The 72,089-nt window shown below is 39.9% G+C and overlaps 1 protein-coding gene across 7 annotated transcripts; it reads right to left on the bottom strand.

Moving 5' to 3' along the window:
• Positions 1 to 19,685: 19,685 nt before the first annotated feature.
• On the bottom strand, positions 19,686 to 70,730 carry Blos1 (biogenesis of lysosome-related organelles complex 1 subunit 1). Of its 7 annotated transcripts, none has more exons than XM_068226278.1 (7): positions 70,539 to 70,730; positions 70,363 to 70,435; positions 70,079 to 70,133; positions 22,637 to 22,704; positions 22,298 to 22,515; positions 22,099 to 22,209; positions 19,686 to 21,963 (listed from the first exon to the last, which is right to left on the bottom strand). In XM_068226278.1, exons 1-6 carry the CDS (start codon positions 70,549 to 70,551, stop codon positions 22,190 to 22,192), a joined length of 447 nt encoding a protein of 148 aa, XP_068082379.1. In that variant the 5' UTR covers positions 70,552 to 70,730; the 3' UTR covers positions 19,686 to 21,963; positions 22,099 to 22,189. The 7 variants fall into 7 exon arrangements, with proteins under 7 accessions (XP_068082379.1, XP_068082378.1, XP_068082380.1 ...); XM_068226277.1 differs by having other exon boundaries at positions 22,127 to 22,209; XM_068226279.1 differs by lacking the exon at positions 22,099 to 22,209.
• Between the last annotated feature and the right edge of the window lie 1,359 nt (positions 70,731 to 72,089).

Here is a 72,089-nt window from a genome sequence, read left to right as displayed (position 1 = left end):
GCTCACGCCATACTGTACCTGAAAACTGCCTGTCGTATCAAATGGGGATCATCAACACACCAGCACTGCAAATTAATGCGAATAACGGTTCTATTGTTGGAGAACTGCGCTTCGTCCGTAAAATAAGATGGTCGCTAAAAAGGCAGGATCAGTGTCCACATGCTGTAGGGCCCATTGATAGCACGCCACCTGGGCTTCGATATCATGACCATGGAGCTCCTGTTGTAAGTGTAGTTGCTATGGATTAATTCACTGGGTATGCAATATCCACATAAAACGCCAGGCTGATGTTCGTTTCTTGCGAAACGGCCCGTGTGCCAGTGTGAGGGTTATGCCGGATAGCGTCCAACACAACTTCTTTATAGTGACCAGACGTCATGAGATGATTTCGAACAGGCTGTGTTCTATCAAGAGACGCAGTAGCCCGCAGACGGCTTTCCACACTCTGAAATGTAATGCCCGTCGCGGTTGTTGTGTATCGGGATAGCGTTCTTGGTATAGGTGTTGTGCTTGATATGCATTTTGTCTAGCTTCTCCTTAGATGAGTAACATATCCACATACTAGACGCTCGAATGCACCACGATGCTGTGAATAAGCTTTGTGTTGCGATTTATTTACAAACAACAGTTAATACATAGATAATAATTTCCAATTGTTTAACAAAATGGACACAAAAATAGACAGAGAAACACGATTTAAAAAAAACCATCTTTATACCTTCCTGTTGCTTGAAGTTCGTGAACTAAATATAATATGACACTTTTTTGCAGATTTTTTTACTTAAAAATATGTATAATCTACTTTTAAACTGACAAACAACAAATTAGTAATTTAACAATAACTTGTACAACCAGAAAAAATCAAAACATTTTTAAAAGTTCCACACTAATTTCAAATAAGTTAAGCACATTCAATAGAGTCACTGTTCCTCAATAGAGTCACTGTTCCTTTCTTCCATTCCTTTTTCACGTTCACGCTGTAATACTGGAGCGCTCATTTTGTGAAACCGCACTTTCACTTGGTTAACATAGGCCAGCTAGTTCACTGGCACATTTTCCTAAGTACTCCTTTTTTTCGGGCAAGTAAGAGCTTTCCTCATTCAGACACTCATATCCGAGAAGATATCTTCTTCACTTCGAGGACTTTTAGTGTGTAACACACTGTGCACATAACACCCTAGTAGCAGCACTATTGCACTGTTCAATTCAGTTGCCTCAAACTGAAGGTCGGACGGATTAACCAGGCAGATAGTTTGTAATAGCCCCCTAAATTTTCTCTACACCTTTTGGTTGATTTCACACCGAGCAGGTCTGTGATGTATAGTATCACTACAGTTCCTACATAACGTGCAGAAATCGCTTTCTTTCACATGGATGAGGTGTAGCTTACTATTTTTGGGTATTTTATCGTGTATTACCCTGTACCATGTGTCCCGAGGTGTTTCGGGAACTGCGCGATTCGATGTATTCCTCCAAACACGGTACCAGCTGACAATCAGCGCAGTCTTCATGACGTTAGGGGTTTGATATTGTTGTCGGAGCATATGGTTGTACAACTTCTTCGTTGTTATTTCTGTAGATGTAAGGAAGTCACTGGGAAGTTAACTAAGTTCACGTCTTAGGTATCGTGCATGCGGCACGTGGTGACTGATATCATACACTCCCGCTGGATTACTACTTTCGCTGAGGTTGCAACATTGCTTTAGGAATATTTTTGATGTGAGGTGTCCAAGTGATTGCACCAATTGCAAATTTCGTTTAAGGAAGAGCGCTTTGGTTTTTGTATGCACGTCAACAAGAGCGAGTCCTCCTTTAGATCTAGCTAGTGAAAGTGTAGCTTTACTGATCCGGAATATTGCACCCTGCCATATGTACCATCTTATTGCTGAAGCTATCCGAATGCCTATCATTCGTGGCATAGGCAAGATTTGGCTTATATGCCAGATTTTGCTGAGCGCATATATGTTTACATACTGTGTTCTGTGCTGCAGGAGTTGTATTTTATATTTATCTTGTTGTAGAACGCCTTTCACAGTGGTGAGGGCATGGGACCAGTTATTCTGAATCATCTTCTGCACGCTATTGAAAAATGTCACTCCTCATATCTTAATTTCCTCTGTTACATGCATCCAGGGCGGATTATCTCTGTACTTTCTGCTTCTATTACCTATCAGCATGGTCTTGGTCTTCTGAAAGTTAAAAACTGCTCCATAATATTGACCGTAAGTCTCTAGTTGCGTTCTTAGCTGTTGGAAATATGTGTTGTGGTCGAAAATCATGGTGATATCATCAGCATGAGCAAATACATCTAAGGTTCCTGGTGAAAATGTGCGCTTTAAATTACTAATAAAAGGTTCTAACGAGATAACAAACATTACCATAGATAAGGGACAACCCTGCCGAACTCTTCTCCCAACTCTGATTGCACTTGTTAGGTAGCCATTCACATTGATCTTGGATGTTCCACCAATCACTATTTTCTCAATTATTGACGTGAGTTGTGCGTTGAAACCCACAGCGTTAAATACTTCCAGCAGATATAATGTGATTTGCCTTATCAAAAGCATGGTAAAAATCCAGGGAAACGAGCTGTTCACGTTGACTTTCCGTCAATGTTTTGCTTATTGTGTCTCGAGTGTCACAGACGGTATTAAGGATACTGGGTCCTTGGACTGCACCGGATTGATGACTGAATGTTGCGTCCTCAACAAAAGCGCTAAGTCTACGCTTCAAACATCGGGTGAGTATCTTATAATCGATATTTAAAAGAGTTACGGGACGATAGTCAGCGGTAGTCTTGTGATGCGTCTTTTTTGGAGCGATCATTATTACACCTTATTTCATCCGATCAATATTTCTTCCCGGTTCAAGGGTATTGCTTAAAGCGTCAATGAGTTCACTCTTGATGACCGACTACATTACAGTATAGAATTATTTTGCCAATCCATCTATCCCAGGAGATCTATTTGACGCGTTTTTTATGATAGCTTGGTACACTTCTTCTTCTGTTAACAACATACATACGTTGTCTTGATTGTGAAGCCGTACTCGTTCTCGTACGACGTCAAACAACCGGCCTTGGCGATCCACAGGTGCATTGGATTCATTCCCGTACAAGTTTTCAATTTGTGAGTGCTCTTGGATCGTCCTTCCCTCAGAGTTAGTAACTTGATGAATGCATTTCTGGCGCCCCCTACGACATGCTCAGATTAGCTGATACACTGAAGGCGTTTCCTTACTATTACATTGATTGTCTCGGACGCGCATTTTTAGTCCTTCTTGGTACCTCCGGTGCAATGTCAGCAACTGGGCTCTTACTTGTTTTATTCTGTGATAAATCATTGGGTTGGTAGGGTATTCTGTATATAGCTGGCGTAAAAATTGATAGTAAAATTCAGTTGTACATGCGATGGCGTTGGGAGCTGTACGCCTTCATGATTTTTATAACGCGCAGTTTCGCGTATAACAGCCACCAGACCAATGTGTCTTTATATCGGTTTATTTTTCGTCCCCATCGTTGCCATTCTGTGGAAAATTGTTCTTGTAACTCTGTATCTAGTTATACAGTTTGATTTAGTGTCCATGAGCCTCTTCCACGGGCTGGGCCTAGAGCTGGTTGCCTTAACTTGCATACATACGCACAATGATTAGGAAATTCCGCAGGACATACATCCACTTCGCGTACTTCTCTCTGCAAATTTTTGCTAACATAAATTCTATCTAATCGGGAGGCTCCCGTGTTGTAGAAATAAATGTATCCTGCAGATTGCGACCTTTTCAGTTTCCAAGTATCTTTCAGTTGTAGCCCTTGTATCAAAGCAACCAAAGCTGGACAACTTTGAAAAGAACCAGTGTGGTCTTTCGCTGACACGACAGCATTAAAATCACTCCCAAGTATAATGTTTGATACCTTGGAGCTGTTGAATCAGAGGAAGGATATCTATTGTAAAAATATTTGTCTTTCAGATCTAGCCTGCGAACCAGAAAGTGCATTGACATTAACAATCAGTAGATCTCTAACACGTATGCTGATACCTCGCGCGTTCAAGAGAAGGATAGGGTCAATGTATGGGATGCTGTCCTTAACGAATATAGCGGTACGTCGTTTATTCTCACTTACATTCGCAAGAGTTCCGTAGCCAGGAATGGGCTGTAGATCGATTGATGAAACTTCCTGCAATAGAGAAACATCAATGTGCTGGTCTCGGATGAGTTGTTTTAGTAGAAGTTGCTTATTTACAGTTTGTATACAGTTTATATTCGGCATCATTATCGTATAGGTTAATAACATTGCCATAATAATAAAAGTGGTTAGTCTACGTCCCATGTGCATCATCGATCACCTGAACAGTCTGAGAAGTGTCCACTTTTTTTAAATTTTGGGTCCTTGGGGCTTGTGTATGGCTGCATTGCCTTATGCGTGGCCTCTTTTGAGGACCGTACTGTTTTTTTGTTTTTTTTGTTTAGAGGGGTTCTTCACCGGAAGTGGAGTTTCGATAGAAGGCGAGTTACTGATCTCCCTCCCTGTGTTTTCTGACTCTCTCTCTTCGACGTTGTTGTCTACATCCTCCAACCATTGGTTCAGACGCGCCTTGAGTTCACCAGTCTCCCCTATTGGAGAGTATTGTGACATATCAAGGGGTGACTAGTTACGTGTCCCATCCGGGGTGTTCTGCAGAGAATCTTCACTAGACTGAGTTGACATTTCACTTGTGTGGCTGTCATTTATCTGTGTGTTCTCAATATCTTGTCTAGTACGAATTTCCGAATTCATGTAAATAATGTCCTGTTGACTCTCATCAGAACTACTTGTTGTTTGTAAGTGTATCTGTTCATTCGGAACTTTGTTGTGATTCCTGTTCACGGGACATGTTTGCCTACGTGAGCGGCCGCAGTGCTGTGCTGTGCTGTGTTGTGACTCTCGAGTGACTGGGGTGTTGAATGCAACGTTCTCCTTGTTGTGGTTACCTTGTAATGGCGTATTCGATAACGGAGGGAACTCCGCATTATCTAGTTATCTCCGCTGTTCGTCTTGGCTATTATTAGATGAAACTACCGATGGGGATAGTGGTTGACTAGCCGTACGAATTTCTTTCCAGGCGCATCATTGGGTATGAGCGCCGCGGACATGCACTACGGAGGTGATCGGGGTCATTGCATATCGCGCACGTCTTTTCTTGACCATCGCAGATGACTTAACCTCGAAACCCTTCTATAGTAATAAAGGATAGAATTTGTTGTTCTAATTCAATCCGAATTTGCATTATTCCATTAGCACCAGGGAGTTTGTAGTGTTGGGACCAATATTCATCCCTTACCCTTTTAACAATACCATACTTGGAGAAATGGGTGCAAATTTCTTCGTTAGAAATTTCTGGAGGATGTTAAAAAGTCTGACTCTCGCAGCCTCTATGCCGGCTTCAGTTATTTCCACTGGAACCCGTTCACCATTGAACAAGGAAACACTACTTTGTCCAGCATAGTTATTCAGCAATCCATCTGATATATTTCGTGAAATTACATATGTGGTGCTGAGTTTGTGTAGGCGTCCAGTTGTAGAGCTTCCAGCTGTTGCATGTTGATCTTCAATGTCTCTGATAGCCATACATGAATTTCGGCTGAAGATGGACGAGTATGATTCTGCTGAAAGGTACATTTCAGCGTAGTCTTCCTGATTGGTTGCATTGTTTTTCTTATGGGTACTGTTTACACTTTCACTAGTCAAGCACTTTAATCGTTCAAACGGCACTAAATGGCACGGTACTCTAACACGTGACAGTTTTACTTCACTCGGAGCGCAGTATAAACTGTCGACTTGCTTTGGCCACTGCTTGGACGGAACTACCTCGAAGGAGGTGAGTTTGCGGAGCTACATACCTGCCTGTCATAGCATGTTATTATCGTTCCAATGGGGCACACTTTGCACTTCCAGTGTCTTACGAAGCTTAAAACACGTATGACGTAGCTAGCTTGGTGTCCGGACCTACCACAGACAATCACCTCCTGATCCCCGTTCAGCCCAGCTCCATACCCTATGCCACGATACCAATATGGTACCTGAGAGTTGCGGGCACGGAGATTTGGGGACAAACTACAGTCGCTCGCATAAGTATTCGTCCATCTGTCCTTTTCATATATTGAACACCAAAAATGCATTAAAAGGCTTCGGATACTTTCAGAAACAAAAACGCACTAAATATGCAATGAATACGTACAATAATATAGGCAGAATATACCTCTTGCACGTCAATACTCTTTAATAAAAGATAATGAGTGTGGTTGGGCTAGGAAATGGCAACGTAAAAGTATTCGTCCACCTTGTACACTGGCGTGTGTAACGAACACAGCATTGAGGAAGTGAGACACATCACCAAGCTCAGTCCATCAGTGATACGGACAGTGTCGGTGAGTCAACATCTAGTGCATGCCTTGAGTATAATGGGTAAGATAAGGGAACGAACTGTTTTTGACCGCCAACGAATTATCCAACTCCACCAACTTGGTAATTCGCAACGAGTAATTGCTGAGAAAACCGGAATACCGCGAACTACAATCGCAAGTATCATTCAGCGATATAAGACCAGTGTAACTAGTCAACAGAGCAAGAACTGGGATGCCAAGGAAGCTGACAGCACGCGAAGAGCGAAGCATTATACACACTGTCCAGAAAAGTCCCCATGTGTCTGGACCTGTGCTTCGTACAGAAGTACAAACCTCCACTGGGAAGAACATCAGTACCGACACCGTACGACGTGTGTTACACAAAGCTGGTTTGCAGGGGCGTACAAGCCAGAAGAAGCCCTGGATAAGTGAGATGAACCGTAAGAAGAGGCTGGCGTTTGCCAAACAGTACGTTATGAAGCCACAAGCATTTTGGAAACGCGTGTTGTTTACGAACGAGAGCAAATTCTGTTTATTTAATTGCTCTGAAAAACGACGTGTATGGAGAAAGAAGAACGCCGTGCTCCAAAGTCAAAATATGCAACCAACCATAAAATATGGAGGAGGTTCCATAATGGTATGGGGTGTGTGTCGGCGGCTGGGGTAGGCAACTGCCATATAATACCTGAACGGATGAATAAGATGGTGTATTTGAATACATTAAAGCAACACTTAACACCCAGAGTAGCAAAATTAGGTCTTGGTAGTGGGTACTCCTTCCAGCAAGATAATGACCCTAAGCACACTGCTCGGGTTGTTAGGGAATGGCTGCTCTAAAATACACCTCATGTGCTGCAGACACTACCCCAGTCCCCGGACTTAAACCCCATAGAGCATTTACGGGTGTAATTAAAGTGTAAACTGAGCAAGCAGCGTATTCCCAATAAAGAAGCTCTAAAGCAATACTTCATGGAAGAATGGCACAAATAGGCCCGAAAATGACAGAGAAACTGGTGACATCCATGCTGAAAGGCCTTCAAGCTGTGGTTGATTCCAAAGGACGTTCGACGTGCTACTGATACTTAGGAAATGACTGAACATTCCTTGAGTTCTTATTGTGGACGAATACTTTTGCAATGTGACTTTCCTGCAAGCAGTGCGATTGTTTTTTTATTTGTTCCAAACGCCAGTGCTTAGGGTGCTATAAATTATATCCTCAGCTGTTCAGATAGCAAATAAAACATACTATTACCTGTTTACAAATAACTTATTTATTGTATTGGTGCTGTTGGCTATTGCCCTCACATGACAAGCGCGGACGAATATTTTTGCGAGCGGCTGTATATGCGGTGACTTCTGGACAGCAGGGCTTATTGCTACCTGAAAGGGGTGTGACGAAATTGAAAATTATTTCATTAGCGCAGATTTGCGGGCACCATCGCGAGGGGCCGAGGAGGCAAAGCCCCGTGGTTCACTGATTAAGTGCTATTGAAGGGAGTTATCACCATCTAGTTTCTTCAATAAGATATTTTGTTTTGGAGGTCTAAAACAAATTAAATTGATACACCTAATAAAGACTGATACCCATCACACTTTGCACAGTCTTTGTACTGTCAACATGATAATTAATCAGATATCACCTTGGCGTGTTTCAATCAGCTTAAATAGGCTTCATCATTTTTATACTAGTGTATACTGTACGTATATCCTAAAATTCAGCGTTGATTAGGCTTCGTCAATATATACAGAGTGGGTGGGGTATAACTAGGCAGCCGCGAACACACAATGCCCCAGGTCAGTAAGAGCTGAAATACGCGCAAATAGCATAATAATGTATGCATGGTTTAGCTGGAAATAAGTGTTTTCCTTATGGTATTTGGAGATGTCTAGCAGGCTAACCGTGCGTCCTATAGGCTTTGTGTTAGTGCATTATAACAAAACGAAAAAATGAGGTTGCGGAGTGTTTCTGCATATGGCGAGTGGTTTTCCCAGAAATCCATCTTAATGAAATCACTTTGTGGGAGTTCAACGTAAGCCGTTCGGCAACAGCGCTAGAATTGTCGCGTGCCAGTTCGGAGCTCTGCTGTTCCTAGCGGCGGGGGAGGGGGTGTTTTTAGACGAGTTCCCTCCCCCCACCTGAAACCAGACTAGAGTTATGAGCTGCCTGTCTCACCTTCACCTGAAATAACAGCTGTCCAGAGGAGAATATCGTCCTACTATTCGTACGCAAGTTACGGAGGAGTAGTATTAGTATTATTATATGCTGCTAGCGTATGGTGAGGCACAAAATATCGCCCTACGCGAATCTATCGGAAAAGGTTTCCCAACAGACGGGTGTCGAATCCAACAACGTTACTTACTGTCCTACAGCGTGTTCGCGATACTGGTTGTGTTACACCACGCTATGAAAATCCAGGACCTGGACGGCCACGTGCAATCCTAGACGCGGAAGAGGATATCCTGCCAATAGTAGACGATGATCCCGGGTGCAGTGCGCGTAGTATAACACGTGCCGTTGGTATACTAACTTGGGGCGTGTGCAGGGCACTGCATGAAGAGCGAATGCACCCTTTCCATTTTTAACGGCTGCAGTGTCTCTCACCAGCTGATTACTAACCAAGAATTGATTTCTGCCACTGGTTAATTCATCAAGCACGCAATCCATACCTTCTGCCACGCACTAAGCGACTTACATAAGGTGGTGCACCACCGTGTAAAACACACATGGTTCTGCGTAGTTTGTCAGTAATAAACGAGGCAAATTTTACACGACAAGAAGTCTTTAATATGTACAACACTCTCTCAAGTGCTGTGGAACATACTCACGCAGTACGCCAAGGCAACTTCCAGCACCGATTCTCGATTGATACCAGGATGGGTGTAGTAGGAGGTCGGTTACTTGAACCAATCATTTTACCTGCAAGGTTGATCGGGATAACTTACCTGGAGTTCCTCAGAGGTACGTTACTGGAGTTTCAGAGGACGCGTCGCTTCAACTATGCAAAACCATGAAGTTGTCACACGGTGATGTACCACCTCATGTAAGCCGCTTAGTGCGCGATAATTCGTATCAGACACTTCCTCATAGGTGGATTGGATGACGTGGACCCATCAATTCACCTCCCCCCCCCCCACTCCCGCCCCAGACCTCCAGATTTTAATCCAATTGATTTTTGTTTGGGGAGACATACAAAACGAAGTATATCGAACTGAAGCAACCACTTCGGATGATTCCCAAGAACGTACCGTATATTTCGAGCAGCGGTGTATATTCGGAACAACCCTGGTGTCTTGGTTCGAATGCGTCACAAGTGGATTCGGAGAAGTGAAGCCTGCATACAAGCGCAGGGTGATCACTTTGAACAATTGCTATGAGTTTCACTTTCATATGCCACATGTTAAAGCATAGCACTACAGTTATGCAGAGTAATGACTTCGGTCTCCATAGTTTGATATTCCCATAAATCCGAGCAGAATAAATGAAGTACTGGTAACAAATATTATAAATCGAGAGTTTCAGTGCGTGAGTGCCTTGTTCGTGACAAAAGATGAACACAACACACGGGAGACTTGCTTGTTGAAACGCTAGACATTGACCTTGAACGCAGTTCCTCAGTTCCTCAATCCTACCATGCACGTGGTTTCGGTTAATTTAATTTGTTCGAACAGTTTATGTTTTGTTTATTCACTGTGTTTTAAAACAAAGGACACATTACATTTTAAGGGACAGTGACCTGTAGTTCCTATGGCAATGCCACTCTTATGTCTGTGTCACTAATGTAAGCCTTGTTCGGCTATGTCATGCTTGACTGTAGGGCTACTTTTACCTTTTTTCCTCTAGAGCCTTATGTCCTATCGCAGGCGTATTCCACCTGCATCTTCTTAAAACGCAGTAACGTAAACTGCTGCGATTTGTTATTAGCGCCATCATAGTAAGTATGTAGGATCTAGTGGAAGAATCCTCTTACATACGTCCATTGATTTTATTTTATTTTTTTTTTTACAATTTGCTTTACATCGCACCGACACACATAGGTCTTATGGCGACAACGGGAGAGGAAAGGGCTAGGATCGGGAAGGAATTAGCCGTGGCCTTAATTGAGGTACAGCCTTGCCTGGTGTGAAACTGGGAAACCACGGAAAACCATATTCAGGGCTGCAGACAGTGGGGTTCGAACCCACTCTCTCTCGAATGCAAGCTCACAGCTGCGTAACCGTAACCGTACATCCAGCTTGCTCGGTGTGTGCATTGTTTATCATAACTCATTTGGTACTCACAAAGCGACCGTCGGTCAGCCATCAGGTTGATGGCTTCATGTCCGTTACGTCGAAACTTGTTTACGTTTCTCAGTTTTGTTGATGGGCATGTTTAATGTTTATACACAGAAAACCTGTTTGCCACACTTCGTCCTCTCGTGCTAACCACAATATAAGGTTACTGCTGACTCATCCCCAGGAGTCTTTCCCGATTCTCTTCTTAAAGTACTACTGTGTAGTAAACTACTGCAAGCGATGTTGCCATGTATGGCGTATTTTCCATTTTGTTTTCTCCTAAACCACTCATATTTTACGGTACTATTTTCGCGACTTTCCGCTCTTAATGACCTGGGGCGTCGTGTCCGCGGCTGCCTAGTTATACCCCACCTATCCTGCATACACACTTTAACCTAAACATCTGCAATGAGTTATTCATCTTAGCAGCCTTTTATTATAAAACTTGTCAGAGGATTAGTGGTAACATTCGGCATGGTTACTGAATGTCGGCAACGGCTTTCATGCAGGACCTAATGTTATCGGTCTCTTCATACTTATTTACACTTTTCTCAGTCCTGTCGTCCCACTTCATGTATTTCTTCTTCCTCTAATTCCCTTCTAGATTCGTATACATGGCGTTTGAGAGTTCCGCTTCCGTCTTCAAGCAGTCGACCAAACAGTTAATTGTATGGTGATGATTTCCAATAATGGTATTGATTTTGTTGTGCCAAACTTCAACAGCCATCGTTGTTGGGCGCCTTTCTCCCTAGCAGTCCCATATTGCGCTGAGGATCTCCTCATTCTGTAGCCACGTATCCACTAAGTAGTAAAAAACTGCAGTAAGTTTTTGCTTGTCAGGAACTTCCGCATGAATCTTGAGATATTCTTCATTCACGTTCTGCTATTTTACAAATGCCAGCGCTGCACACATGCAGAAGTAGAATGTTAAATCTTCATTCTGACGGTTGTCCTAAGTTAAACCCAGATCCTGATATTTCACCATGGACACTTCTTCATATGGAAGTGACATCCATATATTTCAGTTGAGGAGTAAAATTGACGAAGGAATGATATCGCAGCTGCCTCGAAATCAACATTCACTTTACTTGGGCGCCACTCAGGAACTGCTTCTTTAACCAGCCAGAACCGGTGAATATAGGTTTCATTCTTCTTATTAGTGAGCAGAGCAAATGCAATGGGGAAAACGTTCGTTTCAACACAACAGCCTCCTAAGCCTGCTTTCTTCAGCGCTTAAATGTACCATCCATAAAAATGAGAATACGTTTCTAAACTTGATTGTCCTTTGTTACCACTAAAAATGATTATTCTCTCTTCTAATCCATCGTCTTTTAGAAGAAAACTGCTGCCATCACAATTTTTAAGATATCTTCATAAAGAACAATTCTAGGGATCCTATTGGTTTCCCTGCACCTGCACTGAATTTGCAACGCCCTCTTCAAAGTTTCTAAGTGGAGCGTTCTGTGAAAAACTCATAACATGCATTATGAAGATTCCCCCATTTAATCCGTGTATATATATCAGATAACCGGGTAGTTTCAAAATAAAATAAAATCAAATCAAATCAAATCAAATCAAAATCTCTTTATTTGCAAATGAGGTGTCTACCTCGGTGGCAAATGGTACACTAAAATACATTATTGTCAAGCACTAAATATTAAATTAACAAGAGAAGAAAGTTTTCCTATAATACAATATTGTATAATTTACGCTAACAATTTTTTTTCTATCAAACACACAGCTCATCAATAATAAATTTACATTGTTTACAAAATTCTACTTATAATATCTCCTGTACTACTTACAAATATACTCATCTGATATACAGTATGTGGAATTACTTCAAATGATACTGTACAACTGGTATAAGATTAAAATTTTCATTGCATTTATTTACTTTTTCTTTTCTTTACCCATTCTGGAATCCAAGTAGCATAACGACCTGCTGCGTCTTAACCAGAGCCCCTTTTACCACCACTTTTCAGAGTTCCTGAAGGGCCTTCAGAGCTACCGTAGCGGTCCCAGGGCCCTTGAAGTCCCCACTGTACTTCACCCCTACAGGCAGGGGATGGAATTAATTTATTCACACACATTCTTTATTTACATTAACCTGCACTGGTCGAATGCCCTCTAACATTTCATTTATTTTTTCTGTTGCTGTTTATTCTCTTCTTGAATATCTGTACAGATTTTGTAAAAGGATCAAACACTACCCCTGGTAAACTGTTCCACTCCTTCACACCCTTCCCAATGAATGAAAATTTACCCCAATCGCTTCTGCTAAAATTCCTTCTAATTTTATATTTGTGGTCAGTCCTGCCGATATAATTATTTTCCAACTGAAGCCCCTCACGGATATCTCCCCATGCTGCTTCTCCTGTATAGGCTCCATATAAACCTATAAGTCTAGTTTTCTCCCTTCTCTTACTTAAAGTTTCCCAACCTAGTTTCTTTAACATTTCTGATACCGGTACACTACTCTTTCTCTTGAAAACCCCTGTTACAAATCTTGCTGCTTTCCTCTGCACACTATCTATTTCTTTTATTAGGTATTCTTGGTGAGGATCCCAAACACTGTTTGCATATTCCAATAATGGACGAACCATACTTAAGTAACTTTTCTCTTTTAATTCTTTGTTGCATCCTTTAAGTAGCCTCATTATGACATGTAACGATCTGTATGCTTTTCCTACAATGTCATCCACATGACCCTTCCAATGCAAATTACTTTCAAATCTTACACCTAAGTATTTGCACTTGCCATCTTTTGGGATAACTACCCCATCCAAAGTATATTCAAATTCAGTTTTAAAACTCCTGTTTGTAAATGTTGTAACAGTTGATTTGCCTCCATTAGCTTTCATGTTATTCTCTTTAACCCATTGTTGGATACTCTCAAGGTCCCTTTGTAATTCTGAACAATCCTCAATGGTATTTATTTCCCTGTAAACAATTATGGCAACTGCATACAGTCTTATTTTTGATGTTATATTGTTCCCTAAATCATTTACGTATATTAAGAAAAGTAACGGACCGATTATACTACCCTGTGCAATTCCCCTCCAAACTTTCTCTTCGTGGGATACGTTAATTCCTACTTTGACTTTCTGAACCCTTGAATTTAGAAATGTTTTTACCCAACGTGTAACCCTTACGTCCAATCCTATTCCCTCCAATTTCCTTAATAATATTCCATGTTCCCCTCTATCAAAGGCTTTGGAAAGATCTATGGCTATGCAATCTAACTGGCCTCCTGAATCCAATTGATCTGATATGTCCTGCTGAAATCCCGTGCCCTCTTCTTTGCCCTCTCCACTTGCTTTTTCATCTCTAGAGACGCATCATCAGGTGGACCACCCAAATGTTCCAACACATGCAACACTTCTTCATTCTTCGAACGCAGCGTTCCCATGCAACAACTTGACTTTTCGAGTAAGCACATTCACATAACAACACCTTCTTTAGCTTCTTTAGTTTATCCATATTTAAGACACGCGTAACCGCTGTAGTGAGCAGAAGGCCTGGTTTTGTTCGTGGCAACAACTTCCATAATGATCGTCACACTCTGAAGGTCGGAAGCACGATAACAAATACTTACAGTCGATCCCTTGTACAAATGGGTCGTTTAGCAGCTGGAGCCGAGAGTGAAATAGAACCTGTCAAACCAAGTGAGTTGGCCGTGCGGTTAGAGTCGCGCAGCTGTAAGCTTTCATTCGGGTTCGAACCCCACTGTCGGTAGCCCTGAAGATGGTTTTCCGTGGTTTCCCACTTCCAAACAAGGCAAATGTTGGGGCCGTACCTTAATTAAAGCCACAGTCACTTCCTTGCCATTTCAAGCCCTTTCCTATCTCATCGTCGCCATAAGACCTATCTGTGTCGGCGCGAAGTAAAGCAAATTTTAAAAACTCTCAATAAAGATTACGGAAGGTATTTCCCGTTGTCATTAATTGTGGAGTATAAGTGTGTGTATTTTGTATGGAGGGTGGGGTAGGCGGTTCGTTGACGTTGAATAGATAACTTGTTTCCCCCTTGCGAAGGTAGTGTTCACAAATCTCCGGCAACCAAATAGTTGTAGCGATTCTTCAAACCCTTGCCAGGCAGCAATAAGCCCTGCTGTCCGCAAGTCGCCGTAAATAATTCATGTTCGCAAATCACCGTGCCCGGATCTATCCGGACCAACAGCCCTTCACAGGGCCAAATAAATAAATAAATCAGTCAGTGGAAACTATTAAGTATGTAACCTTGCCACATCCCAGGCAATTGGGCGGTAAAAAAGCCAGGTATGGCCCTCGAACCACCGTTCCTTTGAGCACTGTCCACTACCATATACCCGACCACGCTGGTGCCAAGTGAACTATTGCAAGGCTTGATATGTAGTGCTAAGTTACCAGCCAATACAATACCTGTTCCTGGTCGGTTTGTGTGCACCTCCTTTTGCAAGGTAAATGTTCTTCTTATCTGTGCTCGTTTTACGGGCTCATTCGAGGTACCCACAATGAATTAATAGTAACGTTCACGATTCCTGATGTCTTCTAGCCCGTAACCACACATCTCGTTATATTTCCCCGATTTAGGGAGAGGGACCGATGCACTTCAAAACTGCAGTAAATGCGGCAGGTTGCATAAAACTAGATAGCAAGGGCCGGGTGAATCACCTGGTATAGCCAGGCGCTCTAGTATTACATGCAACTACGGTACGTAGCAAAATATGAAAGAGTGGTTTTAAATGAGAGAATCGCCCAAAATTGTGTTACACAATTATATATGTACAATCTTGACACAAGTGTTCTTGTAAGCTTTCTTTCTTTCTTTGTTTCGTTTTCTGTTTATTTATTTATTTATTAGTCCGTTTACCCTCCAGGGTTGGTTTTCCCCTCGGACTCAGCGAGGGATCCCACCTCTACCGCTGCAAGGGCAGTGTCCTGGAGCGTGAGACTTTGGGTCGTAATAAGTAACAATTTAAGAAAGGAGACGAAATGCTTACATTCATATTGTTGACGGAGTCAAGGTGTACACCCTAAATTGATCTGAGATTAACGACAACACATGTTTCATCATCTACTAGTTGTATGTGAAAAACTCCACTTCCTCGATGTTAGTTGAGACTCACCCAACCCGGCACTTCACTATATTTATGGTAGACTGTCTGCCACTGGATCTCAAGATCGTGGGTTCAAAACTGGCAGAAGTAGTCGACTTCTCTTTTTCAACATCTTATACTTGGTAATCTTCCCACCCTACGTGGGGTCTGCTTTCTTGCATTTCGCCCTCCAATTTTGCCAGTCTTCAGCGTCCGCAAGACTTCCATCTCTCATGCCCTTCCTCAGATAGTATATCCACCACTCTAAAAGTCGGCCTCGAGGCCGCTGTCCATCTGGGCTGAGTGAAAGTGCTCGCTTCGTAACAGATTCTCCATCAGCTCTGGTCCCGTGACCGGAATACCTCATTTTAGCCTCTCTCATTTTATCGGGAATTGGGACAATTCTTAAGAGAGTTCCTAACCTCTTAGTTCTTAGTGTGGTCTAATTGCGTGACTCTCAGCGTCCATCTAAGAATGTATATCGCCATTACATACAGGATCTTCTTGTGTATCTTTGTCACCAGCGAATATTCCACTCCATAGAGTATCACTGGGGGAACGACTCTGCGGTTATCTTCTATTTGAGACACACAGGTAAAAAATGGCGTATGGCTTTTAGTGCTGGGAGATGTCCGAGGACTTTGGTTCGCCAGGTGCAGGTCTTTTGATTTAACGCCCGTACGCAACCTGTGCGTCGTGATGAGGATGTAATGATAATGAAGACGACACATACACCCAGTCCTCGTGCCAGGGGAATTAACCAATTATGATTAAAATTCCCAACCCTGCCGGAACCAAACCCGGGACCCCTGTGACCAAAGGGGAGCACGCTAACCATTTATCCATGGAGCCAAACGACACAAGAGTAACTTGCTGTCACAAAATACAACATCCATCGACCTGGTGTGATTCAACTAGGCAGCTTTAATTCGAGCTCGAGCGCCTACAAGTGTGTCACTGTAAACTGACATGCGAGAGCCAAGATCACGGAATGCAGATTTCTTCGGTAGTGGAATGCTGTCGACCAGTATTGTCCCATTTTTCTGTCTGAATGCCGCACTCCACGCACTTTGTTTTTGCGACGCTTAGTCGCAATCCAAATGTTTTCAGGCTTGTTTTCCACTGGGTGACCAGTTCATCAAGCCTCTTTCGTGAGTCACTAACCAACATAATGTCTTATGCATAAAGAAGAATCCGTGGATGGGGCATTTGCAGGTCCGCGGTTGGCACGTCCATGTACAGGATGAACAGGAGTGGTGACTGGGCAGTTCTTTGATGAACTCCCACTCGAATGTCAAATGGTGCTGTGACGCCAGCTGCAGAGCGGACAAACCTTATAGAGTCATGGTAGAGGAGCTGAACACAACGGTCATATTTCTCTGGGACATGATACCATGCATACGGAGCGAATACCACACGAGTTCATGGAGAACCCGGTCAAAATACCTTTTTCTAAATCTAGAAAGGCCATATGGAACGTTCTTCTCTTCTCTCTGTGTCTGTCTGCTGGCAACCGTTTAACATGGGTAGTATCTGCTGTTCTACGGCCTTTAACGAAGCCACGTTGGATTGTTGAGACAGTACTGATGCTTTTAGGCGTGTCAACCTCCCGCTCGAATACTTTCACGGAGACGAATTGGGCAGTAGTTGATGCAGATAGTAACATCACCCCAGCCTTTCCAGACACTGGTCTTCCACGTGGATGAAGACAACACATACACATTTGTTGAAGAATTTCGCTAGAAATTCAGTTGACATTGCCCATCTCCTTCCAAACTTCAACAGGAATGTCATCAGGTCCAGTTGCTTTGCTGTTTTTCCTTGCGCAGATGGCAGCTACAACCTCGGCAAATGTGGTGGGTGGAAAGGCATTCTGCACTGAATTGGCTATGGATATAGTTGGATGTGGGAACTCTTCATTACAAATGACAGTAAAGTGTTCATGCCCGAGTCCAAATAGGGTTTTCGAAGGGGATGTCAGTGTTCATCCTTGATGTGGATGACATGACCAATACCTTCAGTGCCACGATGACAAGATCTGGTTATTCTGTAGGTAGTATTGGCTCCTATGGGTTAATCGAATTGTTCATAGAAATCACGAAAGTAATTGTCCTTAGCAGTTGCCGCTGTTCGTTTGATGACCGTTCGAGTTGCCTATAGCGGACCAGATCAGCGTCAGTTCTTGTTGATGATCATCTTGCACTTCACTGCGTGCTGGACCTCGTCATTCCACCACAATTCGTACAGCCATTACCCCATGTATCCTTCACTAGGCAGTCAATATTCGGGATGGGAAAGATGGTGTCCAGTAGCACAGGTGGGTGAAGTTGAAAATCAAGAACTAGGAGTAAATACCGAGGAGTGATGTTCTCTGATGACATCATTTAACAGTCCATTACTAGCCTCAGATCCTTCCTCTTCACCATTCAGTAATCGATTTGCAACGACCACTGCTAAAGTGATGTGGGGCAGGCGTTTCTTGAAGAACATATTTACTTTTGCCAAGTTGCATTGGCCAGTTTTGTTACACACCATGCACACATTTAAAACATGGCTGTTGAGATCTCAACCGATTACGAGATTTTTGCTGACGTCAAGAGTTGATATAAGACTCCAATTCTGTCCAAAATGCATCTTATTCCGCTAATGGGTATCTTATCTGTGATCTATAACAAGAGATGATGCATATTATTATTGATCACAACTCTGATATCAATCAAGCGATCGTATTTATACGGTCTACATAGTTGATCTTCCACCGCCACCACCGGTGATTGTCCCATTGTTGATCGTCACAAATTGCGTACATTTGCCTCGCTTCATTAACCTGTTCCGGCCTTTGGCAGGTAGCCCTCGCACACTTCTCACATCGGATTGCTGAAGGCTACAGAAAAAAAAGGCCCCGTCATTCCATGTGGTACGATGTCAACAGATCTGTAACCTTTATGTACAATCATATTTATGTGATTACCCCAATGCAGATCTTTCCTTATATTAACAACTAGGTACTTACAATGATCCCCAAAAGCAACTGTCACCCCATCAACGCAGTAATTAAAAGTGAGTGGACTTTTCCTACTTGTGAACTATGGGGAACTGTGGAAGCTCACCATCGCAGACCACAAGAAACAGCATTTGGAATCAAGCCAGCTTTAAGAAGAGACGCTGTTCTCCTATCATTGGTGTTGGTAGGATCATTCTTAGCACCTTACAGGTGGGATCACTAAGAAGTCCTTCTGTTTTGCAGTTATAATTAATGACATTAATAACCACAGTATCACTGCCTTTATAAGCTTTCAAGACCATCAAGTCTTTGTTCATTTTCAGTTGTTTTAGAGCATGGGTTCCAAACCTGGGGGTAAAACAGCTATTCTGCATGGGTAATAACGCAGGTAATTTTTGGTATGTAGATAATAAAATGACAAATCATTGCCATGTGGCTTGCGCTCTCTCGCACTGCATGTGTGTGTGTGTGTGTGTGTGTGTGTGTAGGTAGGTAGCTTCTCACTGTGTTGTATCTCTTTCTAGCAGCTGCCGTCGCCGTGCCTGCTTTCTTGCATATGAAGAAGAGGAACGTGGATGACTCAGTTTGAGTTTACTCAAGCACTAACTTGCACGTTTCGTTTGTTTTGCATTGTACTTAGTATCAAGCTGTACAAGTGTTTATGAAGCAATATTTCCCACACATGGACAAGTGTTTATGAAGCAATGTTTCCCAAACATGGACAATCGTCAGACCAATTCTTGGATATTAAGATCATTTTCCGATGATGAAGTTTTTAAAAACAAAGATGTGACAGCCAAAGTCGAATTCCTCAGACTACGCGAGGATAGCACTTTCAAAGTGAAATTCCAAAATTAAGTCCTCGCTACATTTTGGCAAAAAGTAGGTGGTGAATATCCTATTATAGCTGACAAGAGTTCTAAGAATGATAACACCTTTCACTACCACTTATAGATGTGAGAGTGGTTTCTCAACTTTATTAACAGCAAAAACAAATGCTAGAAACAGTCTCAATGTGGAACATTACTTGAAATGAGTGTTAAATAAAACTAAATCTATTAATTAATTAATTAATTAAGAAAGTACATTGAAATTGTAATTATGCATATTTTTTGTTCAATTGAATGGATGAAAACCATAACGGTATAAGTAGCATTTTGTTCATTCAGAGAAAAAGGCATTTAAACATCTTAACACTCATATAAAGCAAGCTATTTGTAGTTATATCACCCATTAATAGAGCGCAGAATATTACCGCTATCACTTGTATGTCTTTGCTGGTGAAAAGATACATCCTCCCGGAGTTACATCCTGCACTTAACTCACTTTTTGGAAAAATATCACTTATACCGTTATGGTTTTCATCCATTCAATTATACGATTAATAAAGGCTATTTGTATGCATGTGTTGTTTTCTTCGGTAACATTTTAAAGGGGGTAAAATCAGTTTCCCTGATAGGTCATAGGTGTAACAAGACTGAAAAGGTTAGGAACGGCTGTTTTAGAGCATGCTCCTCCTTGAAGTACGGTTCGGACAAGTAGGTTTGAAATGTCTGATAATGGTAGCAGTTCCAACACGAATATCCTCAGTGATATGACCCATTAAAGGTTTTATAGAAACTTCAACACAAGAGATGATTTCCTTAGTGGAAAGCTTAAGAGGTGAAATCGCAAAATTTAATCCCTTTTTGAACACAGACATCCAAGAAGTATCCAAACTAGTGGTGGGCAGATTAACCACTACATTAGAAGAATTCAAGTGTGGAACTGAGTTCTTCCTCTTGTACATCGATAAGCAAGAATATTTGTATACATGTCTAGCCCTTGAAGAAGGCAAAGTCTACAAGGAAGCTGTGTGAGACACAAGGTCCAGGTAATTGAAAGTGTTCACCTCTAATATCTGACCTAAGGAAGGATGAAGGTTATAAAGCTCACCTGAAACAGAATCAAGTTCTCTTCTCAAGGCATGAATGCGCCAAAAGCCTGCTGTCTTAGCACCCTTATCAGCCGAGCATGGGAGGTTTGTGAGGAGGAAAAGTTAAATGGGGAACTTTAATTCCTAACCAGAATATTCCTGAGCAATGGCTAATCAATGAAACAGTTGACGAAGTGCTACATCCTAAGCCAAAAGACAGTATGTCACATGATTCTCCTCTAACATTTGGCCTTCTTGCCATATGTAAGTACAATCTGTCACAGATAGGATTGGCAATATTTTCAGAAGGCACAATATCAACACCATCTTTAAGTCCAATATCATCAGGTAATTGCTTGCAATTTGTAAAAGATACTACTGGTTTAAAGTAAGCTGGAATATATAAAATTCCTTGTTCCTGTGGATCTGTTTACATTGGCCAAACGTGTAGGAAGGCAGAAAAGAGTTTAGAAACATCGCAGGCACTTACGTCTTTGCCAGCCAGAGAAGTCTGCTGCAGCAGAGAATGCCACATATAATCCATCATACTTGCACACTAGCGGGTGAGGCTTTCAATATTTTTCTTTCTCTCTCTCTTCCATCCTCCTCCAAGGGCAAGTTGTCAGTGCTGTTAAAGAAGAGTGTAACTCTTGCTATTTATACTTAACTGGCAACAGGTTTACCTAGTGTCATTTCATTTTATAACACCTTAATGTGTGTCCTGTTGCTATGTAAATTATACATTCATTTCAACTCACAATGGTTACTGGTATATTATCACTTCACCCTAAACACTGATGGTCCCAAATTTATAAAAATTCCTGTTTTTTTTTTTTTCATTGGATCATGTGGGGGAGGGGAATTTCCCCATACCCCTCCTCCATCTGTGGATCTGTGGAGGGAGAGGGAGTGAGAAAAATGTACAAAAATTCATCTATTATTAATAATTAAATAACCTTAATCATTATAGAGTATTGCACATTAACATGTCAAGTTCAGAAGTTCCATCTAAGTGTAGAAAGACAGAACATTTTGAAATCCAATCAACCTCTGAAATTCTCCATGAAAATAATTTCTAAATAATCTACAGTATATACAAAGAATACATACACAGAAAAATTACTATATATTGTGTTAAAAATATATCAGTCTGAGGTTCATCAATGTAGAGAAAGAATTAAACAAAATGTTATCAGAACCTAGTTTCTAACTTCATTAAAACCATACATGTCTAGCTGAGTGGCACTCTCTTGCTCCCAAAAAAGTCCTTATAACAGAGCACCAATTTTCACTACGAAGCTTCTCATGTCACTGAAAACAAAAGAAAAACATGAAATGTACCTAATAATTTTACAAACAAATAAATTTTTAAAATTCTGAAATATTTTTATATCAGTCTGAGGTTCGTCAATGTAGAAAAAGAATTAAACAAAATGTTATCAGAACCTAGTTTCTAACTTCATTAAAACCATACATGTCTAGCTGAGTGGCACTCTCTTGCTCCCAAAAAGTCCTTATAGCAGAGCACCAATTTTCACTACGAAGCTTCTCGTGTCACTGAAAACAAAAGAAAAACATGAAATGTACCATATAATTTTACAAACAAATAAATTTTTAAAATTCTGAAATATTTTAAAAAGTGTACCTTTATATGCATACTCCAGAGCACTAGTAATTGTTCTCATGTCACATTCTATACTTCGAGCCCAATTCTCTGCATCACCAATTTCCTTCAGAGCACTATTGAAACTTTCAACAAGGCTAACCCACTGTTGTGTTTGTTTGGCAAAATTAGTTGCGCTATGATGTAACTGTTTAGCTTCTGCATCAAGTCTTTTTTGATTTAGATATGCCTGGGCAACCCTGCAAACATTGTGTCATAAATACTACAGAATGAAGTAATTTTCTGGTAACTTTAAATGCTAATTATTCCATCAACTTAGGTAGTATCTAACACGATATAAAAAAAAAAAAAAAAACTTACCCAACATTTAGATGATCCACAAGTGCTTGAGTTAAATTATTTGCAGCTGCTACTGCCTCCTTTCTCTTCTGTTCTGGAATAACAATAATAAGAAGTAAATAAATCATTTTATCCTTAAAATACACACAAATTTTTACACTGTGTTCATCATAGACAGGTAGCAGCAATAAGACTTGGAAAAAACAAGTTAGACAAAATTTCAGAGTTATACAGGGTCTTTATTTATGCTTGGCAAGGACATTCTCGCTCGACCTTGGCCGCCGATGACAGGCCGTACCGGCTGCTGGCGTGCGCGGTTTCCGGCACTTTCTGCAGTTGCTGAGAGCTGAGCTCCAAGACAGTAGGATATTCAATGAAGCTACTGCGTACTGTATGTCGTATTATATAGTATTTTATTGTGATTGTGTATAGTGCTGTAATGTATGTGAAATATTCATTGCGTGAACATGTATATCTGCACAATACGTACATTAAGTGCAGAAAATTGTGCACTAGGACAAGACAGAAGTTTCGAGCGAAATTTTCAGGGAGCCCATTCCTATCAATCGGACAATAAAACAACTGGCCAAGAGATTCAAACCTACAGGTTCAGTAAACAATGAAAATGGACATAAAGGTCGTTATCTCCTTACTGAAGTGTGTTTGGTACGAGGATCATAAGTAAAAATCTGTGTGTGGCCCACTCGTAGCCCAGATTTAATGGCATGTGATTTTTATTTGTGGGGAATGTTAAAAAAATGAAGTTTATGGGAACAACCCTCATACAATAGATGAACTTAAAGACAATAAAAGAGCTGCAATTGCATCCATCAGTACTGAAGAACTTGGTAGAGTAACCGAAAACTTCATTAGGAGATGCCGATTATGTTTGGCAGCGCATGGGGAACATTTTCAGGATAAACTGTAAAAATGGTGAGTAAAATGCATGATAAATGCATGATAATGATTTTGAACATAAACTATAAACATGGTGAATAAAATGCATGATGATGATTTTGAGCACCGTATTCTGCCGTACATATGCACGCGCAGTAGCCGGCAACTGAACCGTCACTGGCGGCCAAGGTTGAGTGAGAAAGTCCTTGCCAAACATAAATAAAGACCCTGTATTCTTAGAAGTATTATCACTAAAGATAACTGAAGTGTGAGGAGGCTAAAAAGTGGACAACTATGGCTAAGAATGCATTTCAAAATAAAAACATAAGTCTTGAGACCTGAAAAAATTAGTTAAATCTTGCATGTGAAGTGCACTAACTTACCGGAGAAAAACATGGACTCTGGGAACACAAAAACATTTTTTTTCAATTTGTTTTATGTTCCATCAACGCAGATAGGTCGTATGGTGACGATAGGATGGGAAAGGCCTAGGAGTGGGAAGGAAGTGGCCGTGGCCTTAATTAAGGTACAGCCCCAGCATTTGCCTGGTATGAAAATGGGAAACCAAGGTAAACCATCTTCAGGGCTGCCAACAATGGGGTTTGAACCCACTCTCTCCTGGATGCAAGCTCATAGCTGTGCACCCTAACCGCACAGTCAACTCGTCCAGTAAGAAAAATACAGGCTAGAAGCAGCTGAGATGCCGTTTTGGAGACAATTAAACCAAGCAAGCTGGACTGAAAGAACAACTAACACTATAGTGCTGAGAGAAGTAAAGAGAAGTCTCATCAGAGAAATACAGGGAAGGAAGGTGAAACATCATGGAAGGGAAAGTTATTGGGAAGAAAAGGAAGAGTACAATAAGGACTTTCATACATCAACATCATGATGCAAATTAACTGCAGCTCTATGAGGAGATGAAGATGCTGCCAATGTACAGAGAAAGTTCCCATATGGCTATATTATACTCAATTGTTTGGATGGTAGTACTTAGTGGTTCAATTCTTATCTCAATACTAAGTGAGCAAGAATTTGTTAGTAGCCCAAGTCAAGGCTTGGAGGTGAAGGCCTCGCCTACACATGCTAGAGAGGCATCCATGGTTCCTCCACATGGGTGGTACGGTGGTTCAGGTGAGGTGGGGCTGGTGATTGAAGTGAAGGCTCACTGCGGGGTGCTGGAACCAACACATCACTTTGCTCTACGTAGCCTGGACAAGCCGCGGGTTGGGAAAGGGGCGATTCCAACCTAGGGGGAAAGTCATGGCTGTGAACTCAGTCATGATAATGCTAAGTGTAGACCACGTGAGTAGGCCTACTGAAGGGGGAACAAACCTGGCTAGGTTCGGGCCAGGGACGGACTGCTGGATGGACGACTGAGGGGCGTGGTCTCTGCTACGGAGAGCCTGAATTTCGGGAGGACAATGTATGGCTGTATGCCTCACCACAGATGGTGAGAACGATGCCCAGGACCCTAGAAGGGGCAAAAATCCTATGATTGATTGAAATATGGATGCTTATAAAGAACCAGTTTCAAAAATTTCGACATCAAGGGAAGCCAAGGAAGCTCCAGTAGAGCAGATCTGGGAGCAAGCTCAAGATGAAAAAATGGAGACAGAAGTCCCAATTGGACAGGCTGTCGCCGACTCAAAACAAGAAATGGCAACAGAAGCTCCAGTAGAGCAGACTGCTGTCAGAATCAATCGCCACAATACCAAACTTCTAACACAAGAGTGGAGAGTGCTGAATGCCACTTCAATCGATAAGACAGGAAGGACAGTCGTTTTTGCCCTTGGTGAAAGAGACTGAAGAGTTCAAAAAGAGAAGCCTTAAGGCTACGCTCAGACTTGGGCAGATCAAGTTTCAAGTCATCAGAGGAAAAACGAAACCCAATGTTAATAAAGATGGAGCTGAAGGTCCTCCAGGCCAATCTTCAGCATAAAAAAGCAGCTGTGGCCAATTTCGCCAGGTAGTTCAATTCCAAGGCTATTGACGTGGCCCTTATTCAAGAGCCATGGGTAGTCATGAGCAGAGTAGCAGGACTGGAGGAATCTGGAGGTAAGCTGATGTACGATACATCGGAAATACCTAGAACATGTCTTCTTGTGAATGGGAAATTAAAATCTCTTATGTTGCAGGAACACTGTTCACGGGACTTAAACGTGGCCAACTTTAAACTTGGAAATTGGGAGGGACCCAGAGAAATAACCATAGGCTCTGCATACCTCCCATATGACTCAACTAATCTGCCCCCATCAGAAAAAGTTGAGAACGTAATTTGCAACACAAAGAGGAAAGGTGAACACCTAGTCCTTGGAGCAGATGCAAATTCACACCACATGGCATGGGCCAGCATGAACTGCAATGCAAGAGGTGAGTCTTTACTAGAGTTTATTATTGGAACTGAGTTGACGATACGAAACCTAGGAAACAAGCCTACATTTATAACTGAAAATCGTAGGGAGGTAATAGACATTACACTAAGCACTACGCATATTGCAAACTTTATTAAAGACTGGAACGTGCTGGAGGAACCATCATTGGCAGACCACCAGCACATCCAATTTACAATAGATGTGAGACTATGTGGGACTGAGATGTACAGAGACCCAAAAAGAACTAACTGGGACAGATACAGAGAAGTTCTAGGGAAGGCTGTACAAAAAATTCCAACTAACATGAGAGGACAGAAAGAATTGGATGAGGCAGTAGAATTATTAGAAGAGGCCATTATAGACTCACTCCATGAAAACTGTCCTCTCAAAGAAAAGAAAAACACCAAAACAGTAGGGTGGTGGAACAACAAACTAGCCAAAATGAAAAAAGAGGTTACGATGTTGTACAGAATATCATCTAGAAATGGTATGTGGGACGTATATCATAGGAAACTCACTCAGTATAACCTAGAGATACAGAAAGCAAAAAGAAAATCTTGGAGACTGTTCTGTGAGAAAGTGGAATCACACACTGAAAGAACAAGGCTCCAGAAGGATCTGAAAGCAACCCGTATAAATCAAGTGGCTCACTGGAGAAACCAGATGGATCATTTACTCAGGCGGGGAGGGACACGCTGGAGATACTAATGGAGTGTCACTTTCCTGAGGCTGAGGAGATGACAGAAGAAGAAGCGGTTGGAACAGAGACCGGAGCTCGACAAGCAGACTGGAACTGTGTCAACAGACTAATAAAACATAACCACATAAAATGGGCATTCGACACATTTCACCCTATAAAGGCTCTGGAGCCAGATGAGATACTTCCGATACTCGTACAGGAAGGATGGGAGATACTCGTCAATGCCCTGATGGACCTTTTCAGACTTAGTCTAGCTTTAGGATACATGCCGAAATCATGGTCTGAAGCTAAAGCAGTATTCATACCTAAGCCTGGAAGGGCAAATTATGCCCAAGCCTAAGCATACACACCATTATGTTTAACCTCCTTCATGCTGAAAGCAATGGAGAAAATTCTGGATAAATATACCAGAAGAACGGTGCAACTGAACTCAACGTTACATGAAAATCAGTTTGCATATAGACCTGGCAGATCCACTGAAGTAACACTCCACTAGTTGATTTGTAAACTAGAGGAAAGAATAGAATATAAAGAAATTACACTGGCGGTATTTCTAGATATAGAAGGAGCCTTCAGCAATACAACCTATGACTCTATGATCAAAGCATTGGAAAAGAGCAAGGTGAGTAAAAGCGTCATCAAATGGATTAAATCCATGTTACATGGAAGGAAGATAAAAGCAACCCTGTTTGAAGAAACGCTGACGGTTAGGGCCACCCAAGGCTGTGCTCAGGAAGGAGTTCTTTCTCCTCTGTTGTGGAGCCTTGTGGTGAACAATATCATAGCTATGCTCAACGAACAAGGTTTTTACACACAAGGATACACAGATGACCTAGTGATTGTGGTACGAGGTAAGGTGATGAGTGTTATCCAAAACCTCATGCAAAGATCACTTAACCTTGTGGAGAACTGGTGTCGGGAAGAACAACTATCAGTCAACCCGAACAAGATAACTCTGGTTCTTTTTACAAGAAGGAGAAAATTAGAGCGAAAGAGATCACTGAAGCTCCTTGGGCAAGATATATATATATGGAAGAACAGGCACTGCACCTAGGTGTAGTGTTAGATAAAAATCTAACCAGGAATCGTCATATAGAAAGGAACATAACCCAGGCCAAGAACTTGCTGTATGCATGTAAAAGAGCTGTCGAGAAGACAGAGGGCCTAAGACCAACAATGGTAATGTGGATATACACAATGATCATTAGACCGTTCATGGCCTATGCTGCAATCATCTGGTGGCAGAAAGTAAGCCAAGGAAAAGTCAGTAGTAGATTAGATAACCTACAGAGAATGGCATGCATAGCCATAACTGGGGCTATGAGAACTACACTGACAGAAGCCTTGAATACTTTACTAGACCTCCCATCACTATGCAATTTCATAAAAGGACAGGCTAGAATGAGTTCATATAGACTGGCAAAATCAGAGTGCTGGAATGCACAAACACCCCATCTAGGACACTGTAAAATTAACAGAGTAATAACCGAGAAAGTTCTACACATGCCTTCTGATCATATGATACCAAAGTACAACTCTGAAAAACCGTTTGAGACCCAGAGATAATTAAAAAAAGAAGACTGGGATATCAACGAATGGAATAGTGAAAAAGAAGATATAGTGTGGTGGACTGATGGCTCAAAGACTGGGGATGGCACACAGGAGGACGGATCAACAGGGAAGACCTGAGAGATCAATCCAGATGAGCCTGGGCAAACACACTACAGTCTTTTAAGCGGAAGTGATAGCTATCACAACATGCCTTGAAGAAAATCTGAAAATGAACTACAGGAATAAGAACATTTTCATTTTCACGGACAACCAAGCAGCCATTAAGGCACTAGAGGCAGTTCGGATAATATCCAGAATTGTCTGGTATTGCCATTCATTTCCCCTGAAGCTCTCAAAGTACAACATTGTCAAAATAATATGGGTACCAGGGCATGCAGGTATAGAAGGAAATGAAAAGGCGGATAAACTGGCCAGGAAAGGGGCAGAAACACATTTTCCAGGCCCAGAACCTGTGTGCAGGATTTCCTATGGACAAGCCCGACACGAAATAGGAAAATGGTACAAAAGAAACAAATGGAGAACTGGAAAAATACTCCAGGATGCAGGCTTGCAAAGGAACTGATAAAAGGACCAAACAAGAACCATACTAAAGAACTGTCGAAACTCAGCAGAGAAAATATAAGACACTTGACAGGACACTGCCATCTGAAAAAACACCTACATAGAATTGGAGTAATAAGAGACAATATATGTATGAAATGCAATGAAGCAGAGGAATCAGCTGAACACATACTTTTCGAATGTGAGGCACTGGGTAGAATCAGACTCTCCACACTAGGACTACCAGGTGAAGAAAGAGAAAAATCTAAGACGACCCAACAAGAAAAACCTGCAGCTTTATGAAGGAAGCAGGTATATCTAGGTGGGAATGAAGGAAAAAACATGGTAGCAAAAGATCTTAAGGTCGACGCTAATTAGGAACTAATATTTAGAGGCCCCATGAAGAAAAATAAGAAGAAGAAAGTTAGCAAGAAAAATATACAGGACAATTAAAAAATAACACCAACAATTTTCTGTGCAGGACGGCAAACTGATCATCTTTCATGAGAGGATCCATTTCCGGAAATGCATGGTTTGGGTGCTGTAATGCGTTTGTTGGATTGTTTTTGGTGTACTAATATTTATGCAACCCATTAGTCATCAGCGCAAGGTGGATGGATTAATTGCACCTGACAGCTCTTCTGTGCACGAGCAACACCACTTCACAATGTTAGTCTCTCTTGTGCCTACTGTGATGCATAAATATGGGCAAACTGTCACACAAAGTAACATACATCAGTTAATCTGCAAGGAGAACACAGTTTCAACTCATGAGGAACAGGCAGAGACAAAATACTAAATTCTTCTTGCTATTTGTTTTACGTCGCACTGACACAGATAGGTCTTTTGGCGACGATGGGATAGGAAAGGCCTAGGAAGTGGAAGGAAACGGCCGTGGCCTTAATTACGGTACAGCCCCGGCATTTACCTGGTGTGAAAATGGGAAACCACGGAAAACCATCTTCAGGGCTGCCGACAGTGGGGCTCGAACCCACTATCTCCCGATTACTGGATACTGGCCGCACTTAAGCGACTGCAGCTATCGAGCTCGGTACAAACAAAATACTAAAGACACTGTTTAAATTTCTGAAGAGTCCTTAGCATATGATATGCAGTCAAAGAGATTCTTACAAATATTACTTATTTAGTTTTTTTTTTTCTTTCTTTTTTTTAGGAGATAACAAATACACAGAAACAGATATCACTAACTAAGCAGTATTACTCAATATAAGCTATTATTGTGAAAATATAGCAGAAAAATATAGTATCTACAGCAACACATCATTAAGAAAACTAGTAACTCAATACAGTATCGTATTGGGTCATTAACAACAGCCTACTCTAAACAACCCAATATGACCTCCCTTGGGTTAAACTAAAGCAGTGCACCATTGTACAATGTTTGGAGCAGCAATGAAAGCAAAAATGTGAACTAAGAAGAGAGTTAAAATCTTGATTTATGCTTTCTGCACTGTGGAACATTTCACTCAACACAAACCCTACAGAACTACCACGTTTAAGAAGAGAGTTATCTGTAATTAATTGACAAGATTTATGCAATGTCTGGCCCATTACAATTACTTTTCCTGCTAGTGGTTTAACAGCCACAATTTTTGGTGACAATGGGAGAGGAAAGACCAGGAAAATGGGAAACCATGGCAACACATCTTCAGTGCTACCAATAGTGGGGTTCAAACCAAATTCTCAACAATGTAAGGTAATGGTTATACAGCCCAAACAATGCAGCCAACTTGTTCGGTCATTTTAATTATCTTATGTTACTTTGAACACGATTGTTTTAGAGTCAGAGATACAATCATTATCATCAATCACTCTTTACTGGTCCATAATAATAATAATAATAATAATAATAATAATAATAATAATAATAATAATAATCAGCAGGTCCAAACACCATAAAAGAAATCACAAAATTCATGCAAGACATTTGGAAAACAGAACCAATCCCACAAGACTGGAAAAATGCATTAATTCACCCGGTACACAAGAAGGGAAAACAACTACAGAGGAATCTCACTGGTATCGGTTACATACAAAATTCTATACCAATGTCTTCATGATAGACTTTTTTTTTTACTGGTTTTACGCCACACCAACACAGATAGGTCTTATGGTGACGATGGGATAGGAAAGGGCTAGGAGTGTGAAGGAAGCGGCTATGGCCTTAATTAAAGTACAGCTCCAGCATTTGTCTGGTGTGAAAATGGAAAACCACGGAAAACCATCTTCAGTGCTATCTCCCGAACACTGGATACTGGCCGCACTTAAGTGACTGCAGCTACCGAGTTCAGTTCTTGATAGAGTTCAACAACTAGAACCACAAATCGAAGAATATCAAGCAGGATTCAGACCAGGCTGATCATGTCCAAAGCAAATCTTGAACCTAAAGATAATATGTAGCAAAAATTTAGTCTGCACATTTGTTGATTTCAAAGAAGCCTATGATTCAGTGGATCGCAAAACACTCGTTCAAATATTGAAAGAACAAGGTTTAGACATGAAAACACTTTCAATCATAAAACAGACACTGACAGACACAAAAGTCCAAGGTTAAATGCATGGGGGGAACCTCAGATCCCTTTGAAATCAACGCGATAGTAAGACAAGGAGATGGACACTCGCCCTTACTCTTCAACTGTGTCTTTTAAAAAGTGAGACAAGAATGGTGCAAACAGAAATTGATCCTCAAAATTCACCAACCAATCACTTTAGGCAGAGGAAAACTAGCGATAATTGCTAAGCATTTGTGGATGACCTAGCAATATTATCCCGAGACATTTCTAAAACCCAAAATCAGGTTGAACTCCTGAAAGAAATTGGGGAAAAAGTATGTTTTCACATATCTTTTGAAAAGACAGAATACATGACCTGCAACAAACATGCACCAAAATTCATGGGAACATAATATGGAAAAATTAAACGAGTATCACACTATAAGTACCTCGGTGAAACAATTCAGGAAAATGGACTTGAAACAAAAAGCCAATTAAATTACATGCCAAAAGATGGAAACTGCACATCGACTAGCCCAAAATATCTATAACAAAAAATGCATCTCCAAGAATACAAAACTGAGACATTACAATACAGTCATTAAACCAGAATGTCTATATGGATCAGAGAGCTAATTTTGAACAGGAAAGCAGACATTGAAAACACTGAAAAAAAAGAACGCAAAATCATAAGGAAAATTCTAGGCCCAAAACTCACCAACAGACAATACCAACTTAGAGGCAGACAGGAAACCAAACAATACACAAATATTCACAGTGACATTAGAAACCGCAGGCTGAGATTCTATGGTCATATTAGACAGACTTACCAAACAAATAGTCTAATTCTATGAAAATAGGAGTAAGGCTAAAACAGACACAATGAAATGGATTGGCAAAATTAAAACTGATTTGAAACAGGCAGGAATTACACCAGCAGATGTCCAAAACAGGGTAATCTTCAATCCAAAATTCATAAATGGCAAGTTCACCAAGAGGAAAGACCAAAGAAGAAGACTGGAACAACCTGGTCTGAAGACAGAAAGGAAGCCCACAGTAAAAGAATGAAAGAAATATGGGCACAGAGGAAGGCAAATGCACACCTGTAAGTACTTTGCGTACTCTGAAGGGGCTTATTCACATATATAGATATATAATAATAATATCTGCACAATCACCATTTATAAACATAAGGTAAATCAGCTACTCCCCACTAAAACCGTTTCATGCAAAGTACAGTTTTTTATATACGTCCTGAAAATATCTGTCCTTCCAGTCCACACAGTAAACACAGCAAAATAAATATAATTGCATTTCTGGCCTATAAAAAAATACAGTAGGTGGCTGTTGTACCAAATATTCATAAATCAGGGGCCAATGACCTTCGATGTTAGGCCCCTTAAAACAACAAGCATCATCATCATCAATATTCATAAATAACAGAAAACACAAGTGCGCTCTCTAAATTATCTGATATATGAATGAAATGTCTGTGAACAACAATGTAGACACTGCGAACATGTTAAAACTATCACGAGACGTAATCTACACACAATGCGACTCAACGCAGAATATTATAGAAGGTAAGAGCAAGCCGACGCTATGGTGCGTCAGTCTTACGTGTGATAGGTTCGAGTCCAGGGCAGGAACACACTTTTATTTTTTGTGTTTTTACACTCTGAACATAAAATATCTTCTTCCGTGCATATTTTCAGTAAATGAAAGTTTATGTGGCCCTAAGGAGGGACGATATATCATCGAGGTCAAAGGCGGGATAGGTAATGAATGAGGCAGGGAACCAAACTACACTAACAATAGTTAGTTAGGTTAGAAAGTGCTCAAAGTGATGGCCTGCTCAGTTTATGTACATCTGGCCATGCTGCTGAACGAATATTCTAGTGTGCTGCAGTATAGCAGGTTTTATTTATCTGTAGGTTTCAGGATCGCTCAGGATTTTCTGGTTCATGGGTGTAAACTGTTTCAAATACCCCAAGAGGAAGAAGTCTAATGGTGTTAAACCAGTTATCTGGTAGACCAAGAGACAGGTCCTTCTCTTCCTACCAATATCCCTGGATGTGTCTCATTTAGAGGGTTACAAACTGCTAATGTCCAAAGTGGTAGAGCTCCATCTTGTCAACACCAAATCATTAAAACATTTTCCATGAGTCACATCCTCCAGTAAAAGTGGGAGTTCATGTCACAGAAAGTGCAGATAGTGTGCACCTGTTAAATGGTCTTCAAAGAAAGAAGGTCCAAGAAGACAATCACCAGGGATTACACCATACATTCACTCTCCATTGCATTTGATAGACTGTTGCACCCAGTGGGAATTGTCAGCACTCCAATAGCACATGCTGTGGCAGTTGACGGTATAATTATAGTGGAATCACAAATAATCTAAGAACAGGAGTTTTGACAGGAATGCTGCATCATTTTCCGAATCTTGTAACAGCCACTGACAAAAATTCATTGCAGCTTCAAAATCCAGCCTGTGGAGCTCCTGGTTTACTTGTAGACGGTAGAGGTGATATTTATGCACATGCAGTATTTGTAGCATGGAAGCCTGGCTGATGTCCACTTGTGCAACTGCCCATGTACTCGTATGTGGGTTATTGAGAGCTGTGTCCAGAACATCATCTTCATTCTCACCAGATGTTACAGTCCTCCCTCAGACAGGTGGTATCGTCTGAAGTACCCCTGTTGTTCGTAAACGTCTTTCAACACTCAAATCGAAGCACAGATGCAGATCAGGTTTTATGTAAAATGCCAGCCACTAGCAGTTAAGTAGCCTCCTACACTGAAGTACAGTATACACTAGAGTACAAATTAATTTTCTATTACAGAGCAAAATTCTCAGGACAAAAATTTATACCACCCTGTCAAGTTCAAGAATAAATTATAAAACAGAGATATGACGAGGTTAAAGGAAAGGGAAATGCATGATGTTAGTTAGGTGTGCGACTAACCTAAACCAATTTCTACATACAGGCAAATGTTTACACAGGGCTCAAACATGCATTTGGTAAATTACAATAATGACCTGAATAAACCCATTCCTTTCTGTGCTCCTGAATTAATAAATGTGAGATTTTCCAATAAACAATAAATGTACATACTGTATGTGTGCAACAACATAGCATGAAAATGATATCAAGATCTTCTGTTACAGGGAAAAGTTCTCAAACAGATGGAAGTAGAGCAGACACACAGCAGGACTCAAAGTATCAACTTTAAGCTTTGATAATGCTTCTAAGAGTTGAGAAGTGTTTGTTGAGCAGGTTAGTCTACAGATACAAATAATCAAAGAGACTTATCTGATAATAACTGAAGGTTTAAACTGAGTGTGACCCAATGTGAAGAAGAAGAAGAAGAAGAGGAGAGCTATGTGTGCTAAACAAAAGTCTTCATAATTTTCAGTCACCTCTAGAACCTGAATTTGCTTACTGGCTGAGCACTGGAGAATCAAAGCAAACAGGTTCTACAGTAAACACCCTGGGTTACTACAACTACTTGTAAAAATTAAGTTATACTTCTTCTTCTTCTTCCTCCTCCTCCTGGTCTTTATCCCAATTTATTGGGATCAGCACGTAGTATCATTTACCCCAGTTTTACAGCTGGATGCCCTTCATGACACAAACCCTATATGGAGGAATGTATTCACTACTGCATGTTTCTGCGATGGTTGGTACGTTGATGTGTTGTGTGCAGATAAAGAGATGCATACCGAGATGAACACAAACACCCAATTTCCGTACCAGAGAATTTAACCACATGCAAATAAAATCATCGGCACGACCAGGAACTGAACCCATCACACCAACACAGATAGGTGTTATAGCGATGATGGGATAGGGAAGGGCCAGGACTGGGAAGGAAGCGGCCATGGCCTTAAGTAAGGTACAAAATAAGTAATAGTCTACAGAGACAAATAATCAGAAAGACTTATCTGGTAATAACTGAAGGTTATACAGAAATGTTGCTTCATTATTATGTTAATAACCTAAGCACAAAATAATTACTATTACAGAATCTTAAAACTAGGGTTTTAAGTAGAGTTATAAAGCATTACAGGTGTATGAATTATGATTTATGAATGATTTGAATGGTGTGAAAATGGGAAACCACAGAAAACCATCTTCAGGGCTGCCAACAATGGGGTTCGAACCCACTATATCCCGGATGCAAGCTCACAGCTGCGCGCCCCTAACAGCAAGGCCAACTCGCCTGGTATTATATTTTAAGAACTCCAGTCACCAGTGTACCGATTTCATACAGAAATGTTGCTTCATTATTATGTTAATAACCTAAGGACAAAATTACAGAATATTAAAACTAGGGTTTTAAGTAGAGTTATAAAGCAGTACAGATGTATGAATTATGATTCATCAACCCGCCATCGGTATCGTTGTCCGCACTTACGCGAGAGGTAGCGTGTATAGGGGCTCCCTAACATCGGCTTGGTATATGATTTTAGTTCTTATACGGGCTCTTCTCGGCAGTTTGAATAAATTATACTAGTATTTGGTTATTTAGTATGTATATATATATATATATATACTTACACATGTGTATATATCCACAATTGTTTATTAGCTAAATATTTGCTACTACAATTTCGACTCGTACACTGTTTTCGTTCTTTTAGAAGGTAATTATAATTTTGTTTTATCACACTGGTTTTATGTTAACCATTTATATAAATCTACTTAACTATTACTAAATATTATAAAAAGTAACAAAAGTCCTTGGCATTACAAATACATATTACAGTACAAAACAAATGTTATCATGATTTGTAAACCTCATTATTTTGTATCATAGTCCTGTTCACTCATTTCCTTCAACTTCTTGCAAAAAAACATTCACTGCATACTACTTTTGTTAGTCCAGTGAGCTCTTTGCATATTGAGCGTTTGCACGCATCACAGCGAACTGACGTAAATCGTTTTTTTTCGGACTGGGCAGTTTCCTCCCGGGAACGTCTGAAAATATATACAGTAAATACCATAGTTTTTGGTAATGATTCTAAACAAGTTTTACAAAGTGTTCAATTAGATACTTGTAAAAATGGAGAAGTAAAAACTGTTAGCAATAATTACCTGGGGCTGCTGGTGTCGCATTCTGACGGGAAGTTCTTGTCCAAGGATATTTTTGATGGAATTTCTGAGGCCAATTGACAGAACATCGACTGAAGCACGTCTCAACAGATGTGGCTTTACGATTTCCAGGGCAATATTTGTGATGAATTTTCTTCGTGGAATCGAATCTCCTGTGTTAGAGAAATAAATAATCTGGGCATTGACAGTAGCCAGATCCAAAAGTCCACAGAAGACTGCTAAAGGCCATCTGTTGTTTACCCTCTTCACGCTGTAGTCCTTTTTTTCCTGTCAACAACATCAGCTCCTCCTTTCGTAAAGTTGTAAAATGTAATGACTTCTGGTTTGTTGACATCTCCGGTCGCTGGGTCGATGGTGTCATCATTATGTAAAGTGGACAGCATAAGAACATTTTTCTTTTTCTTGGGAACGTACGAAATTAATAGCGTACTATTAGGTCCTTTGCCGAATGCAAACATGCTACTTCCAACGGGTCTGTTCTTGACATTCAGAAAGTCTGGTGGCAATTGAGGTTTGTTTTTTCTTACTGTGCCAACTATTGTCATTCTATGGTGAGTAAACAGGTTATTGGCAAGTGGAACAGATGTATAGTAATTGTCCATAGTGATGTTTCTTCCTGACTTGTCAATTGGTTGAATTAGCCTCTTCACAACAGCAGATGAAGAATTGTCTGTAGCGTAAGGAATTCTAGCTGGTTGTTTACCGGGATAAATTTCCATATTTACAGTAAAAAAGGTCCTGGCATCAACCAAGGCATAGATTTTAATTCCGTATTTGTCTGGTTTGTTACTAATATACTGACGGAATTTACATCTTCCTCCGAAACCTTCAAGCATTTCATCAATAGTTACGTATTCACCAGGTGTATAGCTTGAAATACAACTACTGACGAAACTATCAAAAATTTGTCTAATAAGGGCCAGGTTGTCAATTATTGTACGAGCATTTTGAGTACGTTTGTCATCAAACCGAATAGCTCTGTACAACTGGTGAAATCTTTTTTCACTCATGAATAGGGCCCGGATTTTTAGGTTCTTAAAAACCACGTTTTAGTTTTTTAATAGCTCAAAATAGTTTTTTTTTAGTTTTTATCCTCCTGAAATAGTTTTAATGATCATTTCAATCATTACTAAAGTTATACTATTCATTCAAACTTTTTTGCAGTCGCTTAAGTGCGGCCAGTATCCAGTAATCGGGAGATAGTGGGTACGAACCCCACTGTCGGCAGCCCTGAAGATAGTTTTCCGTGGTTTCCCATTTTCACACCAGGCAAATTAACCTTAATTAAGGCCACGGCCGCTTCCTTCCCATTTCTAGGCCTTTCCTATCCCATCGTCGCCATAAGACATATCTGCGTCGCTGCGACGTAAAGCAAATGATGACTTGCCTTTAGGCATTGCTACTTATGAGATGCGTAAGCTTCTTAAACTGCCTTCAATAATAACTTGATTTATACGGAAAATTAATTTTAGTCTGTCGCATAATAGTGTGTATAGAGCTAAACAGTCGTAGCTGGCGGTAGTCGACCGTACACAATGAGAGATGCACTGAAGCTGGCAAGTTAGGCGGGCTTGTTCCTGCTAGATACAGGTCAGTGAACGCCAGGGGGTTGTCTCTTGTTTTGTGATGTACCCTAGTAGAATAGTATCTTATCACGTCGTTTCGCTCTCACTAGTTATACTTACAAACCACTTTCAGTTCCAAACTATGAAGTCATTTCAAAAAGTCGTCATTATGTTTATTTAAAAAAAATCATTCAATTTCATTAATATTTGGTACTTCTATTTCAAAATAACGTAATACTGTCTTGAATAGCCCATTTAGTTTTTTTTAGGTTTTAACGTCTTATTTAGTTATTTTTAGGTTTTATAAGATTCGAGTAATTTACTCCAATGGTAATGCAATGGATAAGTAAGTTAAAATACTGCAGTTAGCTAGCAAGGAATAAAATAGTTTAAAACCTAAAAATCCAGGCCCTACTCATGACCCCTCTGAAAAACTCGGGAGCTGTACCATTAGTTTCCCACATTTCTGATGTGTTTAGATGATTGCCTTTCTTCACACCCAACATATATAAAACGCCAAACAGGGCTAATAATTCAACAACATTGGTTTGTAGACAGTCCTTTTCACCATTTTTATAAGAATTGGCCATTTCAGAAAGCTGGATATTTGTGAATGAAACAATGTCACTGATTGTTTCATCAGAAAAAAAAAACTTTCCAACAATCTACTACTGTTTTACAATTTTTTGCATTACCCTTGACACCTGGTAATTTACTAACTATATTTTGGCTTATAGTTTTTCCTTTCCTATTTGTTTGTTTGTGTATGTACCATTTTGTACATTTATCCTTTCCAGTGTACTGAAGTCCAGAGGGCTGCGTTATGGCTGTAGCGGATGGACGTTTCAAGTTTTTCCGTTGTCTTGAGGGCTGCACTGTGGTTCTTTCGGGTGCAAAAATCCCAGGTGACTGCGTTGAAGATGTGGAGGCTATAGGCTGAAGAATTTGGGTGTCAGTTCTGTATCAATATCACTTTCCGAATCATTGGATTGCTCTGTATCAGTTTGATGTGAGGAATGTTCAGTAGGAGCATCACTTAGACAGTCAGAAGCAAAGCCTTGTTCGTCACCATCAGTAAATATGTCGTCCTCTTCTTCAATCCAGCTCAAAATAAGAGATTCACTAGGCCTATTAGCCATTATAATTTCACTGTGACACTTTTCACTAAAACATTACACCAGCACGGAATGCGCAAAAAGTATGACGCGAAAGGTATCGAGACTGCCTGTGACGCGATCGGTATCGTAGCGAGGCATGCACTAACACTCCACACAGAACGCACTTCCCCCACGTGACACGTGTGCGTGAATCATCGCGTAACGAACGAAAACATGTAACTCATATACTCATTTGAGAATACCTGGAGTTTGAAAAGTTTGAGTCTTAAACCAAAAAACTTTTCTTAATAAGGAATGTTTTTGTTAGGGGCCACCTAACAACGATACCGATGGCGGGTTAATGATTTGAACATAAAAAATTAAATAAAAATATACATGTACACTATTTTACTTTTCTGTTTCATATTTACATTTTCACATCACTATGAAATACTAAACTTTAAACAGAAACACAAGCTTAGAGGCTTTTTCAGTGCCTAATTGATTACATACTTTTGAACGCATTAACCCAGAGGAAGAAAAGATCCTCTCAACACTTGCTGAAGAAGCCTGGACTGTGAATAACTGTTCAATAATGGGAAAAACTTTGTCAATAATTTATCAATGTCATTCTTTTAACTTTTCCACCACTCACAGGTTGTAAATTAACCTGTGATGAAACACTTTTTCTCAAAAAGTAACTACTGAAAAAGCGAGGGATTTGACTGAAACTTGACAATTAATGGAAGAAGTGAACTTGACGAATATGTGGACTTAGAAAATCTGAAAGCTGCTCTTTCTTCTCTTCAATTAAATCCCATGCCTTTAAAAAAAAAATTTATTCAGCATGTAAGCTAAGAAATGAGCTGGTGTTAGAGCCATATTATATCTGTTTTTGAATTTTTGAGTGACATGTTTGTCCTTTGTAGCTCTAAATTCAGTTTGAAGTTTCTTCCACACATATCGCACCTGCACAAGAAGAGTGACAAAACTCAAAAATGAATGTTTCTGGGAAAACAAAGTTCAATATTTTAAGACACCATATCAAATCAGGGATAATATTTTATCATACAATTTCTACATTATAAAATTTAGCATATATTACATCACCTTTTTACAGACTTTCAGTAAATAAATCACAACTAAGAAGTGTCAATATTCTTGACTGACGATAATGAGTATGCTGAAGTGGTACAACAGCATTTGTGATTTTTTGCATGAAAGAAAGGAGTTGCACTTATAACAGTTTTCTATATAGAAAGAATGATTATTTTTGCATATGGTATCATGCCATAACTAACAAATGACATTTTTCGGGTTGTGCCACTATTCTTGTAGAGGGGTGGAGGGTGCGATATACTGACTTGGAAATAGTAAAGTTCATTTTCTGAATGGCATCAATGACAACAGACTTCAGACGATTAAGCATATCTACTAGATTCCTTTTTAGTACAAAATGAGAAACTTATGTTTGCACAGCTTTATGAATAGTTTCACGATTTCCTTAACAAATTTATAATAAAGTTGGCCAGTGTTTAACATGTCTCCAGACATTCTAAAATGGTATTCAAATTTAATTCACTTGGGAGAACAAATTTTTTTGGTAACAGAATTTCTGTAGCATTCATTAGAAAAATTTATTGTTTCAAAAGTACTTTATTATATTTATCAAATGTTCCCTCATGTTTGGAAACTGAATGTTCTTTTCCAACAGATTTAATACACGCGTCCAGCATCCACATACCTGCCAACTTTACAAAACCAAAAATCAGGAGATTTTGATATGAAAATCAGGAGAAATCAGAAGATACAATTGATCAAAACTGCTTATTCTACATGTCTTGCACAATACAGTACTACAATATATTTATAATACTTATTGTCTCAAAGCCCAAATATAGCTATACGAGGCTACAAGGCTAAAAATTACACATCTCTATTCCCTCACAGAAAGTATGTGAGTGAGATGATCGGTCCCTGATAAGCCTGCTGAAAATAGTATGAACGCATGTGTGAATCAGTCATGCACTTAGATGCCATTAGGCTACTTAGCAAATGCATAGATTAATATAAGATGCCATTAGGCTACTTAGCAAATGCATAGATTAATATATTGCACCAAGTGCCCGTGCGATTATGCAAAGTGCAATGCTATTTGGATCAAATAACTAGCTGATGAACCCGTGCTTCACTACGGAATTCTCAGAAAGACTGTCCTTATAGTTTTCCCAACTAAAGTCAACATAGGTCATTACAATGACGCCAGTATGAATGTTGCGATAAAAAGCAATGTTGTCATATGAAATATTCGATAAAATGGAAACAGCACATTTTCTCACTTTTAGCGAAATGTACTACGGTGTCGATCTAACAGTTCAAAAGTTTCAGAGCTAGAATGACCAGGCTGCAGACAGCCGCGAATACTCCTGTGTGATTATTCCGTTTAAGTGTGCACACTGCTCGTTCCAATCACTGCCTCAGAGTAGGGATTGAATAGCTGGAATACTATGCTGATCCAGTGTGTTACGTACCAGTAGTATCAGAAAATTTATGAACCAGAAGAATGGCATGCTAAAGAAGAGGGAGATCTAACTCCCCACTCCCCAGCTACTTCCCGCCAATATTCAGGCAGGCTGTTATACTCAATACGCAGCAGTAATCCTATCTATCGAAGATAAATGGCAGCAGAATACACAAAGCACATCACAACAAACAATGGTCAATGTAATGTTATTGCTGATCAATTTTATGAGCTTTCTGTATCGGAGGCCTTCACACTTAGTTTTCTTCCAAATCTGTGATTTAGAGCATCTAATGTCAAGTGAGTCCTCCTCTCTTTCATGACAACCTTTTGTATTATGTAAGCAATATTGTTCCTTCATGACTTTTTCTCATTCTTATAATTATCTTCACAATTTAATCACCATCACCACCAATATTATTGTAATCGGTATGGTGAAACTTAATAACACATAAATAATATTGAAATAATAATAATAATAATAATAATAATAATAATAATAATAATAATAATAATAATAATAATAATAATAACATAAATATCTGAGAATTAAATTTTAGGCCTTCCCCTAAACTACCATTTCACTTTTGTTATGTAGTACTTTTCAATATGACCAGTAAGATAGGTAATTAAAAATTAAATTTTTAGCACCTTCCCCTAAACTACCATTTTGAACAGAGTGAATAAAATGATTTATAGCGTAGACTGTAGTTCCTTATTCCGCGACTTTACATAAAATTATGTTCACCCATTTTCACGTACCCCGGCGCTGATATGGACTTAGCAAAAAAAACCGAATCTATGAATATCTCTATCATCATAGCCGGTACGGTAAAAATGTATAAGACGTACGTAAATGTAGGCCTTCCCCTAAAATACTATTTCACTCAGCGTTAATATATTTATGGCCTAGATTGTAGCGACTTAATCCCCAACGTTATATACCGATTTTCATTACATTCTCTTCAGCCGTTTTCTCGTGGTGAGCGTGCGTACGCACGTACGTACAGACAGAAATTACGGAAAATTAAAACGTGCATATCCCCTTGTTACTATGGATGGTCGCAACCGGTATGCAAATATCATTCTTTTTAAATTCTGAGCAATGTACGGACAAAACTCTTGTTTTATTTATATTGAGATAAATGAAAATTAGTCTGAATTGTCCCCAAATGGCTCGTAAAATCTCTAGAAAAGTCACTAGTAGTTATAGTAGTTATCATTGAAATTCTGTCACAAAATTACTAAGAAACACTCGATATCTAGCGACGAGTGTCTCTAGAATCGACCAAAGAGAATGGAATCGACTAGACTGATGTGAACGAACACCAACATAGAACGCGAGAACGAGAGATTGACAATCGATACACGCGTCGCGATATAAAGGTTTCAATAAACATCGTACATTCGCGAACATTTCTCGCATTCATAAACGTCGATGTTTCGTTTGAAAGCGGCCAATAAGGACTTCCGGCCACTGGCGTAAAAAAAGCTGAAACGGCGGGATTTGAAAATAAATGTTTGAAGTTCACCAAAAAATAAGCTAAAATCGGATGAAATAATAGAATAATCGGGAGGCGGGAAAAACTGTCGAAAATGGGAGTCTCCCGCCTAAATCGGGAAAGTTGGCAGGTATGAGCATCCGTAAGTGGCGACATCCAAATCTTCATAATTTCCAAGCAGAAAATGCATTTTTGAAATGTTGGCAGCATTTTCTGTAACAGCATATCAAGCATTGCACCCAAGTCCTCTTCTAATATTTTAATACCGTTAACAACCACTCCTACCAGATAATTGACTGTGTAAGCATGACCAGATGTGTCAACAGTGTACACTAAATAAACACTGCCTGTTTTGGTGGTAACTGTAAGGCATATTATAGGTTCAATGTGAATATTTGAGTTTTCTTTTCATATTTGAAAATGTTTTCCAATAACGAATGATATGTTTCCTTTCTGTTTAAAGGGGTGTAACCTGGGCAAGGTTGTTGCATTTAGTTACACAAATCAAGGATGCTCAACATTACGAAGAGCAGTATTTGTTGCGAATATAAAATGAGCTACTTGCTCATCCAAAGACTAACTTCTGCATTCATGATAATCTAACCACATATGAATCCAATGATGTTGCAGCTTTTTCCTTCTTCCCCTGAAAGTATTCTGACTTATTTTCATTTTCTTCATTACAAGAGAATGTTGCAATACCGGTAGTAGGAGTGGCAAAACCATAAGTGTATGTACAAGAGTTAGGTTTGCCTGTCAAAGCTGTTGTTGAATTTCTGAAAACAAACCAAGTTCATGTTAATAAAGTATTTCCCAGATGGATTAGTGGTTATATATTTAATATTTATTCTATGCCTTTGTACGAGGCAAAGTTAGGGCTCACGGCCTTCTCCACCACTTAACTACAACATACAGTACATAGTGACATAATCTGGAAGTTATTAAGACTATGTACAGTATCCAGAAATTACCTAAATTAATGAATAAAATGGTATTATGATAGTTTTTTTTTAATAATTAATATTCTCTAACTACATTACTTAACAATAGCTCTACACCATACATCCTCTCATTCACTCTAATAGCCATACAAACTGTTCACATATTTAAGAGGCTATTAAAGTGCTATTTCGTATACTGACAGAGGGAGAGTTCCATAGCCTTGCCCCAGACACCTGCAAGGAGCAGTGCTGTACTGATTAGTCATTAAAAGGTATCATATGGTAAGAAGTCAGTCAGGTATTATGTCCATGGATAGAGGAAGAAACGTAAAATTTGAGGATAGGTGTTCAGGTGTGGATCTGTTCAGAAGTCAAAATATTAGTGTTGCACTGTGTAGGTTTCTTAGTTTATCAATTTTCAGCGAGGATAGCTTCTCATATTAAGGGGAGATAAGTTTCCTAAATTTCAAAGAAAATATAAATCTTACACACAAGTTCATTGCCTTCTGAAGTTTCATTGTTCTACAATTGCATCAGTTACTACAACATCCCAGTAATAAATCATTGTAAAAGTTACTGTCCGAATAAGTGTTTTTTTTTCATACTATGTGGATGAATAGAGTGTTTAATTTTTAGTGGATGAAGAGATGCATTATACTTTTCTGTAGATACCTGTTATATGATCATGCCAATTTAATGCGTCATTCATGACAACACCAAGGTTTTTTTACAGACCTTTAAAAAGGTACAGGTTCACCACAGAGCATCAGAGTACACAGACGTGTGATGTTTAGGGTATTTAAAAGCCTAGGCTGTCTTATTACGTGTCTTATTACGACTGCTTGCATTTTCTTCGGTTCAGGCAGTTCTCTTTTGCACAGGAGCTAACTGAATTTAAAATTGAGTTAATTTGGTAGATTGCATTATCAATGTCAAAGACTTAAAAGTGTGAGTATATTTGAAAATCATTGGTATAAAGTTAATAGTTGCTGTCATTCAGTTGAGAAGAAATGTCAGTAACATAGATTAAGATTAAAGGAGGTCCAAGAACAGATCATTGAGGGATGCCAGACAACTTAGTCTTCCATTCTGTGCTTGTGTTTCATACAACTTGCTATAATCTACAGGGGTAATCCCAAAAATAAGGTCTCCTATTTTTTTATCAATACAGAACTCTGTTTGTGTGGCCATTGGTCACAATATTGTGACGAGAGTTTCCTGCGCTTGCATATAAACATGCGCACACCGCACTGAGGCACTCAGTCATGGCTTGGCAGCCGTTGAGAATGGAGCTCCCGTTGGATGTTACTGCCAAGTGCATGGATGTCAAAAATGTTTGTAAGTGGTGTAGAGAGTTTGCAGCCGGTCGGACTGAAATTCACGACGAACAAAGGAGCGGGAGACCGTCAATTTCCGTCGAGACAGTCCTGAAGGTTGAGCAAATCACGCATGAAGATTGGCAGATCACCCTGGATGATCTCTGCACTTTGGTTACTGAGGCTTCCCGAAGCACCGCTCACAGAATTGTAACTGAAAAGTTGAAATCCCGGAAGGTGTGCGCAAGATTGGTGCCAGCACCGACGACAAGGTGAAAGATGAGGTTCACAACTTCCTGAACAGCATGGCGGCAATCTGATATGACATGGGCATACAAAAACTGTCACAGAGTCTACAAAAATGCATCGACCGAACTGTGATTATGTAGAAAAATAACTAAATGTTCAAGCTGTAAAATGATGTAAACCACTGTAGAAATAAACAGGTCTATGTATTTATAAAAAAATAGGAGACCTTATTTTGCGGATTACCTTCATATTTTTGAGGTATGAGCCCAAGAGCTGAATAGCAGAAGGAACCATACAAAGTTTTTGTAACTAATCAATCAACCAACCAATCAATCTATCAATCACTACTGATCTGCATTTAGGGCAGTCGCCCAGATGGCAAAATATGTCTATACCAACAGTGTCAAATCCGGAGAGTTCATGTCACTACCGTTAAATGCAGCACATCCCATGTTTCCCACTACATATGTGACATCTGGTGGCTCCTTGATGCATCTGATAGGTCAGGAGGAACGTAAACAGTTTCACCTCCAGTCGTCCATAGAGAGTACAGCCGGCAGAGTGTGTAGTGACTGGTTCCTGCAGTATTTTCTAACCGTAATTGCTGTATAGCGGAACAATGCCTAAATGGTACTTATTGAGAAAATGGATTGCTACAGGTGGACACTTCACTACAGACGGACGAGTAGTCTTCTGTCAGGCATGCTCCAAAGAACTAAGTTTCCTGTAACTTATCTAAAACCTGCATTGCAATACCCTAGCTCGCTTACTGAATAGTACTTAGGATTTGGATTCATTTCAGGTTAAATGTGAACAGAAATCTTATCTTGAGCAGCATAAATCTGCAGCGGCTCACATAGCTAGCGTAGCGAGAAGAAATAAGTCCAGCAGCAACAGTATGCAAACGTTTATTTCTTCCACAGTTGGCAAGCCTGAAGAAAACTAACTTTTGCCTATGTCAGGCGTTGGTGTCTGCAAACGTCCCATGGAACGTGCTAAGTAACCTGACCATGAAAACATTCTTAGGAGACATCAGCAGCCGCAGTATACCTAATGAATCCACTTTAAGGAAGAATTTTTTGCATCCTGTTTACCAGAAGACATTAGATGAAATAAGAGAAGATATAGGCGATCACTATACTTGGTGTTCTGTTGATGAAACATCTGACAGTTGCGGTCGCTTCATTGTGAATGTGGTAGTAGTAAGTAAACTGGATCAAAATGAACCAGGTAACACTCATCTAATTCTGTGTAAAGAAATAGAACAAACTAACAACAGCACAATAGCCTGCGCTGTGAGGGATGCTTTACGCATATTGTGGCCAGCAGAGAATCAAGATAGTAAGTTCCTTTTGTTAGTGACAGACAGTGCTGCGTACATGTTGATGGCAGGGCAGGTTCTACAATCCTTCTACCCGAGCACACTACACGTTACGTGCTTGGCCCATGGCCTGCACCGCCTTGCGGATGAGATTGGAAGCAACTTCAGTGACGTCCACAGCGTGGTTTCTTCAGTGAAGAAAGTTTTCCTCGAAGCCCCAACACATACACAGTTGTTCAAAGAGAAACTACCAACAATACCTCTTCCATCTAAGCCGATACTTACCCGCTGGGGAACTTGGTTGTCTGTTGCTATTTACTATGCTGAGCACCTAGAAGGAATTAAAAATGTTGTCAATGACTTGGATGAAACAGAAGCTTCCTGCATCGCAAAGGCCAAGAAATCACTCGAGTGCCCGACCCTCGTCGCTTCCCTAGCATATATTAAGACACATTTTTGTTTTATGCCAGAAGCTATTCTCCAGGTGGAAGGTGCAACCTCGCCACTCAAAGATTCCCTAGATATCATTGGCAATGTTTCCAGAAGAGAAATACCTGAGCCATTGGGAGTGGCATGTTCTTTGAAGCTGCAGAAGATTCTTCAACGCAATCCTGGTTTTGAAGATATGAAAGTCATCAATTCAGTATTACAGGGAGAAAAGTATTCAGGAAAATTACCCCTACAACCTAATGCATTAGCATCGATGTACTATGCTCCAATGACGTCATGTTCCGTTGAAAGAACTTTTTCGTCATATAAGAATGTGTTACGTGACAAAAGGAAATCATTTACGCCAGACAATTTAGGTATGTACGTAGTTATTTACTGCAATGCCAAAAAAATAACTTTCAAAGGAAACAGTACAGTGTATTCTCTGTGTATTTTTATGAATATGACAATGTAAACTTTTGTGAAATAAGTACATAAATAAATTTTACAGAACTACCAAAACCAAAAAATATTGCTGCCTGGAGGCAAAACCTAAAATAACCTATTTTAAGAATACAAAAAACCTAAAGTGAAGGTTTATGCCACCTAAAAATCCGGGGCCTAGTTATAATATTACCATCAGTGCATCATTCATGTCTAAAGTGTGTGTAATATGGAAGATGTACGGTTATAATGATAGTTTTTGACCAATCTTCATTCTTATTTTGAGATTCATGCAAATTAAGGAAAAGATGTTTCATGTTTTAATCGGCACATGGACAGGACAAGTTAACAAGACTCATCCAGTGTCTTTTAAAGTACATTAATATATATCACTGTTCTATTCATTTTTTTTGTTTTTTGAACTGCGGCTGAAGATGTCCCTATGAGGACAAAACATGTACCAATCAGTTGGTGTTATTCTGATGGAAATAAATGTGATTTGTATTGTAAAGGTGGAATTCTCCTAAAATTAGCATAACACTTGTTAAGGTCAACAATACGGGCATAATTATGAAATTCATTCCTTGTAATGTGGAACCAGTGTTAATACTTTTGTTTATATGCCAGAAATGATTAAATTTCTTATTACAAATTTCCAGTATAATTCGGATTCGAAAAACACGGTACTGCTCATGTGCATCACCCAGTTGAGTCTGTCTATAGCGTTGGTGTAGTGCACCTCTTTCTTTCATTATAGACTTAATATCAGTATTTAGCCAAGGACAGATCAGATATGTTACCCTCGCACTGTGCTTGGGGGCATGTTCGTTGTACAATTCATGTACGAGGATTGGGGCAAAAGTCATGGCAACTATTTTTCTTCTTGTAGATATGTCAACGGATCACAAACATATATGTGTCGTGTGGAAGTTCTGTAGGCATAGTGTGTATGCAGAACAACAGATGGCTCTGTGATAGCTGGTAGTAGTGCAGCGAGGGCTGTGAAATCAGTTAGTTGGTGACTGTCGTGCGAGATGGAAGTAACCCGTGTTGAGCAGCGCGCTTACATCAAAATAACCATTCTCCGAGGGAGAAATGCGATGGAATGTCACAGTGAATTAGTGGAAGCCCTTGGGAATAATGCCCTACCACACCATACAGTAGCACGGTGGTTAGGAAAGTTTCAGCAGAGACGTGTGTTAACCAGTGATGAGCAACGTTCGGGAAGACCTGTCACTGTGCAGACCGACGTGGCACGTGCCGTCATCGACCAGCTTCTGGATGAAGACAGACGATGGATGCTACTGGAGTTAGAGAGGGCAAGTGGCATCGAGAAACGCACCGTCCACAGGATATTGCGTAATGTGCGATGGGTACCGCATGCACTGACAGAAGTTCAAAGGTGGGTGCGCAATGCAATGTGCTCCGACCACCTTGCACACTGGCAATAGGACGGCAATTAATTCTTGTCACGAATAATCGCCATCGATGAATTTTGGGCCAGGGCATACGAACCAGAACTGAAACGTCAGTTCGCGGAGTGGCGACATGCTGGATCACCAAGGAGGCAGAGTGTCCGTCAGAATCCTTCCCCAGTCAAATTGATGGTGATCGTCGCGTATGACGTCAGGGGTCATTGTTTGCCACTTTGTTCCACATGGCAGAACAGTGACCGCACAGTACTACAGGGACTTCCTGGTGCGACAGGTACGACGTGGCATTCGGGAGAAACGTCTGGATCTTGTGGACAGTTCAATAATCCTACACGACACTGTAAAACCACATAAAGCAGAGTGTGTAGGGCAGCTACTGCAACGTTGGGGATGGGAAGAATTGGAACACCCACCGTACTCTCCCAACATTTCGCCCTGTGACTTTGATCTCATTCGAAAGATTAAGGAACCACTACGTGGTAGGCAGTTTGCAACACAAGAGGACGTTGCTAATGCTGTGCACCAACAGGTGACCCGATTCACACATGGTGCGGCAAATGCTGAGGCAGATGGTATTCAGCGCCTCCCACATCGTTGGCAGCGTGTGGTGTCAGTAGCAGGGGACTACTTTGAGGGTCTTTAGGCCCAGGTTTGTCATGTCAACTTAATGTGTACTGTGTTGTCATTCTTTTGCACTGGGAAGGCCATATTGCCCTGTACACTACCATAATAAATGAGTGTGTTACGATATTTCAGTGCTATTCATTGTCCACACATGTAGTTAACACCTTGTCCATTCGTCTGTATATGTCACATTTTCCAACCAGACTGGTATCTTCAAGAAGAAAAAAATATAGTTGCCATGACTTTTGTCCCAACCCTCGTATATGGAAAATATTTCCACTTTATCATCAATGTTGCTCTTTTATCATTATGTCATAACTGGGGCAGTCTTATGCATCTTGTCTCATTTGTGTTAAATACATTCTTTAAAAGTTTCTACACATATCACACTCTCTCTCTCTCTCTCTCTCTCTCTCTCTCTCTCTCTCTCTCTCTCTCTCTCTCTCTCACCCACTCACTCAAATACATGCAATATTAAAATCAATGAAGTACATCAATTGTACATATTATTACACATACAGCCATGAAATTTAGTTTTGTTCCTTTCTGTATATTTAGTTCAATAATCTGTGAATGGAATTTTCTACTTGCTATTGAATGTGAGAATCATTTAAAAGAGAAAGCAAATGATAGCCAAAGAAAAGGATAAACATAGTCATTATGAACATTTCCAGGAGGCTAAGAGGGAATTTTAATATTGGGAAAATAAAGATTTTGTCTGTATTTTGCTCTGTACCATGCATAGAGTGATGGTATCCACCATGCTGATTCCCAGCCAAGTGGAGCAAGCTGGTCTGGCCCCGCCCACAAGCGAGCAACATCACAGCTGGGCTGTTGGCCATTGCCTGCTTATCTACTCCAGGAAGTAGGAGCTCGCAGTGGGATGTGCTGGTCTCCCTCTGGGAGCCGCTAGGGGATGTCCAAAAACCTCGAGACTATTGAAGGCCAAGATATTTCTGAGCATATCCAGGTTACTTATCTACCCCACCATTACGTTACAATTTTAAAACCAAATGATGAAACACTGCTTTCTGTGAATGCCGCCCTGTTGACCCATTCTGATCTATCAGGAAAGGTGAGTTACTCTCATTGAAGAGACTGAAGAGTGCTGATCCAATTACTGTAAATTCGTTTTATGATGATGTTGAAGAGATGTTCTTAGAGGAAGATATAACTTCACGCAATCTCAGTTAAAACTGTGATGAAACAGCATTCCTGCATGATCCTAAGGATGTAAGGGTAGGGGCAGAGAAAGGGAAGAAGACGATTTCAAACAACATAGCTGGGTCAGATAAAGAATGTACAACTGTGTTAGCTTGCGGGAAAGCAAATGGAGATTTGCTGCCTCCCTTTATTGTTTTCAAGGGGAAGAACATTATGCAGAGCTGGTTCAGTGACCACAAGGATATATTCCCTCGAACAAGCTATGTAGCCAGTAAAAATGGTTGAATGGAAACTGATTTATTTTGTAAATGATTTTCCTCAGTGTTTTTGAAAAATGTTCCATCAAAAGAGGCTCTCGTAAGGGAAAGAAAACTGTTCTGTTCTTTGATGGATATGGTTTACATGTCAGTTTAGACATGGCAAAATTAGCGCTAGAAAATTATGTCATTTTGGTGAAGTTTCCAACAAATTTGACTCATATTATTGAGCCTCTTGATAGAACATGTTTTCGTCTACTGAAACAAGCACGGAATAACATTTTGCTGGACTGGAACAGGAGAAATCCTGGAGTCAGACTGCCAAAGCATATGTTTGGACCATACCTTGGAAAGTTATGGACCTTCAGTTTCAAGAGATCATATTTAACTTCTGGATTCGAATGTACGGGTCTTTTCCCTTTGAAGAGAGAAAAATTTCCAGAAGAAGAGTATGATCCTTTGGCTTTAATCCGCTTTAAGACAAAAGCTGCAACAAACATTCCTGCTGTTTCCGCTGTCAATGGCACCAATAATATCCCATCAGTACCAGTCTCTGAAGTGTCAAATTCTCCAGAACCATTGGTCCCATCAGTAGCAGTCCCTGAAGTGTCAAATTCTCCACAACCATTGGTACTGGTTCCCGAGATTCCAAACACTCCACACCAAACAGTATCAGTACCTGTACCTGAAATAAATTCCCCTCAAAGTTCCAGACCTGAAACCTGAAGCACACCTTCAGAATTTTTTTTTGAATCTTTCATTAGAGAATCCTTAAGCAAGAAGCATAATCAGGCACAGAATAACCCAACACCACAACAAGGAGTTAGGCCTAAATGAACAAAGTTAAGTTCACAGTACGGTGAAATTCTGACCTCGGAAGAAGCTCTACAGAGAATTAAAAATTGCCAAAAATCAAAGGAGTCAGGCAGTAAAAAAATGAATTGTAAATCCATTCCTCCTAAGAAAACCAGGAAGGCAAAACAAAAATATTCCAGCTCATCATATGATAGTGATCAGGTTTCATATGTAGATTCAAGTGATGATTTTGGCTGGATAGAATCATCCAATAGTGACAAAGAAACTCTTTGCAACATTTCTTTGGAAAACATTTGTAATGATAAGTATTACAGTGTGTATTATGATCATCAGTGGTATATTGGTAGGGTTTTGTGCATAAACAATGATAAGTCAACAGCAATGTTGAAAGAAGTGATGCCAGGATTATATAACTGGCCAAAAGAAAAGTTGGTATCGAGAGAGTTTTAACTAGATTTATATTTTATAGCCTTGTAGGCTAAATCTGATTGGAAATGGTCCATTTTCAATCAGAAGAACAAAGATCATAAAACAGAAGTACTGTATATGCAATTGAAACAAAGTCTAAATTGTAAATGAAAACTGTGGTGTTTGTTATTTATTATGTGATGCTCTCAAAATGTGACATGTTTTACCCAACTTCAAATTTATGTTGCTAAAAAACGTGTTAAGATATTTCAATTCCCCGTAATTATGTTAAACTGCAAGTGTTTTTTTTCACATTTCTGCATAATCTAATGTTGTCTGGTAATGAAAGTGTTGCTAAAAAAATCAGCACTGTGTGAAAAAGTGACGCGTGTTCCGATTCTAGTTTTTTCGTGATAACTCCTGAACCAGAGGTTTAATTTCAGTGACATTTTCAGGGCAGATGAACAGAAAGTACAGTATGTTCCTATTACCCCTCATATTATACACTGCAAAATACCAGATTAATCCTACTTGTTCCAATAACCCCAGTTGGGGTAAATAGAACACTAAAATACAGGTCAGGTGAAAAATGTAAAAATATTCTAAAGTATTAAAATTTATAGGTTGTCAAAATTACTAAATAATCTAGAGGTCCAACAAGTTAATTAAGCCCTGTTCGGTGTGTCTCATTTCTTTAGTTTGATATTTATTAGTGTTTCATTTCAGAAATATTGTTCTCATGTTCTAATTACCCCAGGTTTCTAAAATATAATGAGTACATTAATGTAATCCATCTTTGAGAATAGTTACAGAAACTCGTACTCATCGAGAACAACATGGAATTCCAAACGTATTCTGGCTTCCTGTCTTCAACAGTAGATTGAAATTTGAAAATATACATTCTCAATCTAGCTCCGGTATTGTTTAAGACTGATATACTGTAGGATCAGCGAAAAGATGGAAATAAAAACAAGGACAAAAATTAATTTCTAAGTGGGCCTATCAAAACTCCTATTCTTCAGGTGTAGACCTACTTCCTAACAAGTCCACATAGATGCGATGTCATAACATGGCCACTGCATTCTTAACTGATTTCCATATAGCCTTCCACCCCCTTGAAACTGCATGCAGGTAAACAGTACGTTCCTTTTTAACCACATACCAGCCCTCGCACCAATCCTAAATGTCTCAGTCTGGTAGTACCAAAAATAAAACAAGCGCCTCTGATGACGACAGATAATAGCACACTAAGGAGTTGGACATCAATACAAATTGCATCAAATAACAAATTATCTATGGTCCTTACTAAATTTAGGAGTCTTCCACATTTATTGTAACCCCAAAATTTTCATGTAGCCTATTTTGTGTTCCTACACCTGACTTGAATGACCTTCAAATAACACATTATCCCAATATCCTAGTATCAGAAGCTACAATACAAAATTGTAACATATGAACAGCCTCAAAAGTCACCAAATTCAGCCCGGAGGCAAATTAGTTTTAAGCCTTCTTCTACTACATTTTAACTGATTAACTTACTTAGCCCAAATCTTTTAGCTGAAGTCACTTCTAAATGGTTAGATAAAATTACTAATATGCAAAAAATATCAGGGTTTTAAGGGTGTATAATTTGTACACAATAACAATTCATAAATAGGCTGAAAGAGTAACTGTATAAGTTTTCACAGTACACACAAGTGGTCAATGTGACAACCTTTAGTCACACGACACACGTCCCACCAATAGTCCAGCTCTACCCACACTTTAGTCAGAATGTCTGGAATAATGGACACGAAAGCTGCAGCAACTCGACACCTCAGTTCAGATGGCCTAGCAGGTAACAGTGGTACAAACATGTGATCCTTACCATTCCCCCACAAAAAAGAAATCACAAGGAGAAAGGTCGGGGCTACGCGTAGGCCACCGAAGGCCTTATAGTCTGGACAATGACGACCGATCCAACGATAGGGGACAACTTCATTCCACCATTCGCACACGGTGTGAGAAAAAGGGAGGGGAGCACCATCTGACTGCCAAATGATGGTTTGGATTCCATCGTGTAACTGACGGAAGAGCCAATTCTGAAGCACATCAAGGTATACAGTTCCTGTGATAGTTATTTCCCGGGAAAAGAACGGCGCATAAACCTGCTGTTCGGTTAATGCACAGAAAATGTTAAAATTGCGGTAACCCCTTTTGTATTCCACTGTTGCATGTGGATTCTGCAGCGCCCAGATAGACGTTGTGTGTGTTCACTTTACCACTGAGGTGAAATGTTGATCCATCGCTGAAAATCACACAGTTAAGAAAATCATCACCTTCCATCCCTTTCTGCATTCCCATGCAGGTGCCTCATGGTTGCAGGCTCTGGGACCTGTAACGGCTCAAGACGGTACGGTCACACTTTTATTCCCTTTCATGACTTTCCACACTGTTATGTTCAACAGTGCTAGTTCATGACTACCCCATCGCACCAATTTGCTAGGACTGCACACGAAGATCACTCTGACACATTTGACTGTCTCGTCTGATGTTCGAGGACACCCCGGGCTCTTTTATTCACACAGGCATCCCATCATATGGAACTGTTTATACCACTGCCGAATGTTGTCAGATGGAGGATCATATCCATACAGTCGTCGAAACTGACACCGAACTGTAACTACTTCACAAACTGCAGTACACAGAAAGGATTACGCTCAGGTGCCACCATCCGTAAATGAAACTTGCACATGGCGCTGTCAAGTGACAGGGTAAGGAAACCAAAATTTGCCATGTGCAATACAAACTTTCACAGTTGATCTCTCATCTGATCTAGGAAACAGGCAGCTAAGGTTGGTTACATAGCGATACTAACTACTTAAATCTCAGATATTCTTTTGTGTACACCCTGTATATGACAATTAAGAACAGAAAACTCTTCGGGCCTGAATGGAACATACGCTAGGTCATGTTGAAAATGTTATAAAATGTTAACCACACCTAAAGAGAATAAGAAACAATCATTATCATTAACAGATCTCCCAGAATTTTGTGGTGTAGTGTCAAACCATTATGTTTCCCTAGCTACTGTAAAGTATCTCAGACAAGGAACAATAAGACCACTTGAATTACTTAAATGTCTTATCAAAATTATTGCTGCCATTTGTATATCAATTTTGGACAAACACATTCAAATAGAAATTTCTAATACCTCTCAGGTTTACAGTTTATAGGCCTACTCTTTAAAAGTACAAGTATCATAAAGGAACAAACAAGTGACAAATTAAGTTATACTGTATGTAAAAAGATAGGAATATGAACACTAAGTCCCATGCTGTACAGGTAGCATGTTTGAATCTTACTCAGAGGGCCCTGGTTCATTTCCTGAACAGTCCAGGGTTTTAATTCCAGACTAAGGGTCCCCTCAGCCTCGTGATACCAACTGAGGATCTGTCCAGTACCAAAAGCAGAGGCCTAGTCATGAAACCCAAGCAATATGGCAGTGGATGTTGTTGCACTTACCATACGGCACTCCAAAATCTCCAGGACATCTGGCTGATGATGCTTGTTGTTTCAAGGGGCCTAACATCTACAGTCATCGGCCCCCCAGGACATCTGGCTGGACAGCAGACATCTTGGCACGCTAAGGCCCTTAATGGGCTGTAGTGCCATGGACTTATGAAACATGAAAAGACACATACAATAGGATGACGATGGGACAATCATCAATCCCCTCCTACTTCCTTTTCTTCTGTCCGCTTCCATAGCGTAATGGCTAGTGTTTCTAGCTGCCGTCCTCAGGGACCCAGGTTCAATTCCCGATACTGCCAAAAATTTAAAACTGACAAGAAGGCCAGTAGGTGGTTGAAATGGTACGTGCAGCTCACCTCCATTGGGGGTGTGCCTGAAAAGAACTGCACCACCTCGGGATGACACGAGTTTGCTTTACTTCTCAGTCCCTAACAAGCATGTTTCTGCCTCCCAGTTTCATCAGGAGGATGGGCATCAATAATCATCATAGGCCATTAATAACCAGAGAGCTCATCTAATTGAAGACGGCAGTGTACGAAAATTGTCCACATTGTTTGGTGTTTTCGTGTTTGTCCACGTCTTCTCTTTCCTTAAAGAGTCCTTGCTTGTAACCTTTCAACAGGTTCTAACTCTTTCTGTATTAAATAACTGAAATATACTCCTTTCTCTCAATTCATTTGAAATAAACAAAAAATACTATATTTTCTAGTACAGTGCCTTTTTTTAGTTTGTTCTGCAGCACCACTCAGAACACGGCACAGCTGGTGCAAAGACACTCCGTCACTAGCCGGAACAAAGCACGCTTTTCCTCCCCACTGCTCACGGCAATTCACACTTACAGAAAACCAATTTTAGTGAAACTATTATTCTAAAACCTACCTGGCATTACATTTCATGTTCAAAATGTTGTCCCTCAGCTGTCAAACACGTCTGACACCTCGTAAATAGGTTTGCAGACCCTCGGCGAATCTCAACCTGCGCCATGTTTGAAATAACTTGTGTAATGTTCGCTTGTAGTTCTTCTCTTGTGTGAGGGTTGTTCACATACACTTTTCCCTTCAGCATCCCCCACAGCTAATAATCACAGGGATTTAAATCAGGAGATCTAGGGGAATAATTAACCACACGATCTTTGAAAACTTCCCGTATTACCTCCATATACTGATTAGCAGTGTGTGCCGTCGCATTATCTTGCATAAAGTAACCATTACTCCTTTCGTCTTCCGTCAGCTCTTGAAAGAATGGTCTGAGAATGAAGTCTATATTTCAATCAGCATTTACTGTTTCACGGAAAAATATAGGCCCTATAATTCTGTGAGCACTTATTGCGCACCAAACTCCTATCTTTACATCATGAAGTGGATGGACATGCAACTGGTGGCGATTTTCTGCACACCAGTAGCAACTGTTTTGACTATTTACATAGCCACTTAAGTGTAACATGCTTCATCACTATAAAATAAAAGTTCTGGGTCAACATACCCATCGGGAACTGACTGAAGCAACCAGTTACAATACCAAACCCTAGTGAAACTGTCAGGTCCTCTTAAATATTGGGCAGGAGTGGGTTTGTACGGTTTTGCTTTTAATAGTTTTGCTACTTTGTGGGCAGAAGATAATGACATTAGCTTGTACAGCGAGATGCGACAGGGATTTTGTTGGAGTTCTTTCCAAGAGAGCTACTATTTCGTCAAGCTATTCCTCTGTTAAAATGATTCATCTCCTGCATGACTTCTTGTTAAGAATAGACCCGGTGGTGCAGAACTTCTTTACTAATTTACATATCATACTCCTATGGGGAAGGAAATTTGCGTATGAATCGAAAGCGGCACTCTGTATAAGAAGAATGCTTCGCATAGCACAACACAATGATTACACGCTGTTCAACTGTATACATCACTCATTAAACACACAATTACTTTAATATTCCTACAGAAATTACGCTATTTTAAAGCGAACACATTGAACATGCTACCAATACCACAGATGTTAAACTAAACTGTTGCTGTGAAGCAATGGTTATTGCTACCGTACTGCATTAGATCATCTTAGCCGGTCATGAAGCAATATATCTCTCGGCAAATGAGTCACCTGGCCGCGCTACCGCCTTCCGTGCGAGTTCCCCTGACACATGGAATGAGCTAAAAAAAAAGACCCTGTAGTATTCAGTTGTTTTATAAGTCTGAACATAATGGAAGTATATCAACACAAAAGTTTACTGACCATCATGAATTTTGCTGAGGAAACTTTAGCTTTGAAAGATTTCTACTTTTAATTTCAATTACAGTACTACCAGTTAGATATATTCAAACATCTGCAAAGTGGTAGTTAAAAACTAATAAAACTCATTATACTATACTTGAAAATGTCCAGCCAAGAATGTAAGTACTCTTCCATACATACTGAAACAGGAACGCCCGTACTTCAGTTTTGCAGAGAGCATGGATAACGCTAAGGCGTGTACGGTTCATGCTTTAGAGAGTATGAGAGAAGGGTAGTGAAATAAGTTCATATTTAAAGTGGAACTTGCAGTTTATTCAAAAGAAATGCATAGAAATTATATCACCTTTTACAGACGAATAGTTAGAATGCCCTTGAAGATGTGGAGGAGGCGTCTTCTCCCGTCGGCGGCGCCGGCGTCATCCCACGTCGTCGGAATTGACCCACGGCTGTTGTCAGCCCTTGATGTTGACGGAGACTCGAACCTGGGGTGGTCGTCTGATGATAGTGCAGCGTGGAATGGTTGTTAAGTTTTGTATTCCACAAAGTCCTATGAAAGGAGCAGAGAAATGTAGAACTTTCGCACAGAATGTCAATGGAATCTGATACGACACTTCTCTACCGCACTGCACTGCGAATTAAGGCGAGACACTATTAACTCGTTGAATAGGTTCCACAGTAAATGGTGTTGGACGTACTCTTGAAAAAAGATGAATTCAAAGTCACAGTTCTGTGAGAATAATGCAATAGGCACTGTCGAACTTGAAATAATAATCAATGAAAATAATCTGGAACTTTCTGAGATGCGATAGTTTAGCACTTCACTCAATCTCAAAAGAAACTAAATTAAGTCCTTTGGACACAGTCTCTGCACTGTTTGCAATGAGTACATGCAATGTCCTAGCACACACACTCGTAGAAATAAATTAAAGCTTCTGCAAAGACAGAAAGAAACAGTTTATGACAGTCTTGTGAAAGAGAACCAAGTTCTGTTACGACTCAGTCTTAACAAAAATCACGTCATTTCTCAGAGGAAAAGTTTTCACTGAGGTACAATATTGCACATAAATTTAGACAGTCTTTATGAGGGGAACTGACATACTCCCTCGAAAAGAAATAAAGGTACCGTATTCCACGAATCAGCACTGTCCTTGAAAGGAAATATCGGCACAGTTTTATGAAAGTAAATATTAGCACAGTTCTGTGAAATGGATTGACAGTCTTTTAGAAATAAAGATTGGCACAGTTTTATGCAAAGAAAATGTTGACACTGTTTTTCTCACGGAGTGATTGACACAGTCTTTGAAAGAAAAGTAGGCACTGTTCTTTACGAAATAAAGTGTCACTGTCCATAAAAGAATTGTCTTGTCACTATGGCACAATTTTACGAAATAGCCTAACACAGTCTTTTGTAGAGGAAACAACTAAAGCACAGTCTTAATGCCCCAAGTCCTTTAAGCACAGTTTCAAAATGTACAGTCTCTTCAATTACACAATTCACAAACGAAATGAAGTTACAAGGCTCGACAGACTGATATTAACAAGAATAAGCTTTCGCTTACACGCAAAGTTAGAGTCCACAGAGAAGGCTTTCAACACTAGTATTACGTACTTTCGAACCCCAGTCCTCAGCCGGACAGAGTAACGAACCGTATCACATAGCGAGGCGATTGGTTCACGATGATGTGCTTGGTCGCACACACACTAACACATCCAGTGACACACTGACTCACTCAAGGCTGGCGACTTCCTTTTATTGCCGAAGGTCGGATAGCGTGACTGTAAATGTGAGCATCTTAAAAAATTCATATCTCGGCCATCTTTCCACCGATTTTAATGAAATTTTTGTTAGTAGCATTATCCAGGCCTACAAGGTGACGTTCTCGAAATTATGATTTAACCTTCCGTTCGTGGATGAAATGCCATAGAACAGAAGAGAACTTTCAGTGTGACGTCACTTGGCCTTGGCTGGCACTCTGGAGCAGCGCTTGCTTGCGTGTTGTCGAACACAATGCCTGCACACTCGTCGCTCGTTTTGAATCCATACAGCCGGGTGTTAGCGAGTTCCTCTCAAGAAATACATGAACGCGAATGCTCGCAGGGCATTTCCATTTCAGTATATACATAGAAACTTCATTATAGATTGTTGTGCCTTTCAGCAATCCATCTGCAAGCCTCTGTGAATTTATTAAATGCCTCAACAAACCTATATTTGTAATTATCTCTAAGACCACATTAAGTTCCACAACACATACTTAAATCATAATATAGGCTTTTGGGCTTATGCCGTGTCAAGAAAATAAGGTGAAATTCATTACCTTTCGTGGAGAACTTTGCTCTGCGTCATTAGAAGAAAATCTCGACTGTCCACGAGAAAGGCTCCTCAAACAATGAGGTTTGAATTTAGACGTTATAATAGAAGTGGAAATGGTACATTCATTCGTCACCAGATGGCTCCCTGGACGCGGTACAACGCTACCGTTCGAAGCGGAAGCTGACGGAACCATCAGAATCAGTCTGAGGGGGTCATAACATAACAGGTGTACGCAACATATGACATGACAGATGTATGACATTGACACAAGCCCGGAATGAAACATCTGGCGATGAGGAACGTATGAATTGGGAAAACACCGAAACGAAATAACAATAGTGAAGGGACAGGGAAGGGAACAACCTACATAAATCTTTAATGGCTGGCAACAACGTATTACTTAATTGATAGCCAGTGTCCCTGTTGAAATTGTTAGTATTTCTACATATTTCCACAGCTTCTCGTATAATCCTAGACCTGTAGTGTCTAGTGTGGGTAATAGCTCGAGCATCTTAGAACATGACATCATGACCCGACGACAGAGCATGCTCAGCTATTGCTGATTTGTCTGGCTGGTTGAGACGAATATTACATTCATGTTCCTTGATACATATACCAATGGACTGGCATGTTTGGCCAATGTATAGCTTACCGCAAGTACAGGGAATTTTGTATACCACAGGATGTAAAAGTGGGGACAATTTGTCCTTGGTTTTACCCAGACTGTGAGCAATTTTAGTGACGGTGCCAAACACAGTTTTTATACTGTGTTTGCGAAAGACCTTGGCAATTCGATCTGTGGTGTTGTGAATGTAAAGCAAGTAGGCAGTTCCCTTCACTTCTTCCTTCTGTGAGCTTTGCTTGGTTGTTTCTCTGGGATGCAGGGCTCTATGAATCTGCAAATCGCTGTAACCATTACCCTTGAACGTGACTTTGAGCGTGTCCATCTCCACCTGAATGTTTGATGGCTCACAAATTTGTCTCGCCCTCTCGGTGAGAGTCATGAGAATGCCTTGTATTTGTGCTGGATGGTGGTGAGAATCTGCATGAAAATAGCAATTTGTGTGGGTAGGCTTATGATAGACAGTATGTCCTAAGAAGCCGTCCGGTTTCTTTCTTACTAGAAGATCCAAGAAAGGAAGGCATCCGTCTGACTCCATCTCCATAGTGAATTTAATTGAAGGATGTTGCTGATTTAGGTGGTTAAGAAATAGATGAAGTTTCTCAGGACTTTCTGTCCAGACCACAAATGTATCATCAACATACCTCCACCATATCATAGGTTTGACGGGCGCCAAAGCAATAGCCTCCTCCTCAAAATGCACTCTCTCGATCAAAAGAGCCTTGCTAGCGTTGATATATTCTCCTGGCCTTCGGAGTATTTAATGTGTGCTTCAGCTTCACACAGTTGGGAATGATGTTATGGTCCCTGTATCTCAGCAGAAAGCATAAAGAAGAATAAACTTCTTTCTCCTTAATTTGCTGAATTCTGAAGCCTTCTTAAAAGTATCCTCCCCATAGAGGTTTTTAATGTTGCCAACATAACATATCTAAATCATTAAATCATTAGAAACTGAGTAACCATCATCATCTTGCTCTCCCTCTAATTCTCTTACCCTCTATAACAGATTCCATTACTCTCTCACAATTACAGAGTTTTATCCCCCCTGACGTTCCCACCTAATCAATACTATTTATGTTAAAAAATTATCACCTAAATTACGATACTAGTTTTGATCCACTGATCATCCTCAGTTGTTTGCATTAAAAATTGTAATAGTACACATAATCATTAAAAACCACTTCTTGAGTTTGTCATAAATTACATCTTAGAATCTAATAACCATCCATGTTTCTATTGAATTAAAACACTCTTCTTAAATTTTATAAATCTGCTGTCTTAAAATCTAGTGAACTATTAATTTAATTTGTTACACTGTCTATTGAAGGAGTACAATTACAGTCATTAAAAACCACTTTCTTGAGTTGTTAAATAACCACACACCAGGCGAGTTGGCCGTGCGCGTAGAGGCGCGCGGCTGTGAGCTTGCATCCGGGAGATAGTAGGTTCGAATCCCACTATCGGCAGCCCTGAAGATGGTTTTCCGTGGTTTCCCATTTTCACACCAGGCAAATGCTGGGGCTGTACCTTAATTAAGGCCACGGCCGCTTCCTTCCAACTCCTAGGCCTTTCCTATCCCATCGTCGCCATAAGACCTATCTGTGTCGGTGCGACGTAAAGCCCCTAGCAAAAAAAAAAAAAAAAATAACCACACATGACATGTCCATTACTCACTTTGGTAACCTATCCTCCTCCACTCGCCTCATATGTCCTCACCACCAAATCTAATTTATGCATACCCCTTCATCCACTGAGTAACATATTCCTAACTTAGCTTTTATCTCCTAATTCTGAGTACCCTCCTGCCATTGTTCCCACCTGTTTGTACTAGTGACCATTCTCACTACTTTCATGTCCCTTACTTCTAACTTATACATAAGATATCCCGAGTCCACCCAGCTTTCCTCTCATACAGTAAAGTTGATCTGAAAACACACCAGTGTAAAGATAGTTTTGTCTGGGACCCGACTACTTTCTTAGAAAATACTGTGACTGCAAATGTGAGTTCACTGCATTCCCTTTGCTGCACCTTTATGAAATCTCACAAACTATCCAACAAACTGTGAGAATACTCAAATAAAATACTTGAAAGGATCTACCTGTTCCAGTTTTCTACTCCCAACCTGACATTCAATTCTCTTAGGTTTCTTCCCTACTAGCAAGCCCTCAAAAATTGTTGGTATTTCTCACTCACCAGAACACCAGACAGACTGCTGAAAGCCTGCAGTCTAATATTTGGAACCTGAAAATAGGTTCCATGAGTATGGAATAAAAATTAACATTCCCAAGACTAAAGTGATGTTAGTACCAGTTAGCTTTACTGAAAAAATAAAGAAAATTGCCAATCAGTTCTGAACAAGTTGAGCAGAAGTAGGCTACATTTCTATACTTGTCTGTCATTAAAACAAAGTCATTGGCATAGGCTGAAGTGCTTACTACAATTCCACATAATGAAATCCTTCCCTGCCACTTTATACCTTTCAACAGACGATCCATATAAGCTATGAAAAACAAAGGTGAAAGATTACACCCAAGTCTAACCGGGTAAGTACCATGAACCAAGAACTCATTCTACCATCAATTTTAACTATAACCCAATATTAAACATAAATGCCTTTGATTGCTATTAATAGTCTACCCTTCATCCCACAACCCCTCAGATAAGCTGACATCTTTTCACTCAGGACTCTGTCATACGCCTTCTCCAGATCTACAAAAACAAACACAACTGTCTAATTCTCTCGTAACATTTCATTTTTTGCGAATATCTTTTTAAAGTTGAAAAAACACATTGAAGGATTTCTGGGATGCAAAGATGGAACAGTGACAGGATTTGGATAGTAGCATCCATATCCTTAATTTAAGTTACAGCCCTGGTACTTTTCTGGTGTGAACAAACGAAACTACAGAAAACCATGTTCAAAGTTGATGATGGTGGGATTCAAACTCACCATCTCCCACATGTAAGCTCACAGCTCCAAGACTCAAACTGCATTGCCACCTCGCCTGGTCATAGCATTTCAATTACGTCGCACATACTGAAAATCTGATCCTGACAGCCCCTCTGTTGTCTGGAATCACACTAATTTATATCCAACTTATCTCAAAAAAAATTTTTTTTTTTTTTTTTTTTGTTCATGGTTTCCCATTTTTCACACCAGGTGAATGCCGGGCCTGTACCTTAATTATGGCCACTGCCACTTCCTTCCCCCCCTCCTAGTCCTTTCCTGTCCAATCGTCACCATTAGACCTGTCTGTGTCAGTGCAACATAAAGCAGCTTGTAGAGAAAAAAAAAAAAAAAAAAAAATCGTTTTGCTACTTGTTTAACGCTGCACTAACACATCAAAGGCTTTTTGCGACAGAAGGATGAGAAGGGGCTAGGATTTGGAAGATAGTGGCCGTGGTCTTATACAAGGTACAGCCCCAGCATTTGCCTGGTGTGACAATGATGAACAATGGAAAACCATCTTCAGGGCTGCCGACAATGGGATTTGAACCCACTATCTACCGAATGCAAGCTCATAGTTGTGCAACGCCATTATATTTTACCCTTTCAGGTATAATTTCATCTATTCCTACCGCTTTATGACAATGGAATTTACTTACCATACTTCTCACTTTCTCAAGCATAATTTCACTATCATCATTGTCCTCCTCCCCATGAGCTTGGTTGTTCATGACAACATCAGGAAGATATCCTTTTATGCGAGATGATTTCAAAATCATGCTTCCAACTGTCCAGCAATTCCCTGGGATCCACTATGAATTCATCTGATTTACACAAAATACCATAGTCATTTCCTTTTCTTTCCTTCCCTTTCTAATATACTTTATTACTGTGTAAAAATGTTCCCCTGTGGTTTCATCAAGCCCTTCCAAGTTATTACCGAAATTTTCCCATGACATCTTCGTGGACTCAACAATTACTCGTTTTGCTCTGATTCATTCATCTATGTACAATTCCCTGTCTGAATCAGTCCTTATTTGGAGCCACTTTGATATGCCTTCTGTTTATGTTTACACTTCATCATTCCACCAAGATGTCCAGTTTTTCCCATGTTTACAAACCATTATTATTAGGTATACCCTTGCTGTTCTAATATAGCATCCCTGTATACTACCCATTCTCTTTATATATCCTGAAACTGCTTACTGTCTATTGTTTGGAACTTTTCATGAATCATATCCATGAATTCAAAATTTACTGTTCTGGTGAATAGGGCTACAAACACATATCACTTTCTCTATCCTATGTTTAGCGGTACTTAATTCACTACAGAATAGATAATGATGTGTATCATCGAAAAAGCCTCAAAATACTGATATTTTCCTTACAGATTTCCTGCATTCAATGTCGGTTACAATATAGCCTATTATGGATCTTGTGCCCATCTACCCTCCCATGTGTACAGTGATGAGAAGAGTACAAGAAAAAAACAAATGAGTTGAATTACAGTTAGGCCTACCTGGGAAATATTTTACTCAATAACAATTACAAATTACTTTTAAAAGTAATAAGTAAAATTACAATTACCATAAAATTACTTTACAGAAAGCTAGTCTTAAAGAAATCGTAATAACCGGGAGAGTTTGCCATGCGGTTAGGTGCGCACAGCTGTGAGCTCGCATCCAGGAGATAGTGGGTTCGAACCCCACTGTCGGCAGCCCTGAAGATGGTTTTCTGTGGTTTCCTATTTTCACACCAGCCATGGCCGCTTCCTTCCCATTGCTAGGCCTTTCCTGTCCCATCGTCGCCATAAGACCTATCTGGGTCAGTGCGACGTAAAGCAAATAGCAAACAAAAAAAAAATTTTAAAAAAGGAAATCACAAATATTTATTTTTTGCATGGGGCTGTACCAATAGGGCCTACCAATGTTTGCATGGAAAATATACACTTTTTTAGCATAAAAACAATAAGCAGCTATCATCACTAGCTTGGAACTTTTGAAGTGATTTTTCCCAATCTTGTACCAGTTCAGATTTTTCGCAAATTTTCTTTATAAATAAAATAATTGGCACTTAAAATTCACATTAGGGGCTTACATTTTTGCATTTACTGAAAAGATGCCCTACAGGAAAAATTGAATGAATACCTGTGTTTAATTTTAAGAATATTGTTGAGATAAGTATGATGTATTTGAAAGTATAGCAGTGGAGAAATAAGGAAGTGGGTCATCCAGAACTGGTGAAGCTACTGGTTCTGCTGTAGTAGAACTGAAATCATCTTCATCATCGTATATTTTCTCCATTTTCTGCTTCCATGTGATTTGTATCAATTACTACAAAGCAACAACTGCTAAAATGTAACAATTGCACCTTCATTTCAAGAAGTAAATTACAAGTAGAAATTACTTCTTGTAAAAATTAATGATTAGAAGTAAAAATTACCTTTTTTTTTTTTTTTTTTGCTAGGGGCTTTAAGTCGCACCGACACAGATAGGTCTTATGGCGACGATGGGATAGGGAAGGCCTAGGAGTCGGAAGGAAGCGGCCGTGGCCTTAATTAAGGTACAGCCCCAGCATTTGCCTGCTGTGAAAATGGGAAACCACGGAAAACCATCTTCAGGGCTGCCGATAGTGGGATTCAAACCTACTATCTCCTGGAGCAAGCTCACAGCCGCGCGCCTCTATGCGCACGGCCAACTCGCCCGGTGTAAAAATTACTAAGAATGTAATTGTTACAAGTAAACCGATTACTTTTACTCAATTACTTCCAAACTCTCCATGTGTAGTAGAAGAATGTATTTGTAACTGCTAATCCCGTACTAGAACTGAAGTCCAGTAAATGCTACCCATTCCTATTAGCTTCCACATATTCCCCATGTTTAATCATCACCCATACCTTCCAGATCTATTTCAAACATTTGCACTGAAATTGTCCATTAGCTCTATCCTATCCTTGTTGCTGACCTTAACTACAATGTCACTCAGTGCATCATTAATACTTGTCAACTTCACTCTCATCTGCACCCTCACAATGGTAAATACGCTCGGACTATTCTCGTTCTAATTCCTCCAACTGCTAAATCTGCTCTCATATTTTGCTCATTTACATGCCCAATAGAAACTACGCTGTATGCAATATTATTCCTGACAAACAGTTCTACCCCACACTTTGCCCTTCCCATCTTAACACCCGTTAAGAACACTTTATAATCTCTTATCTCTTCCACATTACCTCTCCTTACCCAAATATCATTACAGATAGTTCCCCATTGAATTCCATTTCATTACAGACAATGAATCTCCTTGTTGAATGCGTACTGACGGTTGAACTTCTCAAAAAAATTGTACAAACTATTTTAATCCTCCTAGTCAATACTATATATTTCTACGTCCAAGTAACCCATTAGTGCATAGCGTCCGAAAAAACGGACGTTATAAGAAATCAAACTGTGTGATATTTATGCACAGTTTTAAGCCTGCAATACTTTCTTGTGCTTCAGAAAGGCTGTAGCTAACAGGAACCAAGAATACATCATTCTTATCTTTACCATTCATTGTTGAATCACACTTATTGCGAGCATGGAAGCAAGATAAGTACAGAGTTTTGTGCAACAGTCAAGATTTTTATTTATGAATTAAAAAATATTTCCAATAACTGTAAACTTTGGTACGGACCTTATTGTTGACACTCCTATGATTCTACTGACACACAAAGATGTCAATTATGTCTTATTATTGACATGACAGAGGCGTATAAATATAGCTGTCCTGAAAATCGGACGCTATGCACAGGGATTCCTACTGTCTTGGACATTTGTATTCCCTTACTACAGTAGTTTGATGGTGAGTGAAATATAGGAAGTTTTGGAGGAAGAACCGACATTTGGAGAGGAGCAGCATATCAAACCTCCTGATGATGGGTGTGAAACGGTTGATGATAATGACAGATGAGTACAAGGGTAATCTAAATTACGCTGATAGAAACCTACTTCTGAGTAAATGTGAAGGGCAAACTGCTTCAACAAAATATGAAAAAGGGAAGGCTAGGTCGAGGTGTAGTCAAAATATTACTGAACGTTTACAGATGAAACTGAAAAACCAGAAAACCATGCAAAAGGAAGGTGTCATATGAAAATACACAGTCACACATAAGATTGGGCCAGAATCCCTGTTTTCGATATCCCTGGTAGAAAATTCAAAAACATAGTAGGTCAAATTGTAACACAAAAGAAGCAACTCCAAAGTGGACAAGATCACAGTCTACATCTCATTTGGTGACTGTTTTCCTGTCTCTCTTCCCCCCCATTAGATGATGCGCAAAATTGTGAAATTCTGCTAGACTTCTTTCTCTGCCAGTGGCTATAGGATACCTTTCCACCTTTCCAAGTATATACAGCAATGTAAAATGAAAGGCTGAAATAATTTGGACTTGGAGGAAGTGTAGTCCTGTCTCTCATTGATGCAGGTGGAACTGAATTAAACATGGCACATACAATATTCTTAGACAACTACTTTACATTCCTGAAATTGGTAAGACATCTGGCTTCAAAGGGAGTAAGTGCAACAGGGACAATTCAAGAAAAAAAGACAGAGAAGTGCCCCCTTCAAAGAAAGGCAGACAAGAAAAAGAAGGGGATCATACGATTGCAGGAGTTTTGGTGGTGCGTTGCTGGTGCACTGGAATGACAACAGTGTTGTCACTGCTGGTACGAACTACAAACAGATAGAGATAAGCAGTGCATCAAGGTGGTCCTGTGTAAAAATATATGCAAAGTGTCTGTACCGCAATGAAAGCTGTTCAAGTCCTAGTGGCATCCGAAGGGTGGATCAGCATGTCCAGTTTGGACCTCACCTGAAATGCTTCTGTGGATGTCATCATCAGTAAATACATAACCGTAAATAGCATATACAGTATTGTGATGTCTTTAGTGGAAATTGTAGATCTACTTTACAGTATAAATTGGATAAGAAAATCCGACACTCTAACACTACCTAGTTTGCAACATTATAGTACAATATAATGCTGAGTAACTAGTGTTGTTGTACTGACCTGAGTGCATAGCGTCAGATATATCAGATGGCCTGTGTAAATAAAACTATCACTTGTATGAACTTTCTGATTGTTGGAATCTGTTTCTCCAATTATTAAGAGTGGAAAGTGTAGCTAAACTGAAATAAAACACAAAAAAATTAACTTTATGCTCTAATGGGTTAAGACGAAAATTCACATATAATACATGTCTTACTGAGGATGACACAATGCCGGGTCGAAACATGTTGTATATGTGAACTTTCGTCTTAATTGGGCGTAAAAATATATAGCACTGACTAGGAGGATTAAAATAGTTTTGTATAATTTTGTGAGAAGTTCCATTTCATCTACCAAGTTGTCCCTAACCTGTCAAATAGAAGTGGGACTCCGTCACCCCCATATGTCCAAGGTTTGATATATTTCTGAGCTCGGTAAATTCTGTGAAGTGGAATGCTACCCACCTTACACATAGTCACAGTCAGAGTCTCTCCCACAACGGATTAGGGACCACCACTGAATTGTATAGTCCTAACTGTCTGAGCACAAGGAGCGCCATGACACAGAATATGTCAGAGATGCCCACTCCAATTCCATAGCAACTGGTACCCTGACACTGAGAACCAGTTATTAGGCCACTCAGCCATTGCCCATGGTTCACAAACCAGGGCGTGACTACAGCAGCCCAAACCACGAACAACTTAAGTGAAACGGGTATCCCAATTTTAGGGGCCAATTAAATAAGTAGCCAGAATGTTAAGTAAAACCAATTTTGATGTTTTACTTGAGATGTAAATCTACAATTAATCATCAGTTGCTGACTAGTAACTACTGACTGGGGTCATCTCCTACTTCCATTAAAGTTTTAATTAAATTTAGTGGAAATTCTTCCTGCCATTTCAACATGTAATTCTTTCTTCTAGGGGGCGGATTTGATGACCCTCAAGCAAGTAAAATTCTCCTCAGGATGTCCGGTCTGATGTACCCTGATTAAAACGCAGTATATATAGTACGCAAACCTTTTCTTGAGCCCTGAACTCTATAGTGCTGAATGGGAACTGTACAGGTTGGTCACTAAGGTGAAAAGAAAAAAAAAATACTGGTTATAAATAAAACCTTCCTTGGGTTATTACTTTTACGAAACATTCAAGTTTATAAAACTTGATTACATTAAATTAACTGCGACATTCCCACATATCATTTGCAATGATCAAAACTATACTTCGTTCAGACCAAAATATCATATTAGGTTCTGAAAACAAAACACAGACTATTCACTGAAACAAAGCATATATTCAATTACCTTGTTTCTCTTTCCTGACAGCTTGCTTTATCTGATGTTCCTTTACGAGTGAAGACAACATTGTTGATCAAAGCTGTACACGAGAGTTTCAGGTTAGCATTTAACTCGTCAACAACTCAATTATCGAAACAGAGAAAACAAAAGAAACTAAAGAGATAAAACAAATACGAACTAACCTCCACCAATCATGAAAACAAGACAACACGCTTCTGCATTCTTATTTTCTTCGTTTTCATAGCTCTTTTGTTTGACAACACGGTTAAAGTACCAAATACTGTTCAGCTCTGTTCGTGAAGTTGATTTGGGCTCGTTAAGTACCAAATACAACTGTAGAGAATACGTGACACTTTACGAGACATCGCAAGATGCCAGCGCACCTAACGGAACGGCTTTGGAACTCACTGTGGTAGTAGTAGTAGTAGTAGTAGTAGTACAGATCAGCTGTTATAGTGTGAATGTTTGGTCTTGGATTTGCGTTACGAAGAAGAATTTTGTGAAAATTGAATTTATCCGATGACAATACATTTTGGAATTACAATCATACAAGCATTGAACCATATTTCGTAAGGTTTGTGTTATTTTTGGCTGTAATAACTTTGAAATTGTTCAGGTATCGTAATTTTCTTTCGCTTTCCTCGAGACAAAACATTGTAAGTAAATTCGAATATAGTAAAATATTAGGGTACAAATCACATTACGTTTAAAATTTAATTGTCAACAAGTATTCTATCTTAGACTAATTACCGGTACATGAAGAAAATTAAAACAAAATATATAAAACCGCCATTGCAACCGCCTGTTCCCATTTCTTGATGGATGCAGTATTTTTGTATCCGTGTCCTGGTACAGGCCAGAGCAAAGTGTAGCTTCCACCGAAGTCCCAGTCTCATCCATGGCTGGAACAATATGGAAGCTGCTGGGGTGTGGGTGGTGCTGAGTAATGACATTTGGAGAACAACTGGCGTCTGAGTGTTACGAAAGGTGTTGCTCATAGGATCAGTCGAGTTGCAGTAGCACGTTCTGGTCCAGTGAGGAAAGCAATGGCAAACTAACTCACTCCTCATCTTGCCTAGTACGCCTCATTTGGGCTCCTCTGGGCTGTTGACCTAACAAACTTCTTATTAATCTGCCACATTTCCCTTTTCTGTGGATTCGCGATTACGAGCTGTGTCGCACATGTGGATTTAGACCTATTTTACCGCCGGATGCCCTTCCTGAAGCCAGCCCTATATGCAAGAATGTAATCACTTAGACCTCGGATTTTAGGGAAAGGCCTATTTTGTTCTTGAAGAGAGAACTTAACATTGAGCTGTATTTACACGTTTCATGTATTTATAAAATTCGAAACGGTGGTTATATAGTGCCTAACAATACCCGAATTGACGTTAGAACATATATTTGCCAATATTCTTATATTTCCTATCATTATCCCTAAATCGGATAAAATGTTTAAAATATATTCCGAGAAAATAAACTATTATTTTGCTGGCTTGTTGTCAGTATCATAAACAAAACCTTAAAATCGGAAAGTTGTAAACCACACTCTCCGGAAAGTCTTAAGAATCTCCCGGTGCGAACACTCCCGTAGCCTGCCGCCCAGCAGGAGACAGTATCCATTGCCCTCGTGGCAAAAAGAAACCCACTCCATTTCATTCTGTGAGAAAATTTCGGTATTTCCCTTTGTTCAGTGTGTGAATTATACCGAAAATGTGAGGTTCCAAGTCGTC

This window comes from Anabrus simplex, chromosome 2, assembly GCF_040414725.1.
Source record: "Anabrus simplex isolate iqAnaSimp1 chromosome 2, ASM4041472v1, whole genome shotgun sequence".
Taxonomy (NCBI): domain Eukaryota; kingdom Metazoa; phylum Arthropoda; class Insecta; order Orthoptera; family Tettigoniidae; genus Anabrus; species Anabrus simplex.
This window is presented reverse-complemented; position numbering and strand designations above follow the sequence as displayed.

Bases quoted from the DNA above. Each gene is read 5' to 3' on its own strand.
- Blos1 (XM_068226278.1), bottom strand. The intron at 70,134-70,362 runs GTAATTGAATAT...TTTTCACCTTAG, and splicing joins TGTCAGGAAAGAGAAACAAG to TGACCAACCTGTACAGTTCC. The intron at 22,705-70,078 runs GTTTGCGTACTA...ATTCCAGAACAG, and splicing joins AGTTCAGGGCTCAAGAAAAG to AAGAGAAAGGAGGCAGTAGC.